Source organism: Salvelinus alpinus, chromosome 7, assembly GCF_045679555.1.
Source record: "Salvelinus alpinus chromosome 7, SLU_Salpinus.1, whole genome shotgun sequence".
Classification (NCBI taxonomy): domain Eukaryota; kingdom Metazoa; phylum Chordata; class Actinopteri; order Salmoniformes; family Salmonidae; genus Salvelinus; species Salvelinus alpinus.
In genome coordinates, this window is record NC_092092.1 from 54,691,897 (window position 1) to 54,763,985 (window position 72,089).

Here is a 72,089-nt window from a genome sequence, read left to right on the forward strand (position 1 = left end):
TAGGTAAGGTAGGATCACCACTTTATTTAAAGAATGTGAAATGTCAGAACAATAGTAGAGAGAATGATTTACTTCAGCTTTTATTTCATTCATCACATCCCCAGTGGGTCATATGTTTACATACACTCAATTAGAATTTGGTAGCTTTGCCTTTAAATTGTTTAACTTGGGTCAAACGTTTGGGTAGCCTTCCACAAGCTTCCCCCATTCCTCCTGACAGAGCTGGTGTAACTGAGTCAGGTTTGTAGGCCTCCTTGCTTGCACACTCCTTTCAGTTCTGCCCACACATTTTCTTTAGTATTGAGGTCAGGGCTTTGTGATGGCCACTCCAATACCTTGACTTTGTTGTCCTTAAGCCATTTTGCCACAACTTTGGAAGTATGCTTGGGGTCATTGTCCATTTGGAAGACCCATTTGCGACCAAGCTTTAACTTCCTGACTGATGTCTTGAGATGTTGCTTCAATATATCCACATAATTGTTCTTCCTCATGATTCCATCCATTTTGTGAAGTGCACCAGTCCCTCCTGCAGCAAAGCACCACCACAACATGATGCTGCCACCCACGTGCTTCACGGTTGGGATGGTGGTCTTCGGCTTGCAAGCCTCCCCCTTTTTCCTCCAAACAAAACGATGGTCATTATGGCCAAAAAGTTATATTTTTGTTTCATCAGACCAGAGCACATTTCTCCAAAAAGTATGATCTTTGTCCCCTTGTGCAGTTCCAAACCGTGATATGGCTTTTCAATAGTGGTTTTGGAGCAGTGGCTTCTTCCTTGCTGAGCGGCCTTTCAGGTTATGTCGATATAGGACTTGTTTTACTGTGGATATAGATACTTTTGTACCTATTTCCTCCAGCAACTCCACAAGGTCATTTGCTGTTGTTCTGGGATTGATTTGCACTTTTTGCACCAAAGTACGTTTATCTCTAGGAGACAGAACGTGTCTCCTTCGTGAGTGGTATGACGGCTGCGTGGTCCCATGGTGTTTATACTTGCATACTATTGTTTGTACAGATGAACGTGGTACCTTCAGGCATTTGGAAATTCCTCCCAAGGATGAACCAGACTTGTGGAGGTCTACAATTATTTTTCTGAGGTCTTAGCTGAGGCACTGAGTTTGAAGGTAGGCTTTGAAATACATCCATAGGTACACCTCCAATTGACTCAAATTATGTCAATTAGCCTATTAGAAGCTTCTAAAGCCATGACATAATCTTCTGGACTTTTCCAAGCTTTTTAAAGGCACAGTCAACTTAGTGTATCTAAACTTCTGACCCACTGGAAATGTGATACCGTGAATTATAAGCGAAATAATCTGTCTGTAAACAATTGTTGGAAAAATTACTTGTGTCATGCACGAAGTAGATGTCCTAACTGACTTGCCAAAACTATAGTTTGTTAACAAGACATTTGTGGAGTAGTTAAAAAACGTGTTTTAATGACTCCAACCTAAATGTATGTAAACTTCCGACTTCAACTGTATATATATATATATATATACACACACACACACACACACACACTTTGTGGGATATGCTGTATATTGTAAAATTTGACTGCACGACAGACCACTTTTTACCTCTGAAATGTGGCTAATGGATTTCAGGCAAGTAATGATAAAAAAAAATTCACAGGAAGGCTAGTCAACTATCTAGTAAACATTTCGGATTTGAGGGTGGGTTATGTATTTTTTTATTTTTTTTTCCAAAATTAAACGGATATATCTTGTAATTGAACAAAATAGTAAGATGGCTAATAACTGGGTATGTCGATAATATGGGAAGTATTTTTTTCTACTAAACCGCTTATCAAAAATGTGATAGTAGAAGTATTTCCACTCAAATGTCAACATGCTAATTGCTAACCAGTTAGCCAACATTTTTACGACACCAATAATCACATTTATTTTGGGACTGTTCTTATGTCAGAAGATTTTGGAGTGAGTTAGAAGATTTTATTTTAAAAGAAACGACTAATAATGTTAATCTAAGAGACTGATATTAGTGTAACGACCCTGGGTTTATAAGCGCGGAAATCGACTCTGCCGCACGAGCATGCTTTTACGGCACAGTCGATAGCGCGCCGGACTTCGGGCTAGAAGGTCGAGGGTTCGAGACCTGCTCCCTGCCTGTTTCATTACACTGGTGTCAGAAGTGGGATGTGGAGGACTTTTGTCGCCGCTGTGACAACTGCACAGCGAGAAAGGGCCCCCCAGGCCGCTCTCATGCTCAGCTCCAACAGTTCCCAGTGGGGGCTCCCATGGAGAGGGTGGGAGTGGTTGTAGTTGGGCCGTTCCCCACCACAGACAGTGGAAACCGCTGGGTGCTCACGGCCATGGACTATTTCACAAAATGGCCCGAGGCCTATGCTCTGCCTGACCAGGAGGCAGAGACCATCGTCGACGCCCTGACAGCGGGGATGTTCAGCAGGTTTGGAGCTGCAGAGTCCATCCACAGCGACCAAGGCAGAAACTTTGAGTCCCGTGTGTTCGCCACCATGTGTGAGAGGCTGGGTATGCACAAGACCCGCACTACTCCTCTCCATCCTCAAAGTGATGGCCTTGTGGAGCGCTTCAACAAAACGCTTGGACAGCAGCTGGCCATCGTCTCTTCCAAACACCAGCGTGACTGGGACAAGCACCTGCCTATGGTCCTCATGGCATGCCGCTCCGCTGTCCAAGACTCCACCTCCTGCACGCCTGCCCTCCTCATGCTGGGGAGAGAGATCCGCACCCCTGCGGAGATGGCGTTTGGTCGGCCCCTGGATAGCCCTCATGTTCCTCCGGGGCCGGAGTATGCCCGGAGACTCCAGGACCGCCTGGAGACAGCCCACACCTTCGCCAGAGAGCAGCTGGTGAATGAAGGTGTGAGGCAGAAAAGGAACTATGACGTGCACACCCGGGGAAGGCACTTTGTGGCTGGGGAGCTGGTCTGGGTCTACAGCCCCCTAAGGAAAAAAGGCAGATGCCCCAAGTTGGACAGTCACTGGGTGGGACCCTGCAGTGTCCTGGAGAGGGTAGGGGAGGTTGTGTACCGGGTGCAGCTTCCTCCCAGGGGGAGAAAGGTGGCACTGCACCGGGACAGGTTAGCCCCATACAGAGGGGCCTCTTCTCCCCAAACCCCAGGAACACCCACAATTCCCCTCTCTGGCAATGACATTCTCCAGGCACCCACCCTCAGGTGCCGCAGACAAGGCTCCAGACAGCCCACTCCCCCTGTCTCCCCCCCTGTGTCACCGCGTGGTTCCCCAGAGCCACGGACTGTATTACCCGTTCCCGCTTCCTTGTCCCCCATATCCCTGCCTTCATCCCCTGGTTCCCAGAGGGGCACTCTGCGACCATCACGGCCACGCAGGCAAAGGAGACCTCCGGGTCGCTTCAGAGACTTTGTTTGTTCCCTCGGGGACGAGGGACTTTGTGGTGGGGGGGCTGTGTAGCGACCCGCACAGACAGCTGTGTGTTATGTGTTAGGCTAGGAGGTGGTTGTGTTGTACTGACCAGTACCCGGTGTTCGCGGGGTCCGACATGTCAATCAACCTGCTATCTGCCAATCACGGGAATGCCTGGAATGTTCTGATGCCGGGCATCCTGGTGGTTGGCGGAGTGGCGTGGAGGGGGGTTGGGCAGGGGGGTGGAGCATTGGAAGTTAAGACCAGGTTCAGCCTTTGTTCTCTCTCTCTTACGTCTGGGCTTCACAAGAGAAGGTCACGATTGGCTTGTGGGTTATCTGTCATCTATTTGGCGTGTGCTACGGCCCAAACAGTAGCCTGTGTAAAGTTGGTTTAATAAACCGTCAATTCGCAAACTCAAGCCTCTGTCTGGACAATTGTTAATTTATGATCTAGTCAGGTCATTACATTATGTTGTATTTTGATCCAAATGATATGGACCCTGACTTAACTTTCATTGTTAATTTGTTTATCTTTCATGAAAGATTCTTTATCCATAAAATGAAGTGGGCAGAGAACAAACTCCTTTTCAAATGATTTAAGATAGAATTTAAATATTATTTTGAAATGATCAGTAAATGTAAAAGCAATACGCACCATAAAAGTATTTAACAAATTGAAAACGAATCTTGATATGTAATACCCCTGTCTGTTAGGTTTATATACTCTTGTTTGTATATATATATATTTTTTGTATTTGTTGTGTTCATAATTTAAAAAAGATATAAATAATAATAATAAAACAATTAAGAGAAGTGAAAAAAATAAAATAAATAAATAAGCAATGCACTTACTTCCTGTTTTGAAAAAAGTAATCGGGGGTGGTCTTTGTGAGGATGAAAACCCAATCACTGTCTAGTATTCGACTCCGGAAACGACGTCAGTCTTCTGTTTACGTCGTATGTGTCGTATTCAGATAAATCTCGATGTATTGAATTTTATTTTTAGACACGTTTATACAAATAGAAACATACCTCACAATTTGTTTGATTGCAATGGGGGGTCATGGTGTGATGACGAACGAGGAATCGTTGGATTACTCCGTGCACGAGGCGTGGAATGAGGCCACCAATGTCTATTTGCTCGTCATTCTGGTTAGCTTCGGACTGCTAATGTATGCTAGAAAGTAAGAGGCGCCTTTGTTTTTTGCGGCCGACTGTTAATACATATACGAGTCTTTTGAACTAAATGTGTGCTTAATAACATGTTTTTGACACACTTTGCTGTTACACTGCTTCCAACCAGCTAATGCACATGACTGACAGTTTACTGCTGGGTCTCACTCGCTTTCCTCCTCTTCTCCCCATCAGAAATAAGAGGAAGATCATGAGGATATTCGCTCTGCCCCCCACAGCTGGAGCCACGACCGAACCGAACTTCTATGACAGTCTTCAGAAAGTGAGACTCCGCCAGCAGCTGGAGATGTACTCTCTTGGTGAGTTTGTCAGTCACAGTGAGTGCCAGTTTTAGCCTTTTGGGGGCCCTAAGCTAGACGCAAAACATTTTAGTTGTCCCCCCTTGACGGTGGAGGGAATTCTACACATTTTGCCATGGGGCGAAGAGAAAGATTTGCAATTTTACTACAAATTTCATGCAATTCTACTCATTTTGCTATCGGGCAGTGATACTTTTTTTGTGGTTTTAGAGCAAATTTCATGCAATTCTTCCTATTTTGCCAAGAGGTGGAGAGACATTTTTGCCATTTTATAACACATTTCCTGCAATTGTACACATTTTGTAATGACTTAAGCCATGTTAATATGATATTTAAGTGAGAATGACTAACAAAATCAATGGGGACCTCCTGGAGGTCAGGGCCTCTGGGCATGGTATTTGACCATAATTACTACACATTTAGATACCTGGCTAGACTAACTACCAATCCAAACATTGTTAGCTGACATGGCTAATTAAGTGACTGTCAGTGCCTGACGTATCAAGAGAAAGTTGGCTGATGTACAACCAAGCGACCGCTTATGCCTGGAACGGCCCTGGTCTCAGTGCTGTTGCAGAATAATGCATCAATCAATGTTAGACTTGTGCTCACTTATGAGAGAGCTTGGGGTCAAATGCATATTTAACATCTAAAAATGTATCTAGAAGAATTGTTCTATTTCTGTCCAAGATTAGGAACTGACCTCAAATCTGTTAATCACTCAAGTCAAATATATTTCTGGTTTATCAAATAGCTGTGTCATTCACTAATAAACTCTTAGCTCACACATCACTTCTAAAATAAATCAATCCCACTGTTTAAATTGGTATAATTCTGACTTCTTTATGCCTTCTTAACAGCGAGGAAGTTTGACCAGCATCAACACCAAGGCCAGAGTGAGAGTGTTCAGCTCTCTATGGAATGAGACTACAACAACAAGGTAGCGTGGCCCATCATCATGCCTGCCCGCTCCACCCTGTCTCTCCATCCCTAAGCCTCTTTGGCTTTGGTAAGTCTGATCATTACTACACTCCTGAAGAGAGCATGGGTACCAAGGAGGAGGAAGTCGAGGGTCAAGAAAGGTTTCTGTGATTTAAGACTGTCGTCAAATCGTTTGTGTTTGCACAATTGTTGCTGTACGATTTGAAACAAGGACTATAATGGATTTGGATATGAAGAATTACTGGATGTTCCCCATACAACATCTGTTTTTTGTTGTTGTTTTTGCATTTCTTTTGCCTTTTTTATGTATTTTATGAGTAATTTTTGTATTTTATTCAATGCCTTATTGGATTATGTGTGGATTTGTCGCCCCATAGTGGTTTTAGGAGAACCTACATCCAGTGTTCACGGTACATCCTGTACAGTGACAATTCAAATAAGTCTTAAACTTGTAAAAAAAAAAAAAAGTATATTACAACAATAACCATTTCATTTAGCATATCTATATACATGTTTGGTTGTCAAGAACTGTTTCATTTCCCAGTTTCTGATCCTCCTATAGATTCCTTATTATGGCATTACTGCTGGGAAAGTGTTGAGAGGGTCAAAGTTGACTTTTACCCAATCCAATTGCTTTTTCTAAAAAGGAAATGAATTGCTATTATTACTCTGGTTCAAAATAATAAAAAAAAACAAGGGACCAATGAAGGACCAAGGAATTTAAAAGTTTTTCTTGATTTCACCCTCTCCCTCCCTCCTCACTCCACTTCTTTTGTAATAATTCATTTAATAGCACAATTCTCAGAGCAGAAAGTTAGCTCTGGTGTGTGTGTGTGTTTTGTAGAGCAAGATGGGGTAGGTGTTTGGGAGGCAGTGATTGAGGAAGGTGACATTTTGCATCAGGGGCCTAGCAGAAAAGCTGGGCCTCTAATCCATCAAATAAATAAATAAAACATGAGTCAGAGGAAAGCTGTGGCCCAGATACACAACACAAAAGAGGCCAAACAAATGTGTGTGGACGTCCTTCGGAGGTAGTGTAATGGAAAAATGATTACTCCTCGCGGCGGCGAAATGGCACACTGATTAAACGCATCAATACATCAACGACTGGAGCGCAGGGCCAGATCCTTACCTATTCTAAATAGGGCTGTGTGTGTGTGCATTGAATCTTTGCTTATTCAGTTTTGTCATGTGCATACCCCTTTGTTGTTGCTGTAACTCTGAGCAGAGACTACTTCAGGATACTCTACTATTGTCCCACTGTAATTAAAAACCTGTGGACTTATTAGTGAAATACAAGCAGCACAGATAAAGTAAATGGTTAGAAATTGGTAATATCCCCAACTTCATTGAAATTCAGATTTAATCTATATCACTTGCATGACCAAAAGAATGTGGACACCTGCTCATTACAAAATCATCGCCATTAATATGGAGTTGATCCCCCCCCCCAACAGCCTCCACTCTTCTGGGAAGGTGTTTCACTACATGTTGGAACTATGCTGCGGGGACTTGCTTTTATTCAGCCACAAGAGCATTAGTGATTAGGCCCGTATTCGGCATTCCGATTCATCCAAAAAGTGTTCTCGACAAGCCTTTTCTGTATGGACCTCGCTTTGTGTACGGGGGCATTGTCATGCTGAAACAGGAAATGGCCTTCCCTAAACTGTTGCCATAAAGTTGGAAGCACAGAATCATCTAGAATGTCATTGTATGCTGTCGCAATAAGATTACCCACCGAAACTAAGGGGCCTAGCCCGAATCAAGAAAAACAGCCCAGACAATTATTCGTCCTCCACCAAACTTTACAGTTGACACTATGCATTCGGACAGGTAGCGTTCTCCTGGCATCCGCCAAACCCAGATTCATCTGTCGGCCTGCCAGATGGTGAAGCGTGATTCATCACTCCAGAGAAGGTGTTTCCACTGCTCCAGAGTCCAATGGCGGCGAGCTTTACACCACTCCAGCAGACGCTTGGCATTGCGGATGGTGATCTTAGGCTTGTGTGCGGCTGCTCAGCCATGGAAACCCATTTCATGAATCCCGACGAACAGTTATTGTGCTGATGTTGCTTCCAGAGGCAGTTTGGAACTTGGTAGTGAGTGTTGCAACCGAGGACAGGCAATTTTTATGCGCTACGTGCTTCTGCACTCGGCAGTCCCGTTCTGTCAGCTTGTGTGGCCTACCACTTCGTGGCTGTGACGTTCTTGCTCCTAGATGTTTCCACTTCACAATAACAGCACTTACAGTTGACCGGGGCAGCTCTAGCAGGCCACGAATGTACTTGTTGGAAAGGTGGCATCCTACGTCGGTGCCAAGTTGAAAGTCACTGAGCTCTTCAGTAAGGCCATTCTACTGCCAATATTTGTCTATGGAGATTGAATAGCTGTGCATATTTTATACACCGGTCAGCAGCAGGTGTGACTGAAATATCCAAATCCACTCATTTCAAGGGGTGTCCACGTACTTTTGTATATATATAGTGTATTTATATCAACATTGGTGTCCATTTTAAATGAGAATAAGTGAGTTGACAGTCATTGGGCAAATATGGGAGTATGGTCTTGCAGTTATTAAATCCATGTCCCCGCCTCACCGTTATCAACAGAGAGATAATCCATGCCCATGAGTCATCTGCTGTATTATCATGAGCCGTAAGGTACAAACCTCAAATGCCACCTAGCCTATAGTATTAGGCTAGTACCAAAAAAAGATTATATCATGTGAACAAGTGTGTTAATGAGATAATGAGCCATTGTACATGTGCTTTTCTAATTAATCTGCTGATGTAATCAATCAGTTTCTCATTACCAGAGGTTTAATATTTAACCAGTACTATCCCATTGAGAAACATTATTCACAGCAAACATTAATCAATAGCTAATCTGGAGTTAATTTGTTTAATTACCAAATGGACTAATGAGGTCGTTAGTGGGAGAGGTCTAAATGAACCACTCAGAATCTTCACTTCATTCTGAGAATGAAAGAGTTCAAGAGAAGGAGAGTAGAGGAGTGGACTAACGATACCAGGACCAAGGTGTTCCATCCACACCGCTCTTTAAAACGTCACCGTATTAAATTCACTCCTTGTTTCTTCTCTGAAGGAAAGCGGGTAGGGTTGTATCCTTGACATTCAGCAAAGTATGATAGAGTGATAGAAAAGAGAGAGTGGTTTACCTGCATGTCAATACACTTGGAGGGTAGCATGTCACCTAGAATGACGGTGTGTGTGTGCATGCATGTCAACGTATCTATATGTGTGTGTGTGTGTGTGTGTGCGCACATACTGGGCGTTTGTGGCTAGCTAGGTGGTGGAAAAATTAGGCACAGCTCGGTAGTTTTGTTTCATAAGGTTTAATTAAAAATAGTTTATCACTGGGTTTGGGATAACACAGCGACTCAATCTCCCAGCAATGAACTGTCTCCAACCATGCAGAAAGCTATTAATAAACACCAGTCTGAAACAGAGAGAGGAGAGGGTTGAGAGAGGAGAGGGGGGGAGAAAGTGAGTGAGAGAAAGAGGAGAAAAGGAGAGGAATTAAGGGATAGAGACGGTTGGGGATGAGAAGAAGGGACCAAGAGGGAGAGGAAACCCAGCTGATAAATGAATGTAATCTCACAGTGAAAAAGTGAAGAGCCACCGTGGTTATACATCACCTGGAGCGGCTAATGAAATATGCTATCTGTTTCTGTTAGCCAAAGAGCCCTTCGAGGGATTCTAGTTCATCTCAATGAATTCTCTGTTTCTCCCCCTCTCTCTGCATCATACAGCAAGTAGGAGAATAGTTAGACTTCAATATTTTGCTCTCTTTCTCTCTCACCTTGCTTATGCTTCATCCTCCCCTCTCATCCACTTCCTTTATAAACATTTCATATATGTGGAGATGTTATGATTAAAGAGAAATAGACAGCACGGTTTGGCCTATTTTAATCTCACCCGACACAGTCTTTATGGTGATGGTTATCATGGTATTGCAGGACATCAGCATATTATACCCGAGCTCCCATTCTTATTCCACCTCCACAGCAGCCGCCTTGAAAAATACGAGAAAAGTAAACGGCTTCGTAATTTAGTTTTTATGTAAGAAAAAGTCAGGAACAAATGCAGCTGACCAAAAATTCTGGGTGTTTTGGCTGTATTAGTTTGAAACATTCTCTCTCACAATACAATACAGATGGGTGGTTCTGGTTTGTTTTGAAGGCAGGAAGTGGGCCAGAGCCTAGGGCGATCACTCCCTCTACCCTCTACATCCGAGAGCCAGTTCAGAGAAAATTACCTTCTTTATTTTCCCTCTTCAAACTGAAAAGGACTTTCAAGACAATCTCTCTCCCAGGGACATGCATTAAATACATTATGTTCCTAGTTTCCCAGGACTTTTGCAATGTACTAGTTCTGAGAAATGTTTGTCATGAATTAAGATCATCATCTTCTAGCTTTTTCTATGCAACACTAGGAGTAATATGCAAACACTTATGCCTTGTGCATGCATATGCACACGCCCATTTACACACCACAGGCACCCACACGTGTGATCTGGAGTGGACTTGGACAGAGGATATCTCTTAGAACGGGGCCCCACTCTTCAACACAGCGGGGACAATCTCTCCTTTCTCTTCTTTATTACTGTAAGGTGATTTATCGTGTAATATAACAAGCCTTAACTTGAGCCCCTTAAAATGTCTCCCATATTAACTGGACATTAACCGTTCATCTTCTCCGCTCCTCTCTTCATTAGCCAGAGAAAGCAGACAAGCCAATCACACAGCCTCGTCAGCCGCGGGCTGCGACAGGAAGGAGCTTGGTGTTTTATGGGTAGTGTGCATCATATGATGGGTGGTACATGTTATGGTTATTATGCTCTATGGATGGTCTATCAATTAGCTTTATTGAATTGAGGTGAGTTATTCTGATGGGTGTTCTTTTCTTCCATAGCTGAATAGGGTATTATCCTATGACGTGCTATAAGAGCGTGTTCAATGTTATGGTTATGCCCACAGCATGTTTCAGCAACCTGAGTGCCATTATTTGCATGTCTGATCTTTTTCCTGATGTGTAAACAGCCCGAAAACCACATGGAATCTGATCTTTTGACTTCCGATTTATACCACTTCCATATGTGGATCAGAATCCTGATACAAACCCCATCCTCCATATGCGACATCTGTCTGGATGCTCAGATTAGATTTTTATGCTCTGAAGATATTTTTTTTGGGGGGGGGGTTACACATGACCTGGCGTTACCACGACAACCACCCCAAAATTTAAAGGAACAGTGACAGGAAATTAGCATTTTAACCTTTATTTAGCTAGGCAAGTCAGTTAAGAACAAATAATTATTTACAATGACGGCCTACCTTGGTCAAACCCTCCCCTAACCCGGATGACGCTGGGCCAATTGTGCTCCGCCCTAATGAACTCCCGATCACGTCCGGTTGTGATACAGCCCGGGATCAAACCAGGGTCTGTAGTGACACCTCTAGCACTACGATGCAGTGCCTTAGACCGCAGCGCCACTTGGGAGATCGATTACATCTGTGTGCTACTCATAAGCTGTGTTTGAATACCCATACTAATATACTGTATACTACATACTTAATGAGTATATACTATATACTATTATTTAATTTTAGTATACTGTAAACGAACGGTAACCTTTCAGGTTAGTGTACTAGTGTTTCGTCTGTCTACCGGAAGTTGATGCTGTTGCTATGCAAGCTCTTGCTAGCTTGTTAGCATAATAAATTACTAGCTAGACATTTTATGACTTAGGGTGTGTTCTTACATTCAATCTGGAGTGCCAGAAGCGCTCAGCGTGCATTCTGGGCATTTGTAAATTCAGAGCATTGTCAGATTGTCCGTTTGTGAACTCAGAGCATTCTGGGAACTTTTGGCATACTACCTATATCCATACTATGACCAATAAGCATACTATATACTTAATTTACTCAATTCACAAATAGTATGGTTAGTATGAGTATTCGAACACAGCTATAGAGAGTGTATCCTTACATACTACCCATTATGGTGTCTATGAGCACACGGGCAGTGCCATTGAGGCATCTCCATTTTGAAGTAGTCACGATTGGCTGATCCCTCCTGATGACCTGGTTGGACATGACTCCAACATGTCTTTTTCAAGTTTTATGTGGTTTATGGTTTTATGGTTTAATTAAATTAATAAACTAAAAAAAGAAGCCCTCAATTGCACTGCCCATGCTAAAATGGCCTTTTGGCCACTAGAGGCCTCTATCATTCTCTATGGTGCTACTCCAGAGGATACAGCAGTATGAATGCGCAAATCTGATGTGGGTCACACGACTGAGTGTGGCCAGTCAGAAAGGATAGGGTGGCTGTGTAAAGACAGCCGTTGTGATCTACTTCATTCATCCATTCACTGCTGCTCACTCTTGTGTCAGTAACAGTTCCACCTCTCCCTCCATTATCCTCATTAGTGGACGACCAAAAACAGCCTTAGTCACTAGATAGAGGAGCCATAGTGCATTGACAAGACAAGATAAATCCACCCAGAGCCATAGATCGCGTCGTCCCATTAGCCAGTTGAGCCTGTTTCCTCGTGACCTTTTCTGCGATGACATGATACACCTCCCCATCGTCACGGTAACACATCCCCCGACTGTGTAATCCCTTAGGTCCTATTTAATCTCTGTAATCGTCCTGGTGGCGGAGGGATAGGGCTTTAACGGTCTCATTATAACCTGAGAGGTGAGGATCATCAATCCACGCTGTGTCTGAAATGGCACCTAAGCCTTATTTCATTTATAAGATGTATTTATTTTCTTGGGCTTCTGAGTGGCGCAGCGGTCTAAGGCACTGCATCTCAGTGCTAGAGGCATCACCACAGACACCCTGGTTTGAATTCAGGCTGTATCCCAACTGAAAAAAATATTAGTGTCAGGCATCTTCATGATGCCCAGCCCACGTGGGCTTATAAAACAATGCATTTGGTGTATACAAATCAAATGATCATATTTATATATGCACATACCTACATACATACAGTACCAGTCAAAAGTTTGGACACACCTACTAATTCCTGGAGTTTTCTTTATTTTTAATATTTTCTACATTGTAGAATAACAGTGAAGACGCCACAACTATGAAATAACACATATGGAATCATGTAGTAACCAAAAAAGTTAAATCTAAATAGATTTGAGATTCTTCAAAGTAGCCACCCTTTGCCTTGATGACAGCTTTGCACACTCGTGGCATTCTCTCAACAAGCTTCATGAGGTAGCCACTTGGAATGCATTTCAATAACAGGTGTGCCTTGTTAAAAGTTCATTTGTGGAATTTCTTTCCTTCTTAATGTGTTTGAGCCAATCAGTTGTGTTGTGACAAGGTAGGGGTGGTATACAGAAGATAGCCCTATTTGGTAAAAGACCAAGTCCATATTATGGCAAGAACAGCTTTAAGACCTGAAGGTCAGTCAATCTGGAACATTTCAAGAACTTTGTTTTTGTGAATGCACTTGAAGAAACTTACAATCAAGCACTATGATGAAACTGGGACTCATAAGGACCGCCACAGGAAAGGAAGACCCAGAGTTACCTCTGCTGCAGAGGATAAGTTCATTAGAGTTACCAGCCTCAGAGTTTAGCCCAAATAAATGCTTCACAGAGTTCAAGTAACAGACACATCTCAACATCAACTGTTCACAGGAGACTGTGTGAATCAGGCCTTCATGGTCGAATTGCTGCAAAGAAACCACTGCTAAAGGTCACCAATAATAAGAAGAGACTTGCTTGGGCCAAGAAACAGGAGCAATGGACATTAAACAGGTGGAAATCTGTCCTTTGGTCTGATGAGTCCAAATTTGAGATTTTTGGTTCCAACCACTGTGTCTTTATGAGACACAGAGTATGTGTATGGATGATCTCTGCATGTGTGTTTCCCACGTGAAGCATGGAGGAGGTGTGATGGTGTGGGGGTGCTTTGCTGGTGAAACTGTCAGTGATTTATTTAGAATTTAAGACACACTTAACCAGCATGGTTACCACAGCATTCTACTGTGATACGCCATCCCATCTGGTTTGCGCTTAGTGGGATTTTTTAAAAACATGACAATGACTCAAAACACACTTGCAGACTCTGTAAGGGCTATTTGACCAAGGAGAGTGATGGAGTGCTGAATCAGATGACCTGGCCTCCACAATCACCTGACCAATTGAGATGGTTTGGGATGAGTTGGACCGCAGAGTGAAGGAAAAGCAGACAACAAGTGCTCAGCATATGTGGGAACTCCTTCAAGACTGTTGGAAAAGCATTCCAGGTGAAGCTGGTTGAGAGAATGCCAAAGTGTTCAACGCTGTCATCAAGGCAAAGGGTGGCTACTTTGAAGAATTTAAAATGTATTTTGATTTGTTTAACACTTTTTTTGGTTACTACATGAGTCCATATGTGTTATTTCATAGTTTGATGTATTCACTATTATTCTACAATGTAAAAAATAGTAAAAATAAAGAAAAACCCTTGAGTAGGTGTGTCCAAACTTTTGACTCGCACTGTAAATGTATTACGCACTGTACATACACATTTGCATTCTTGCTGAAATGAAGACAATTGAAATACAAAAAAAAAAAAACTTTCAGTTGTACAACTTATCTTGCTCGTCTTGCACGCTTTGGAAACAAAATCTGCAACCAGGAACACTTCTTTTCTGAATTGCCATTCAAGTTTTTCTTCATCACTACTCCAGAATAGTTCTGGTGTCTGTCGCTGCATTCTTTCAAACATGTTACTCTTACATCATCATATGAAGTACAATAAAATGTTTTTAAAGTGCAGTTCATTCTCGATCTCCCGTAAAATTGCAGACTGTACATAGCCATTCTTCTTCATCTATGGCATTGAACCTACCTACTTCAATACTTGTTCTCAACTGGGCACACAAGGACCTTTGACTTCTTGTTAGGTGAGAGGTGACATAGGGTTCTGGATCATAGCTATTTTAGATCTGGTTGTAAGTTCTGAGTTTTGGTTTTAGCCATGTATCAGTGGACCATTTTTCTTTGTAGCTAATGGTTAACTTGTGTTTGATCAGGTTGACATTGCATCATAACTTGTTTCTTAATATATGTTGAAGATCAACTTCCTTAAATACACTATATGGCCAAAAGTATGTGGACACTCCTTCAAATGAGTGGATTTGGCTATTTCAGCCACACCCGTTGCTGACAGGTGTGTAAAATCGAGCACACAGCCATGCAATTTCCATAGGGGAACATTGGCTGTAGAATGGCCGGTGCTGAAGAGCTCAGTGGATTTCAACTTTGCACCGTCATAGGATGCCACCTTTCCAACAAGTCAGTTAGTCAAATTTCTGCCCTGCTAGCGCTGCCCTGATCAACTGTAAGTGCTGTTATTGTGAAGTGGAAACGTCTTGGAGCAACAACGGCTCAGCTGCAAAGTGATAGGCCACACAAGCTCACGGAACGGGACAGCCAAGTGCTGAAGCGGGTAGCGCGTTAAAATCGTCTGCAACACTCACTACCGAGTTCCAAACTGCCTCTGGAATCAACGTCAGCACAATAACTGTTTGTCGGAGCGTCATGAATTTAATTTCCATGGCCGAGCAGCCGCACACATGCCTACGATCACAATGCCAAGCGTCGGCTGGAGTGGTGTAAAGCTCGCCGCCATTGGACTCTGGAGCAGTGGAAACACCTTCTCTGGAGTGATGAATCACGCTTCACCATCTGGCAGGCCGACAGATGAATCTGGGTTTGGCGGATGCCAGGAGAACGCTACCTGTCCGAATGCATAGTGTCAACTGTAAAGTTTGGTGGATGAGGAATAATGGTTTGGGGCTGTTTTACATGGTTTGGGCTAGGCCCCTTAGTTACATTCCATATTAATGCCCATGATTTCGGGAATGAGATGTTCGACGAGCAGGTGTCCACATACTTGTCATTGAGTTCCTTTGTCCAAGGGTAGTTATGTTTTATCCCAGATTTTTTGGGGGTTGTGTTATCCTGCCCTCTGGCATATTGATAAGATGGTTCCATAATTAAATAATTTCCCCCCTCTGTCTTATTTCCCATCCCATGTCTCCTTGAATATCAAGGCCTGGAGCAAGCTTATTCACTCCAAGGGAACATCTTATGTCTCTGTTTGGAATAGAGTTATCCGTTTTGTCTTCTTCACAACCCCAGATTCCAGCAGCATAGTTCAATATAGGACGCACACATGAATTATAGTGAACTGTATAGTACACAACTAACCTATGGGCCCTGGTCAAAAGTATTGCCCTCTAAAGGTAAAAGTGTGCCATTTCCGACTCAACCTGAATCTTAAGGAATGTAACTGAAAAGATCTCATATCACTATGCTTCAGTTTTTCTATACCAGGGATTAAAACTTGGCCCTTTTTATATTTTCTAGTGGTAATGATTCGTATATATATAAAGACAATTCCTCTGTTCTCTTTCTTCCTACCGTGGCTCTGTTTTTTTGTCACTGTTTTTTGGAGAATCCCTCTGGCTCCGCCGTGATTCAATTACATGTGATAAAGGGGGACGATGCCCAGAGTGGAGGAGGTAATTTGAGACAAAAGGGGACCATTATGATTCTGTAACTACCTCTCCTCTCCCCAAGGATGGTTCACAGCCACCATGAGGATCACTTTATCAGGGGAAACGTGGAGCCCTGCTTTTAGTTTCTGCAGAGCCAACATGGACCCACTCCACATAGGCTTTACAAAGCCAAAATTACCCCTGTTCTCATAGGCTTATCAAAGCCAAACTGAACAAAGGCATCACAGGCTTAATCGTTTCAAAGTGGAGTCCACGGTAACAGGTTGGCTAGATGGAGCCAAGACGTCGCTGGTGGCAATTGGCTTCCCAAGCCCAAATGGAGACACCACTTTTAGGCTTTTATGGACTTTTATGGCATTAACGCTCTGCCTCACCTCCATTAAACTGCAGTGTTTTCATGGGGAAATTCAGAAGCTGTGCCCTGCCCGTTCTGTTTGATTGTCCGTCAATAGAATAATAAAGTTTTATTGAATTGAATTGCACTGAACTGAATTGGGGTTGGAGCGAGGCATTTCAATGAAATTACGCTGAACCAACGTGGAACAGACGTTGAATTGACGCCCGTGCCCAGTGGGCAGTCTGTCCATACGCAGCGGGTTAAATCATCAATCCACATAACAAAAACTGAGCGAGGAAAAAGAAAGATTAACTTCTCAATGAACAATTCCTTCCTTTCTGGTAGGGGATGTGATTCAAAAGCTAAAAACATTGCCCGGGAGAGAGGTTATCTAATTTCAATGATACAAAGCTGGACAGCGTATTAGCTGTACCTGTTGTGTAGGGGGCTACAACAGGATATCACGTTTAACCTAGGTGTGTGTGCGTCTCTCTTGATAAGACATAGAGGTTTAATATCCCCACAGCTCCATATCACTTCCTAGATCATTGGATCAGTGGAGATAACGCTGCTAACCTCCTGTCACACAACACTCCACAAGCCGCTATTGCACCCCACACTCAATTTAAAAAAGCATCCCCCCCCGCCCCCTAACCACCAAACCCAATTCCCTGGGCTGATAGCATCACTCTTGTCTTCTCTCAGATCTTAATGATGGCTGGGGAGGAGGAAGACACACCGTGTACAGGTTTGGACATCAAACCAAACTGGGAACACAGTGTTGTCTGTGTCATTGTTGTCGCTAGTCGTCTGTCATTAATACCATTCCAGCCAGTCCACAGGAAAAAATACTACAGTACTTTACTTTATAATTATGTAGTAAACTGTAGTATACTATACTACACACTGTAGTATTCCTCAATCACGTGTAGTACTTACTATAGAATGTTGTAGAATACTATAGTAAATACTATAGTATTATAAAAAAAACTGTAGTAAATACAACAGTAATGTCTGCAAAAAACACTTCCGTTTTTTTGAACTATAGTAATACTACAGTAATTCACTTGCATATACCCAAACAATTCCTCTCCCACATATACCAGTGTGTGCCACCCATGAGTGAGAAACCTATATGCCAAGGATAGACCATATATTGTGTTCCCTACAGGATATAGTTCAGAGCTTCTGCTCTTTTCTATCTGTTCAAACAAACCACAGTTCTACCTACCTACAGGTTATGGAACATTTGCTCTTTTAGTATTTGTCCAGTAGGTTTCCTGATGAAGAAAGCCTCCATTTCTATGTCAAAGATAATAAAACATAAACAATACTACAGTAATTACTATAGTATATACTATATATAAATAGTGATGGGAAGTTTGGCTCTTTTTACTGACTCGGATCTGTTCAACTCGTTCAGTTAAAGGAACTCATCTTTCGACTCATTTCGTTAATTTGATACAGTAATTTCCAGAGCTATCGAATGATGGCAAGCGATGTACTGAAAACTCGAAAGAGTCATGATTCTACAAGCCTCTTGTTCATCATAGGAGGCTTATTGGAACTGTCGTTTCTGACTGATACTTATGAAAGTGTGATTCAAACAATGTACATTTGTGATTGCTAGGCATACAAATAACATTATTTATTGATATCTTTGAAACGAGGTTCAGTTGCGGGCGCCACCGGACTAGATTGTGAACGAATCTTGGCGGAATCCAATTGCTTGACTGCTGCGAGAGAGATGAGCACAATATCGTTCTCGAACTGCAGCAGTCACACAAACGATTCGTTCTCTAGTGTTTAGCAGAGGCAAGCTGTGTACGTTTTGGTTCTACAAAGCTGTGGCCATCAACAACATTAAATAATCAATGCATTGCATTAATTATTGCACCATGCGATCAATTATCAGTTTTCTAAACATGTATTTTTCTTCTCTTCAGCATGATCTATTTTCCAGTTGGTGGTCGGAGGATGTCTCGGGAGCCGCTGATCCGGTGGAGCGCATAACCCTGCTATAGGATTCATTGCGACACGCAGGTCAAACGAACGACAACAAATAACGAGTCATTCAGGGAAAACTAATCATGACTCTCGAGTCAGTAAAATTTCTCTTTCAATAATAACGAATAGTTCACGAACTGCCCATGACTAATAGTAAACTTGAAATAGCCTACTATAGAATACTACAGTAATCTGCTAATATAAAACACTGTAGTAGGTTAAATACTACAGTAATGTCCACAAAAACACTTGTGTCTGTAAAAACCCTACAGTAAATACTATATAGTATTCACTGTAATGTTTTTGCAGACTTTATGTAGTAGGCCTATTCACCGTAGTGTTTTTGGCGGCCTGCAGGCGTTGGTGTAAAGTACTTCAAAGTACTCCTTAAGTAGTTTTTGGGGGTATCTGTACTTTACCATTTATGTTTTTGAAAACTTTTACTTCACTACATTCCTAAAGAAGATAATGTACTTTTTATTCCATACATTTTCCATGAGACACAAAAGTACTCATTACATTTTGAATGCTTAGCAGGACAGGAAAATTGTCAAATTCACGCACTTATCAAGAGAACACGTGGTCATCCCTACTGCCTCTGATCTGGCAGACTCAGTAAACACATACATACTTTGTAAATTATGTCTGAGTGTTGGAGTGTGCCCCTGTCTATCTGAAAATTTAAAAAGCAAGAAATGATGGAATCTGCTTTGCTTAATATAAGGAATTTTAAATGATTTGTACTTTTTACTTTTCATACTTAAATATATTTTAGCATACATTTACATTTGATACTTAAGTATATTTAGAACCAAATACTTATAGACTTTTACTCAAGTAGTATTTTACTGGGTGACTAACTTTTACTTGAGAAACTTTCTATTAAGGTATCTATACTCTTACTCAAGTATCATTATTGGATACTCTTTCCACCACTGCCTGCGGGTGATTTTCCTCCAAGTTTTCTGAGCATATTGTTGTACATAAAAGACTGTAAAAACAACAGCCAATCAGCTCCAAGTGATTTTAATTTAGGAAATTATTATGTTTTAGTCAAATATGCCTGTTTGGCCTTCTTACAGTACATTTTTTTGTCTACAAATGATTTGTAATTATGTTCCGGCCCCTGACCATCCACTCAAGTAAAAAATCGGCCTGCAGTTTGAATGTAGTTGTTGATCCCTGCTATAGTATATAAATAATACTAATAATTAATGTGGGAGGTTCCATTGCTTTGCAGTGATTGGTGCTCTGTCCATGCTATTCCACTAGGTCCCTGTAGGGGTCACTGTGACTCTTCAGAGGGTGCCCACACTGCTCAGTTAATTACATTACAACATAACAGCACAGAGCAGCAGGCCTTTCACAAACACTGTAGCGGCAGCACTCCTGATTCAACACACGCACTGAGACACGGGTCTCACATTTCAGACGTTGTATCAATGCAAGGAAGCGCACATCCATTGGATAACATGCTGCGACTGTACGGTAAAGCCACACATTTGTAGGTTTTGAAAATCTTTACTGTATTTTCTGTCTGATTGACAGCAAGAGAATACCTATCAGTTGTTTAAAAGCAGATGTGTTTACTATTGTGATGCGTAGCGTTGATTGTGTCCTCGGGGAGTGGGTCTCCGTCTCCTAAGCATTCTTATTCATGATTGGCCTCCAAACCATGCTGTGTTGCATTGTAAACTCAGCAAAAAAAGAAACGTCCTCTCTCTGTGTACTGCGTTTTATTTTCAGCAAACTTAACGTGTAAATATTTGCATGACCATAACAACATTCAACAACTGAGACATAAACTGAACAAGTTCCACAGACATGTGACTAACAGAAATTGAATATTGTGTCCATGAATAAAGGGGGGGGGGGTCAAAATCTGAAGTAACAGTCAGTATCTGGTGTGGCCACCAGCTGCATTAAGTACTGCAGTGCATCTCCTCCTCATGGACTGCACCAGATTTGCCAGTTCTTGCTATGAGATGTTACCCCACTCTTCCATCAAGGCATCTGCAAGTTCCCGGACATGTCTGGGGGGAATAGCCCTCACCCTCCGATCCAACAGGTCCCAGACGTGCTCAATGGGATTGAGATCCGGTCTCTTTGCTGGCCATGGCAGAACACTGACATTCCTGTCTTGCAGGAAATCACGCACAGAATGAGCAGTATGGCTGGTGGCATTGTCATGCTGGATGGTCATGTCAGGATGAGCCTGCAGGAAGGGTACCACATGAGGGAGGAGGATGTCTTCCCTGTAACGCACAGTGTTGAGATTGCCTGCAATGACAACAAGCTCAGTCCAATGATACTGTGACACTCCGCCACAGGCCATGACGGACCCTCCACCTCCAAATCGATCCCGCTCCAGAGTACAGGCCTCGGTGTAACGCTCATTCCTTCGACGATAAACGTGAATCCGACCATCACCCCTGGTGAGACAACCACGACTCGTCAGTGAAGAGCACTTTTTGCCAGTCCTGTCTGGTCCAGCGACGGTGGGTTTGTGCCCATAGGCGACGTTGTTGCCGGTGATGTCTGGTGAGGACCTGCCTTACAACAGGCCTACAAGCCCTCAGTGCAGCCTCTCTCAGCCTATTGCGGATAGTCTGAGCATTGATGGAGGGATTGTGGATTCCTGGTGTAACTCGGGCAGTTGTTGTTGCCATCCTGTACCTGTCCCACAGATGTGATGTTCGGATGTACCGATCCTGTGCAGGTGTTGTTACACATGGTCTGCCACTGCAAGGACAATCAGCTGTCCGTCCTGTCTCCCTGTAGCGCTGTCTTAGGCATATCACAGTATGGACATTGCAATTTTTGCCCTGGCTACATCTGCAATCCTCATGCCTCCTTGCAGCATGCCGAAGGCATGTTCACGCAGATAAGCAGGGACCCTGGGCATCTTTCATTTGGTGTTTTTCAGAGTCAGTAGAAAGGCCTCTTTAGTGTCCTAAGTTTTCCTTAACTGTGACCTTAATTGTCTACCGTCTGCAAGCTGTTAGTTTCTTAACAACCGTTCCACAGGTGCATGTTCATTAATTGTTTATGGTTCATTGAACAATCATGGGAAACAGTGTTTAAAACACTTTACAAGGAAGATCTCTGAAGTTATTTGGATTTTTACGAATTATCTTTGAAAGACAGGGTCCTGAAAAAGGGACGTTTCTTTTTTTGCCAAGTTTATTTCTCCATTTATTTCCATCAGAGCGCTGCTTAACCGGTAGATTTGCAGCTCAATGAGTCAAACTTCTCTGACGTGTGTGTGTGTGTGTGTGTGTGTGTGTGTGTGTGTCGGATTCCTCATTAACCGAAGGGCAGAAATGATTAAGGCTTCAGGTTGCCATGCCAACCGGAGGTCAAGGGTTAGAAGGGTGGTGAGTGCAGTGGGCTCGGAGGAGTGCAGGGGCAATGGAGAGATGTCACTGAATTCAATTTGCGTGGCAGAAAAACCCTGGAGCAATTAACTGTTACGCATGCATGCGCACACACAAGCAAACACACACACATACTCACGACAGAGATAGAGATAGAAAATGCATGGTGCCTGGAACACTTACCCACCAAGACGACAGAATGTAAAGCGAAAGCCTTTGAAAGAGTGAGTGAAGAGTTTAATGGAGCTGATGAGAGATGGAGAAAAAGAGAGAGACTGTGTCTCAATGTGTAAAATGTTTGTATGTGGTCTTTTCTTAGTGTTAGTGTGTTCCTGTGTTCATAACGTGTGTGTTTCTATGTGTGTGTGTATGTTTGCGTTTGGTGTCGGAGGTCGGTCAAGTTGGCTCTAAGGTTGTTGGGGGAAACAAGCGCTGTTGTGGTTGATCTTTGAGCTCCGCTGCCCACTAGAACATTCTGGAAGCGTGACCCCGTGAAGGCCTGACCCCCCCAGCCGCCGCCATGCAAAACTGTCACTGCCCGCCGTGTGTGTGTGTGTGTGTGTGCGTGCACTGGAGCGCAACACCACAGCCTGGTTGTGTGTGAGTGGGTGTTTGACCCATGCAGGGGTGACGTGTGAGAGCCACCGTATGCAAATCCATCACTCCTCTTATTTACATCAATGTCTCTTCCTGTAGTGTTGGTTGGCTCCTCTGTCAGTCTGTCTGTACCAGTATGCATTTGTGTGTAATGAGCAGTCCTGTCAGCGTGGGGGCTAAAACCCAGATTTGAGCTGAAAAAAGTGTGATATGTCTAATAAGCCTATTTCATATATCTGTGTTCCACACCGCAGGTGGCCCAGTCAGAACAAGACTGTGGATGTCAGGAACATATGGCTCTGTCATTCTACCACTCATACCGGCCACTCTAATGACATACTTTACATAAACACACACACACACACACACACACACACACACACACACACACACACACACACACACACACACACACACACACACACACACACACACACACACACACACACACACACACACACACACACAGAGAGAGAGAGAGGCATGTGTGCCACCAATTACAGTGACACAAGGCTTTATACATGCATGTGTAGGGGTGTATGCATGCGTCTATGTGCATCTAGTGTGTGTGTGAGAGAGAGAGTGTCATATTGCCCGTTGGATTCCCATTTGGAGGCTGCTGAAGGCACCTGGAGGTAGACCCTTTCAGAGGCACAGCAACATCAAAGACCTCTCTCTTGCTCTTGCTCTCTTTCACCCCCTCTCGCTTTCACCCCCCCCCCTCTCTCTCTTTTACCCTCCTCTCTCTCCAGATCTGTCTGCTTAACTGTGACACTGTATTTTCCTTGCTTCAGACTCCACAGCCCATTCACAGATGAACTGTCAGCAGAATTCTGGGTGGAAAAAAGTGACTTTTCCATTCTCTGGTTTCAGCGCAATTTCCCATCGTCAAGGTCACCTGAGCCAACCGTATCCATGAAGGAATGGGAGGAAGGTAGAGGTAGAGAGAGATTAAGAGGGAGAGAGTGGAGGAGAGGGAAAGAGAGGCGCAGCTACGGGACCGGGAGGGAGAAAGAAAATCAAACGGGGACAGAGAGGACAGCCAAGTTCCCTTGTGACCGGCTGCTAATGTCATCACATAAACACAGGGGGCCCAGTTAACGGCCCAGTGCAGTCAAAAATGTAATTTTCCTGTGTTTTATATATTTTTCCACGCTATGAGGTTAGAATAATACTGTGAAAATTGGAATAATGCCCTTTTAGTGTAAGCTGTTTGAAAAGACTGCCTGCGTTTCAACCTGTTTTGCCCTTCCATGGTGACATCACCATGTGGTAAATTAGTTAATAGACCAATAAGAGAGTTCCAAACCTCTGCCAATAACAGCTAACTTTCAGTTTTCTCTTCCCAACTCTGACCACTCCCAGAGAGTGCTAGCAAAATGACTGGTGAGAAATTGCCCTTTGCTAGGAAGATATATATTTATTTATATTTTAATTGAAAACAATCACAGTAAAGTACTTAATTGTTACCCAGAAATGATTTGATATTGAGATAGAAATGGATGCATAGGACTTTTAACCCCAGAGGATTATGGGGAAAAAAGCTCATGCATGTACAGAATGTAGTCCGGCCATTACTTTTTCAAAGTGCTTCAGTGCTGGTGCAGAAATCGCAGAACAACAACGTCTTGGGATTGGAGACAAACACAGATACATCAACACACACATATCCAGAGATGGAAACTCGAGTCTGAGACTCGGACTCGAGTCGCACTTAAGTCGCAAAGAAAATGACTTGCATCTTGACTTAGACTTGTGATCAATTGACTTGACTTGGACTCTAGATGAGAGACTCGTGAACAATGCACGTCACTACTGGGCTAAGTTTTTGTTGTGCATTCTGTCAGAACATGGAACAGGCGGCATTGTAACACAGAGAAAATAGCTGAAAAACGTTTTAGAGACAAATATGCAGACGAGGACGTATCTATTTCAATAGGAGGATCGTGGTTACTCATATTTGCACTTTGTCCTTATTTGATTAAGTGGACATTGTGTATTCTATTTCTATATCAATTGTAACATTAAAACGCAAGCAAAAGTTAAGCTATCGTTTATCTTAAATTAAACTTGTTAAGACGAACACAAGTTAGCTATCGTTTATCATAGTATGTGAAATCATGTCATATTTAAATAATATGCTGTAAATTATATAATTATGACTGTGTTTGGCAACTAATTTTAAATTCATGAAATTGTTCCAAAGAAATGTAGGAAATTTCAGTTTATTTTTTGTTTGTTTTTTAAGAGGACATGGTTTCATATTGACTGTTGACCTAGTGAACTTTTTAGTAAACTTAAACAGCAACTATTAAGTTTTTACCTATTTTAAAAATAGGTTATTGGGCTGGTCTAGGTGGCATTATTAAAAAAGGGGGGGGAAAACTATTTGTTAAATGTTTCTGAATGAAGACTGGCAAGTGACGTGATTGAGTACATCATAGGATTCAGGACCAAGGATCAGTGCTAGCTCTAGTTAGGGGTGCCGTGTCTGCACTCTTGTTCATCGTCTGAAAGGTCGCTTCGACCAGGGGTGCAAAAACTAACATTATGAGGTGAGGCGTGTATATTGTGAAATTGCCTGTGAGGGAGTACAGTGCTATAGTGGTTTGTGAAAGTATTCACCCCCCTTGGCTTTTGTCCTATTTTGTTGCCTTACAACCTGGAATTAATGTATCATTTGATTTACACAACATGCCAACCACTTTGAAGATGCAAAATATTTTTTATTGTGAAACAAACAAGAAATAAGACAAAAAACTGAAAACTTGAGCCTGCATAACTATTCACCCCCCAAAGTCAATACTTTGTAGAGCCAGCTTTTGCAGCAAATACAGCTGCAAGTCTCTTGGGGTGTGTCTAAAAGCTTGGCAAATCTAGCCACTGGGATTTTTGCCCATTCAAGGCGAAACTGCTCCAACTCCTTCAAGTTGGGTGGATTCTGCTGGTGTACAGCAATCTTTAAGTCATACCACAGGTTCTAAATTGGATTGAGGTCTGGGCTTTGACTAGGCCATTCCAATACATTTAAATGTTTCCCCTTAAACCACTCAAGTGTTGCTTTAGCAGTATGCTTAAGGTCATTGTCGTGCTGGAAGGTGAACCTCCGTCCCAGTCTCAAATCTCTGGAAGACAAACAGGTTTCCCTCAAGAATTTACCTGTATTTAGCTCCACCCATCATTCCTTCAATTCTGACCAGTTTCCCAGTCCCTGCCGATGAAAAACATCCCCACAGTGAAGCATGGTGGTGGCAGTATCAGCATCGTGTTCTCGGGGTGATGAGAGGTGTTTGATTTGCGCCAGAGATAGAGTTTTCCTTGATGGCCAAAAAGCTACATTTAAGTTTCATCTGACCAGAGTACCTTCATATGTTTGGGGAGTCTCCCACATGCCTTTTGGCAAACACCAAACGTGTTTGCTTATTTTTTTCTTTAAGCAATGGCTTTTTCCTGGCCACTCTTTCATAAAGCCCAGCTCTGTGGAGTGTATGGCTTAAAGTGGTCCATGGACAGATACTCCAAAGATCTCTTTGGTCTCTTTGTTGCCTCTCTGATTAATGCCATCCTTGCCTGGTCTGTGAGTTTTGGTGGGCGTCCCTCTCTTGGCAGGTTTGTTGTGGTGCCATATTCTTCCCATTTTTTAATAATGGTTTTAATGGTACTCTGTGGGATGTTCAAAGTTTAGAATATTTTTTTATAACCCAACCCTGATCTGTACTTCTCCACAACTTTGTCCCTGACCTGTTTGGAGAGAGTTCCTTGGTCTTCATAGTGCCGCTTGCTTGGTGGTACCCCTTGCTTAGTGGTGTTGCAGACTCTGGGGCCATTCAGAACAGGTGTATATATACTGATATCATGTGACAGATCATTTGACACTTATATGGCACACAGGTGGACTTAATTTAACTAATTATGTGACTTCTGAAGGTAATTGATTGCACAAGATCTTATTTAGGGGCTTACATTCATACTTGTCATTTATCTTCCCTCACCTACAGATTTTCTGTTTGTGTGACAGAATGATGTGAAATATAGACAATGTCTTCCACAAAACACCATGCACTTTAAAATGTTATGTTTGCTTTTTTTTCATATCTGGTACAATTACTTTTATTAATGTAAACGCTCTACATTTTAAAAGGAAATGTATTTTGATTTAAATAGCGCCTGATGTGCTTTCTTGAATACAAGTACGGACTAATGAACAAGGGAGTCTCTTCAAATAATTTACAAGGTCTGTAGACCTTAACCCACAGCAGGCAGAAAGCCATTGCCAAAAGGGACTTGAGACTTGATTTAGACTTTGCCCTAAAAGACTTGAGACTTGACTTGGACTCTACCTCGAAGATTAGTGAACATCTCTGCCCATATCGCCCTGCACATACGGACCCACTTACTATGGGCCTGCACCTACGCATACAAACAAGTGTAGTTCTCAGTCAGACCAAAGGAGGGCAGTGTAGCACCTCAATAAGGCTGCTCCACTGAAACTGTGGTGGTGATGAAATCCAATGATAACCCAAAAAGAAAAGGCCTCATTTGAGAATAAAAGGAGATAAGAGAAGTTCAAAATATTCTATGTATTTTTAAAAGGAACTGGGGTGCAGGGATGAGAGGGAATTACAGATGAATGTGTGTGCCTGTGTGTGGATAAGTGATACCTAATATTCTATTCTTTCAGCATCTTGTTAATGATGTCTTGTTAATGATATGAACAGCATAATATTGGGCCTGGAGAGATTTGAGAGAGCTAGGATTCCTATAAATTAATGGATGGACGTATTCATGGATATATATGGATGGGTGTTCAAGGAATGATGTAGGAGGAAAAGAATGGGCGACTGTACGGATGGATTTAGGAATTCAAGAATAGATGACTGGATGGATAGACTGCGGAGGAGTGGGATGGATGGGTAGATGGATAGATTGCGGAATAGAAGGATGGATGGTACATTGCTTCTGTATCTCCTTCCCCTCAGGCAGCGTGTTGTTGTGATGTTCTCAACACAGCAACCTGCTGCAGTGATCATTTGGCCAACCATTCAGCGTGTAAACATGACACTGTGAAGGGGACAATATTACCCATTTTAATGCTTGCTAACTGCAGTTCCTCAAAGCAAGGCTTGGTTCACTGGCTGTATCAGTTGGCCTTGCTCTGTAGCTGTGGGGGCCACAACAAGTGTGTTTCTCAACCAGGGGGTGGACAAGAGAGCCACTTTTCTGAGATTCACAACAACTAAAACCAATGATCTCCTTTCACACTGTAGAGAACCTCTCTGTTCACCTCAAGCTTTAAAACTGGGCTTGAACTGGAGGTTGTTTTGTCATGTAAACAGAATACAGTGAACAATGGAATTCGGCTTCACACCAACAGACAGTCAACCCATGGCCTGAATATACTAAATGAGCGCTGTAAGCACATAAGTAAAACACAATCCAGTTTCTCTGGAGAAAGCTTTGGCCTTCAATGGGCAGTGCAGCCGTGTGTGTGTGTGTGTGTGTGTGAGTAAGTGTGTGTGTGTGTGTGTGTGTGCGCGCGCATGCGTGTGTGTATGTTAACCACGTTAAGGGTGCTATAAGAGCACCATTTTGGCCCTGTAATCTTGGAGAGTATAATTGGTGCTTACCATTAAACTGCCAACTCCCCTGGGAGGAGGGGGTGAGGGGGGGATAATAATGATAATATTAAAATGCAGGGAAGGAGGGAGAGAGAAAGAGGGGGCACCACAATCCACAATATGAGAGAGAGAGAGAGAGAGAGAGAGAGAGAGAGAGAGAGAGAGAGAGAGAGAGAGAGAGAGAGAGAGAGAGAGAGAGAGAGAGAGAGAGAGAGAGAGAGAGAGAGAGAGAGAGAGAGAGAGAGAGAGAGAGAGAGAGAGAGAGAGAGAGAGAGAGAGAGAGAGAGAGAGAGAGAGAGAGAGAGAGAGAGAGAGAGAGAGAGAGAGAGAGAGAGAGAGAGAGAGAGAGAGAGAGAGAGAGAGAGAGAGAGAGAGAATGAGCGAGAGGAGCAGTGGGAAATCTTGCACTATAAACAGCTCCGACAGACAGAGGCAGCCTCTTTATGAGGTCGTTACATTATTACACTACGTTTTATTGCAACACAAACAACTGCTTTCAAAAAGCAACAAGGGAGGTGACAATCTCACCCACCTCTTTTGGCTTAAAAAACGGATCTAATTAAAAGTGTTTTATAGTATGTACACCCCTCCCTGCTCACCATCTCAAAAAACACTCGACACATAAATACGTTCTCTCTCTCATAGATTGTGGAGGAAACCACATTAAAACAATCTAGGTGAGATTGGGCACAGTAGTTGAGAGGCTGATAGCTGGGAACAAAGCCTGAGAGTCAGGTCCCAAATGGAACCGCATTCCCTTGATAGCACACTAGATTTGACGAGTGCACGTTGGGCTCTGGTCAAAAGTAGTGCGCTACAAAGGGAATACGGTTCCATTTGGGAGACGGCCTCAGTCTTTGGTGTGTGGCAAAGGAGTCGACCTTAAACGAGAGAGGAGCCTTCCTATCACATCAGAGAAAGGCTTCTGGAGGGAATCTTCACGGAGAGATAGAGGTCCTTCAGTAATGACAAGGGCAAATCTTCAAACGGTCTGGAAACTTCTATATTAGCGGCGCTTTTGAACGCAACTTCTATAGCAACGGACAGAAACAGACATTTGAATATAAAAATGCTGGGAGGGACACAAAGACAAAGGAGCAGATGGAGATAGGATGACAGAGATAGGGTGTTGAAAAGAGAGATTAAAGAGGGGGGACTGAGTAGACTGATGGATTGCTAGATTGAAGGAAATTATGAGAATAAGAAAACCGAAACACCATCATTATAGTCTCTCTAAATAATATCCGTCTATCTCTTCTAGTTTTGATTATCCCGAGTTTGAATAGCCACTCAAAACATAAGTGGTTTGCCGATAACATTGCACAGGTAAAGAGTAAATACATTTGAATTGTTTTGAATAGTTCATTTCAGCATTTCAGACCACAAGGCCTTGATGCAGTCTCAGTTCAAACAATAACTGAGAATATGTTTCATTATCCACAGTTTGTTAAACAAATCAGATACAGATATCATTCCACAGTTTGTATCTCCTCTCCACTCGCTTTCATTTAATTCCAATTATCAGACCTACAGTGGGGAGAACAAGTATTTGATACACTGCCGATTTTGCAGGTTTTCCTACTTACAAAGCATGTAGAGGTCTGTCATTTTTATCACAGGTACACTTCAACTGTGAGAGACGGAATCTAAAACAAAAATCCAGAAAATCACATTGTATGATTTTTAAGTAATTAATTTGCATTTTAATATATTTTTTCTTCGCATAAATATATATATATATTTTCTTAACCCCAACATCCACATACTCTCCTGCAACCCGCCTCACCCAATGTGGTATGGATCTGCTATTTTCTTTACCTCAGAACCGGAACCTCAACAGAAGCTAGCCAGCTAACTAACTACTAGCTAGTAGTCAGCTAGCCACTGCTGGCGGTCATCAGCTAACCTTTAGCCAGGACATCTCCTGCCAGTCTGAACCTCTTCACCTGGATCACCGCAGCTAGCTAGCTGCTATCCAATTTGGCTTCTCCTGGCTAACGTCCCTGTCCCGAAGCAAGCACCAATTAGCCTGGAGCTAGCCTATACTAGGCCCATCTCCCGGCTAGTTGAAGAGGACCATCAGCCACTCCTTGGGCTACAATACTTATTTTGCCAATTGGCCTGGACCCCTTTTATTGCCGATACGTAGCCCTGCCGATCCATCATGACTGGACTACCGACGTAATCCGCCCGAGGGTTTTTTTCAACTGGCTCCTCCGTCGCGACGTCCCTCTAAGGTCCTTCTGCTAGCCTGCTAGCCCCTCCCCGCTAGCTGTCTGAATCGCCGTGTCTCCAGCCCATCCAGCTACTCATTGGACCCAATAATCACTCGGCTACACATGCCTCTCCCTAATGTCAATATGCCTTGTCCATTGCTGTTTTGGTTAGTGATTATTGTCTTATTTCACTGTAGAGCCTCCAGCCCTGCTCAATATATGCCTCAGCAAACCCTCTTGTCCCACCCTCCACACATGCGGTGACCTCACCTGGTTTAATTGATGTCTCTAGAGACAATACCTCTCTCATCATCACTCAATGTCTAGGTTTACCTCAACTGTATTCACATCCTACCATACCTTTGTCTGCACATTATGCATTGAATCTATTCTACCGCGCCTAGAAACCTGCTCCTTTTACTCTCTGTCCCGAACTTACTAGACAACCAGTTCTTATAGCTCTTAGACGTACCCTTATCCTTCTGCTCCTCTGGTGATGTAGAGGTTAATCCAGGCCCTGCAGTGCCTAGCTCCACTCCCATTCCCCAGGCCCTCTCATTTGTTGACTTCTGTAACCGTAAAAGCCTTGGTTTCATGCATGTTAACATTAGAAGCCTCCTCCCTAAGTTTGTTTTATTCACTGATTTAGCACACTCTGCCAACCCGGATGTCCTAGCTGTGTCTGAATCCTGTCTTAGGAAGGCCACCAAAAACCCTGAAATTTCCATCCCTAACTATAACATTTCCCGACAAGATAGAACTGCCAAAGGGGGCGGAGTTGCAATCTACTGCAGAGAGAACTCTGCAGGCTATGTCTTAATATCCAGGTCTGTGCCCAAACAGTTTGAGCTTCTACTTTTAAAAATCCACCTTTCCAGAAACAAGTCTCTCACCGTTGCTGCTTGCTATAGACCACTTTCTGCCCCCAGCTGTGCCCTGAACACCACATGTGAATTGATTGCCCCCCATCTATCTTCAGAGCTCGAAATGTTAGGTGACCTAAACTGGGACATGCTTAACACCCCGGCCATCCTACAATCTAAGCTTGATGCCCTCAATCTCACACAAATGATCAATGAACCTACCAGGTACAACCCCAAATCCGTAAACACAGGCACCCTAATAGATATCATCCTAACCAACCTGCCTTTCAAATACACCTCTGCTGTCTTCAACCAGGATCTCAGCGATCACTGCCTCATTGCTTGCGTCCGTAATGGGTCTGCAGTCAAACAACCACCCCTCATCACTGTCAAACGCTCCCTAAAACACTTCAGCGAGCAGGCCTTTCTAATCGACCTGGCCCGGGTATCCTGGAAGGATATTGACCTCATTCTGTCAGTAGAAGATGCCTGGTTATTCTTTAAAATTGCTTTCCTCACAATCTTAAATAAGCATGCCCCATTCAAAAAATTTAGAACCAGGAACAGATATAGCCCATGGTTCACTCCAGACCTGACTGCCCTTGACCAGCACAAACACATCCTGTGGTATACGGCATTAGCATCAAATAGCCCCCGCGATATGCAACTTTTCAGGGAAGTTAGGAACCAATATACACAGGCAGTTAGGAAAGCAAAGGCAAGCTTTTTCAAGCTGAAATTTGCATCCTGCAGCACAAACTCCAAAAAGTTCTGGGACACTGTAAAGTCCATGGAGAATAAGAGCACCTCCTCCCAGCTGCCCACTGCACTGAGGCTAGGAAACACTGTCACCACCAATAAATCTACAATAATTGAGAATTTCAAAAAGCATTTGTCTACGGCTGGCCATGCTTTTCACATGGCCACCCCTACCCTGGTCAACAGCTCTGCACCCCCCACAGCAACTTGCCCAAGCCTCCCCCATTTCTCCTTCACCCAAATCCAGATAGCTGATGTTCTGAAAGAGCTGCAACATCTGTACCCCTACAAATCAGCATGGCTAGACAATCTGGACCCTCTCTTTCTAAAATTATCAGCCGAAATTGTTGCAGCCCCTATTACTAGCCTGTTCAACCTCTCTTTCGTATCGTCTGAGATCCCCAAAGATTGGAAAGCTGCCGCGGTCATCCCCCTCTTCAAAGGGGAGACACTCTAGACCCAAACTGCTACAGCCCTATATCTATTCTGCCCTGCCTTTCTAAGGTCTTCGAAAGCCAAGTTAACAAACAGATCACTGACCATTTCGAATCCCACCGTACCTTCTCCGCTATGCAATTTGGTTTCAGAGCTGGTCATGGGTGCACCTCAGCCACGCTCAAGGTCCTAAACGATATCATAACCGCCATCGATAAGAGACAATACTGTGCAGCTGTATTCCTCAACTTGGCCAAGGCTTTCAACTCTGTCAATCACCACATTCTTATCGGCAGACTCAACAGCCTTGGTTTCTCAAATGACTGCCTCGCCTGGTTCACCAACTACTTCTCAGACAGAGTTCAGTGTGTCAAATCGGAGGGCCTGTTGTCCGGACCTCTGGCAGTCTCTTTGGGGGTGCCACAGGGTTAAATTCTCGGTCCTACTCTTTTCTCTGTATACATCAATGATGTCGCTCTTGCTGCTGGTGATTCGCTGATCCACCTCTACGCAGACGACACCATTCTGTATACTTCTGGCCCTTTGGACACTTTGTTAACTAACCTCCAGACGACCTTCAATGCCATACAACTCTCATACAACTCGTGGCCTCCAACTGCTCTTAAATGCAAGTAAAACTAAATGCATGCTCTTCAACCAATCGCTGCCCGCACCTGCCCGCCCGTCCAGCATCACTACTCTGGACGGTTCTGACTTAGAATATGTGGACAACTACAAATACCTAGGTGTCTGGTTAGACAGTAAACTCTCCTTCCAGACTCACATTAAGCATCTCCAATCCAAAATTACATCTAGAATCGGCTTCCTATTTCCCAACAAAACATCCTTCACTGATGCTGCCAAACATACCCTCGTAAAACTGACTATTCTGCCGATCCTTGACTTCGGCGATGTCATTTACAAAATAGCCTCCAATAACTCTACTCAGCAATTTGGGTGCAGTCTATCACAGTGCCATCTGTTTTGTCACCAAAACCCCATATACTACCCACCACTGCGACCTGTATGCTCTCGTTGGCTGGCCCTCGCTTCATATTCATCGCCAAACCCACTGGCTCCAGGTCATCTATAAGTCTTTGCTAGGTAAAGCCCCGCCTTATCTCAGCTCACTGGTCACCTTAGCAGCACCCACCCATAGCACGCGCTCCAGCAGGTATATATTTCACTGCTCGCCCCAAAGCCAATTCCTCCTTTGGCTGCCTTTCCTACCAGTTCTCTGCTGCCAATGACTGGAACTAATTGCAAAAATCACTGAAGCTGGAGACCCATATCTACCCCACTAACTTTAAGCACCAGCTGTCAGAGCAGCTCACAGATCACTGCACCTGTACATAGCCCATCTGTAAATAGCCCATCCAACTACCTCATCCCCATACTGTTATTTATTATATATTTTTTCTCCTTTGCACCCCAGTATCTCTACTTGCACATTCATCTTTTGCACATCTATCACTCCAGTGTTTAATTGCTAAATTGTAATTATTTCGCCACTATGGCCTATTTATTGCCTACCTCCCTTATGTTACCTCCTTTGCACACACTGTAAATAGACTTTTTCTCTATTGTGTTATTGACTGTATTTTTGTTTATTCCATGTGTACCTCTGTGTTGCTGTTTGTCGCACTGCTTTGCTTTATCTTGGCCAGGTCGCAGTTGTAAATGAGAACTTGTTCTCAACTAGCCTACCTGGTTAAATAAAGGTGAAATAAAACAAAATAAAAACAAAAAGAGCACATGTTCAACATAATAAATAAACATGTTTTCCCATCTCAAGAGGTAAAAAATAAAAATAAAGACTTTGTTAAGTGACAAATAAAGTAACAGGGTTGACCATAACAGGGTTGACCGTTACAGGGTTGACCGTAACAGGGTTGACCGTAACATGGTTGACTGTAACAGGGTTGACTGTAACAGGGTTGACTGTAACAGGGTTGACCGTAACAGGGTTGACCGTAACAGGGTTGACCGTAACAGGGTTGACCGTAACAGGGTTGACCGTAACAGGGTTGACTGTAACAGGGTTGACTGTAACAGAGTTGACTGTAACAGGGTTGACCGTAACAGGGTTGACCGTTACAGGGTTGGCCGTTACAGGGTTGACCGTAACAGGGTTGACGATTTCATCCTAAATCAGCCATAAATCCCCTTGTAGGCAGGGGAACTGGAAGCTTATTGTGTGCAACAGAGAAGGGCAATTGGATGCAATCTTCACAAAAAAAACATATATTGTAAAATAAATTCTAGCCTGTATATCTATGGGCAACAACGTTGACGTTTTATGCTCGAACCCACCTTTTTTCCCAGCACAAAACAGCAGAAAATGGCCAAAAAGAGTAGAACCAGCTCACCGCCTTTACACAATGATTTGACTGTTAGACGTTAAATGTTTCTTTAGAAAAAAATATTTAAAAAATAACTGGTTTCACCATATTAAAACCACAGTTCAGTTCACATAACAGGGTTGACCTTAAAGGAAAGATGAACCCATTTAAAATGTTATATTGTGTATCCCTTAGCGATGTTCTATCGATTCCTGGGGTCATTTCATGTTCCATGTGTATCTAAGCTATTGCCATTCAAGCAGGTAGAACTACAGCTGGTATGAATGAGAGAGAGATGTTTACTTGCTTTGTCAATGTAAATATACACTCAGTGGCCAGTTTATTAGGTACCATCTAGTACCCCTCGTTTGCCTCCAGAACAGACTGACTTCTTCGGTGCACGGAAACATTGATCAATTGATATCAAGGGACCTAATGTGTGCCAGGAAAACATTCCCCACACCATTATACCACAGCCACCAGGCTGTACCGTTGACACCAGGCAGGATGGAGCCATGCTGCGTACGCCAATCCTGACTCTTTCATCAGCATGACGTAACAGGGAACCTGGGTTCGTCGGACCAGGAAATGTTTTTCCACTCCTCAATTGTCCAGTGTTGGTGATCACGTGCCCATTGGAGCCGCTTCTTCTTGTTTTTAGCTGATAGGAGTGGAACCCGGTGTGGTCGTCTGCTGCAATAACCCGTCTGTGACCAGGACCGGCGAGTTGTGCATTCTGAGATGCCGCTCTGCACACCGCTGTTGGACTGCGCCGTTATTTGCATGTCAGTTTGCACGATTCTTGCCACTCTCCTTTGACCTCATCAACGAGTGGTTTTCGCCCACAGGAAAGGCATTGACTGGATGTTTTTTGTTTGTCGCACCATTCTCGGTAAACCCTAGACATTGTCATGCGTGAAAATCCCAGGAGGCAGGACGTTTCTGAGATACTGGAACTGACGGTCATACCACGCTCCACGTCACTTAGGTCACTCACTTTGCCCATTCTATAGTTCAATAGACCAGGCATGTTTCCCATGCCAAAAAAGCCCTTTGAATTGAATTGAGAAAGTGAGTGTATCTCCTCCAAATTGGCCTTGCTGATTTCGTCGGACATCAGCTGAAGCAATTTAAAGAATGTTCGCTAGTAAAACCAATTAGCTTAACCCATCCTGCTCTGCTCTGTGTAATAGTGCTGGCGGGGAATGGAAGTTCATTTAGTTAAGTGTTGATTTCTCTCTGATGGGACTGAGGGGAGCTGAGGCTGGGGATGGGGACGGGGGTATAGGGCTGAGGTCGGGGTATGGACCGGGAGGAAATAGAAGTCACTTAGTCGTTATTAAGCTAACACAGGCAGATTATGTGACATTCCTAATCAGGCTTATTACCACCATGCAAAGCATGATGGAATTCTGAATTGGCTGTGTTTGCTAATAATGGCATTCTCAGTCAGATAGTGTTGAACATAATGGAGTGTAAGACAGGAAGAGAGTATGTTCTCCCAAGATGGTGTAGTCTAGTAGTTTTACAGCTTTGTGTCCACGGCCCAACCATGGTCCCCATAGCCAAAGACCCAGCAAACATCGATGAACAACACAGCAACTCTTCATGCACATGACTGGTGTGTACAGAAAGTCACTCCCATCTGAACTGAGCACTTTTTTTTCACTTATCAACATAAGAAGTTGAAATCAGACAGATAAACAAACAAGACAAATTAAAATATCAACAGAAACCGCCCAACCAGACGACACAGAGATAAAACAGTCAGTCAGACGCACCAACGGGGGTGCTCAGGATGCTCTCGATGGCGCCGGAGGGGAGGGCTGCTGTCTTATCAGCTCTTAATCAATCATGCTATTTTGTTCGTTTTTTTGCATTGTTCGTAACTTGTTTAGTACATAATGTTGCTGCTACCGTCTCTTATGACCGAAAAGAGCTTCTGGACATCAGAACTGCGATTGCTCACCTTAAATTGGACGAAGAGTTCTTCAATGAGTCGGATGAGAGGGATATACTACAGAACACCCGACCAGACCCAGATGCCCGTGATTCGCTGGAGAAGGAAACTGAAATTGTGGAAAAAGATAAGGGTGCCTTGCGAGGATCAGGTGGAGAGTGGCTAATCTGCCCATGCCTTCCGTCCTGCTAGCTAATGTTCAATCGCTGGAAAGTAAATGGGACGAGCTGAAAGCACATATATCCTACCAACGTGACATTAAAAACTGTAAAATCTTATGTTTCACTGAGTCGTGGTTGAACGACGACATAAAGAACATACAGCTGACAGGTTATACACTCCATCGGCAAGACAGAACAGCAGCCTCTGGTAAGACACGGGGCGGGGGCCTATGCATATATGTGAACAACAGCTGGTTCATGATGTCTAAGGAAGTCTCAAGGTTTTGCTCACCTGAGGTAGAGTATCTCATGATAAGCTGTAGACCACACTATCTACCTAGAGAGTTTTCCTCTGTATTTTTCGTAGCTGTCTACAACCACCACAGACAGATGCTGGCACCAAAACCGCCCTCAATGAGCTGTATACCGCCATAAGCAAACAGGAAAATGCTCATCCAGAGGCGGTGCTCCTAGTGGTCGGGGACTTTAATGGAGGGAAACTTAAATCACTAATTTCTATTAGCATGTTAAATGTGCAACCAGAAAAAAAAAGATCTAGACCACCTTTACTCCACACACAGAGACACGTACAAAGCTCTCCCTCACCCTTCATTTGGTAAATCTGACCATAATTCTATCCTCCTGATTCCTGCTAACAAGCAAGAATTAAAGCAGGAAGCACCAGTGACGCGGTCTATAAAAAAGTGGTCAGATGAAGTAGATGCTTAACCACAGGACTGCTTTGCTAGCAAAGACTGGAATACACTACCGTTCAACAGTTTCTGGTCACTTAGAAATGTCCTTGTTTTTGAAAGAAAATAAAACGTTTGGTCCATTAAAATAACATCCCCCCCCAAAAATATAAATGTAAATGACTATTGTAGCTGAAAACGGATGATTTTTTATGGAATATCTACATAGGCGTACAGAGGCACATTATCAGCAACCAGCACTCCTGTGCTCCAATGGCACGTTGTGTTAGCTAATCCAAGTTTATCATTTTAAAAAGGCTAATTGATCATTAGAAAACCCTTTGCAATTATGTTAGCACAGCTGAAAACTGTTGTCCTGACCTTCTTTAGACTAGTTGAGTATCTGGAGCATCAGCATTTATGGGTTTGATTACGGGGTCAAAATGGCCAGAAACAAATAACTTTCTTCTGAAACTTGTCAGTCTATTCTTGTTCTGAGAAATATAGGCTATTCCATGTGAGAAATTGCCAAGAAACTGAAGATCTCGTACAACGCTGTGTACTTCTGCCTTCACAGAACAGTGGAAACTGTCTCTAACCAGAATAGAAAGAGGAGTGGGAGGCCCCTGTGCACAGCTGAGCAAGAGGACAAGTACATTAGAGTGTCTAGTTTGAGAAACAGACGCCTCACAAGTCCTCAACTGGCAGCATCATTAAATAGTACCCTCAAACATCAGTCTCAACGTCAACAGTGAAGAGGTGACTCCGGGATGCTGGCCATATCTCAGACTGGCCAATAAAAAGAAAAGATTAAGATGGGCAAAAGAATACAGACACTGGACAGAGGAACTCTGCCTAGAAGGCCAGCATCCCGGAGTCGCCTCTTCGTTGTTGACGTTGAGACTGGCGTTTTGCGGGTACTATTTAATGAAGCTGCCAGTTGAGGACTTGTGAGGGGTCTTGCGGTAGCACGGCAAGATGCCTCACAAGTCTCACAAGTCCTCACAAGTCCTCATGGCAAGCAGTACCGGAGCGCCAAATCTAGTTCCAAGAGGCTCCTAAATAGCTTCTACCCCCCCCCTCTGGAAACGCTGCTGCTACTATCTGTTATTATCTATGCATAGTCACTTTAATAACTCTAGATACATGTACATATTACCTCAATTACCTCGACACCAGTGCCCCTGCACATTGTCATTGACTCTGTACCGGTACCCCCTATATATAGCCACGCTATTGTTATTTACTGCTGCTCTTTAATTATTTGTTATTCTTATCTCTTATTTTTATTTTTTGGTATTTTCTTAAAACTGCATTGTTGGTTAAGGGCTTGAAAGTATTTCCCTGTAAGGTGTTGTATTCAGCGCATGTGACAAAATATATCATTTGATTTGCTGTACAGGGAAATGGGGGGTGGGAGTGGGCGAGCTATATGTGTGTGTGTGTGTGTTTGTTTACGCGTGCACAAGACTCACAGTGAGCCAGTCACACTGCTTTATGGATCATAAACATCTTCAGGACATCCAACGCTCAGACGATATTTACAGATGTGGATGACAGAAGGATGATCTTTTCCATTCCCTTCATGACTTTTCAAAGCCTCAAAACAGTTCCTTCTCTGAGGAAGAACACAGGGAAACGATACAGAACCGTCTCAGTGATTACATATAGGCTGAGTCTTTCTCTGGTTCTCTGCCAAACGTATTATCTTGCCTGAGGAGAGTGACCCAAAATGACCCTCCACACACGCACGCACAAAATAGAAAACACTTTTAAAGCACCCAGCACATGTACTGATATCAGACAACAAGCTAACTTTACAGCAGGCTCATCCCAGATATGGATCAGAGTGTTTTATGACCGGACCCCCTGGACCTCTCGTTTGGAGGTAAAGTATAATGGATGGCTGAGTTGAGGAGGGCACGTTTTCATAGAGTACTGGGAGGGTGCCAACAGGCAAGGTGTACAAAGTGTTTCACCCCCTAGAAGCGATGATCAGCGGCACTCCTTCCCTCCCTACCCAACCAGCCATCTCCAGCCCATTAGCTAACACACACTGGCTAATTTGATGGTGGTGTGTCTGGGGGCGTGGGATACTGATAGGATCGCCTGAGACCTGGCTAATGTAGGGCTGTAATGAGGCGAGCAAGAACGGGGTAAACGAACACACACACACACACACAGACACATAAGTACAAGCGCAAACACAAACATGCACGGACAAACACAAACCCACATACACACAGTAACACAGGATCACGCACACACACGAGTACACACAGATAGTTAATTGATAATCCTCTAGCTAAATCCAGGTGACATGGTGTTCAGATTATGGGATTAATCCCATGATCTACACGAATCTACCTTTAACTACACAGGAGTGTGTTTGTATATTTACCAGTATGCATGTGCGGGTCTGCATAAGGGGGCCATTGATTTCTCATTCTCTCTGAGAATAAAACATCAAACTACAGGAGCTTCCATAGCTGACCGATGACAGAGAAACAAAACGGACTTGTTTACAGAGGTGAACTATCAGAAGACACAAATGAACCTGTACGTTAGAGAGAGAGCTCTCATCCAAATAAAACAAGTTATTTTCCAGGATAGCGGCGGAGCAGTTAGCACACAGTGCGGCACGCACCAATTTAATTGCAGCACAGTAAACAGCACAGCACAGTACACAGCTAAATGCTCTGCCTACTGTATGTGCTTGACCTCACGGGATGTCAATCAGCAGTTAACACATTACACATTGATTTTGATTTGAATTTGATTTTGATTTACACATTCCGAACATCAAGTTCGATAGTAGGGTTCTTCTTGAGGTCGAAGGCTAGCTAACTGCTATGATTCAAGCGCAACGTGAGTGACAACCTCTTAAGGTTGTTCGACCTAACGCAGTACAAATTGCTCTTTTAAACGTTCCATACATACGGCTGTGTACGTGTCACGTAGGGAAGCCCTGGCGTGTCGTTTAGAACACAGAGTCAGGTGGTTCCTTTTTCTTCCTTTTATGCAGCCTCACCTTTAACCCTTGACCCACCTTTGACCCTTTGTCTGTCCTTTTGTTCCCCCCGGGAAATGAAGAAGCAGAAATATGCAAACGGTTTGCTCGCTGTCATCCCCGGGTCTGTTGGAAAAATTATTACATTTAAGCGTTAAACTGTGCACTCTGCCAAAGCTCACGGATAGCAATTAATATCATTATCTGGTCTCATGCATGAAATGGCTGATAGTAGAATGAGAGAGAGAGAGGGTGAAGGAAGAAAAGAGAGGGAGAAATACAGGGGGATGAAGGAGAGTGAACGAGACATAGAGAGAGAGAGAGATGCAGCTGTAATCAGTTCTTTCTCTTTTCTCTCCAGTAGAACAAGGGATCTTATTTGAATGGGTTTCTGATAGATACCATACATCTGAATGTGCAACCTTGAAGCTATACACTGAGTATACCAAACATTATGAACACCTTCCTAATATAGTGCCAAACAAAGATTGCAATTGGATCGCAATTGAATATCACGAAATTGAGGTAATAATAAATAATCTTGTTTTTGATGTTTTTGTTTTAAGCCTATCCCAAACCTTAAGATTTTGGGAGTTAATGCCTAAACTTAACCATAACCTTAAGAATTCAGAGTTAATGCCTAAACTTAACCCTAATCTTAAATATTCAGAGTTAATGCCTAAACTTAAACACTTCAAGAAATATGGATGAATGTCTAATTCTGACGTGAGACTGTGAGAGCTAGTTGAAAGGTTGTTTGAAATGTTCTCCTTGAAGTCAGTTTTTGTGTGGGGTAATTTTAGTGTGCCCTTGTTGCGACGCTCCTCTCACAAGCATGAGGTGCCCTCGTTTAAAAATACTTTTATTTCTCTCCTCTTTTTATTCGGTTAATTTCTGTCCCTCTCCCTAAAGTAGCGCCTAATTAATGCAAATGTCATTATCTATTTTCTATCAGACACACATGCACAGACACACAGTCACACACACACACACACACACACACACACGCACACGCACACCCTGTCCTTCCCAACACACTATCTGTCTGTCTTCCTTTAAATCCCACTCTTCTTTCCATTTCTCCCTCTGTCTCTACCTCTTTCTTCTCCTGACTCATGGGCTGTGTGGCTGAATGTGAAGGAGTAGGATGACACAACTCCCTGAAAGAGCCTGCTTGGTGTTCAGCTCCGCCGAGCACTGCCTCTTTAAAAAAGAGACAGGCTGCACAGTCCCACTTTGAACATGTCCCCATTGCAAAAACTCTGAGTTTATGACTCTGCCATTCCGTCAGTGTGCATGTGCGAGTGTGAGGACGTGCATGGGTGTACGTCTTAATTGGGATCCTTGAGTTGTATCTGACGTTTTCTCTCTCAGTCTTTGGAGTGTTTGAGTTGAACAGCTTAATGAAAACAGAGTGAGGAATGCTGCTCCCTCACTAGTGATCTTACTCCCACCTGGGCTCTTTGTGTGTGTGTGTGTTCACAAATAATAGTAACAAAAAAGAACACAAAATTATTGCTATGAATAGATGAAGAAAATTGTCTTGATAGCTAGACACTGTAGATAGTAAAATATGAACTGATGAATGAATTAGTGGAAAGTCTGACTCTTTCAACAGTGTTGTTTTAGTTAATTAGTGAAAGGAAACGGGTGCATGTTTGTGAGTGTCTACGCGATGTTTGTGATAGACTGCCTTGAGGACGGACACAAGTGAGCGAACACACACACACACACACACACATTTACATTTTACATTTAAGTAATTTAGCAGATGCACTTATCCAGAGCAATTGGGGTGAAGTGCCTTGCTCAAGGGCAACATGACAGACTTTTTTCACGTAGTCGGCTTGGGGATTTTGAAATGCACACACACACACTCCCACACACACACACACACACACACACACACACTCCCACACATACACAGAACAATCTCTGAAAAAAAGGTAATACCACCCCGGTGCCATCCGTAATTCATCGGTACCTAATTACAGGACACTTTAAGAGGGGAAATGACTTCATTCTGCCATCGGGCTCCAGGCTAACGATTACATTTCAGTAAATTAAGATGATCTGATTACAGCGACCATATTGACCCTTTCCCTTTTGCAGACAGACATGGAGAAAGAAAGAGAGAAACTGGAGATGGTCTGACTCATAGGTGTGGATTGAGTCCTTTACCCTGGCATCTTCTCTCTACCTCTTTCCCTCTCCCCCCTTCTCTGTCTCCCTCCCTCTGTCGGAGTGGCAGTAGCCACCTAATTATTTGTTGGCTACAGGACAGGTAATTATTTTATTAAGGCATGCCGACAAACCCAGCCAGCGTCAGAGCCGGAGCCCGAGCTAGGCTAGCCTCTGAGAAACGCTCTCTCTGACGTAATCTCTGGCACCTTAATATATGGTAACATAAAAATACATTTATCTGCATATTTTTACATGAAAGTAGCCATCTGTCTTGGGTTTTAATAATTTTCTCCTAAAATCGTGACAGAAAGTCATAACTTACCTGTTACGCGGAATAGCATTTGCACTCTTATCTTTTCTCCAGTGATCTATTTAAAAAGTGATTCAATTGAGAGTGGGCAGAGGAGAGTTGGGGAGGAGGAGAGCTTGATTGTTGAGCCTGTGAAAAGATTAGCTTTATGTCCAGAGTCAGGACCTTCATAAGTCCACTGGAGAGTTTGGTCTGGTGTTTTGCTGAAATATCAGCAGGTTGACATTTATTGTCATGAGTCTTGCCCTGGAGATAGAACTGAGCAGTTTCTGCTAGATGGGCTAGCTGCAAAGTCATAGTTGGCTATATCGTGAACATTCATGAAAACAAAGAATAGATTTTGGACTTAATTTAAGGTTAGACATTAGGTTTTGCAGTGTGGTTAGGGTTACGTTTAAAATCCGATTTGAATTCTTTGTGGCTCTGCCAGCTAGTGATCACTCTGCAGTGCTGCCTCCAGTACATGAGTCATCCCAATAAATGCCATTATGTTGTTGGAATGTCAAATGTAAATGTGTCTAGAGCCACAGAGTTGTTAACAATAAACTCAACAATTACGCTGCAATCTTTGTGAGGAGGTGCAAAACAGAGTGTTAGACTGACATTATCACAAAGTATGGAGAAGTCAAATATAGCCCATTTTTTTGGAGGGATTGCTTATGTAGAGATCTGAAATAATCAAGGTCTAGGATGAGGGTCTTGGATGTAAGTTTGTACATGTACTTTTGTGAATGATAGACTGAACGAGAAAAGAGAGTCATCTTTCTGTACCTCTCAGTTCTTCCAAGGTGCACGAAACAAAGGCCAAGCTAAGAACTCAACTACCAAGAATGTAACAATTTGTTCTACTTTCTGGAAGACTCGAGAAGAATTGGACTTGAACGAAAATGCCTCTCTTTCTTGTTAAACGTACGCACTGCACTGCATGTTGGGTCGAAAGGAGTTTTGTGATACAGTTGTAATTGCAAAATCTCTCCCTGGTGGTTTGAAGGCTGTAGTGGGGTGTACAATATTTTCTGACATTCCCACAGACCCGCTTCAAAGAGCATAAATCACAAAAAGACTCCAGTTAAAATCACAAATTTCCATAAAACGCATAACGCTGGAGAGTGTGACAAATCTCTGAGTGGGAGCTTTCATTCTCCAAAGAACACTCAACCTTCCAGGTGTACCACTCATTATTTTGTTGCAGAGAGGGAGAGATGGAGGTTTAAAAAACATTATTCAAATAGTGTTTTGACCTCAGGTCCTTTACCCTGAAGTTGCTACACCCACAGAGAGTGATGGCCTCTGTTGTATTGGGCCGTGACCGGTGCTTGAGAGAGATCTGCTTTTGTTTGACATGATGAATGCTGGGAGCTCCAAGGCCAAATGTGTCAACGAGGTGACGAGCTGCTGTGATAGACCACCGATGACATCACTGATAGAGTCGCCATGGAAACACTCATTGACCAGGTCACTGAAAATATTTCTAAACTAGTGGATGATACACACATGAGCACATACACACAAGCACACGGTGAGAGAAGGCTTCATGGTAATTGAAGTGTGGGCGTTTTGATAAAAGTTTTAGATGATACTCCAGTCGTTACAAGTGTTCTATGCTCTCTCCCCGCTGTCATCAAACAGAAATGAAAGAGAAAAAAGAAAGAGAGATATTTCTGGCTTCCCGATACGATACAGTCTAATCAGCCTTCAGCACCGTCGTGTTATGGTCCACTTCATTCTGGTGAGGAGTGCTTGTGATCTGGTTTGTGTGTACGTGCGTGCAGGGGCGTCATGCACCCATAAACATCTGAGGGGGCACAAAGTACGTGAGGATGGCTGGGGGCATTGCCCCTGTCCGGAAGTTGCTTTTACCTGCAACCTAGAGCCATAATCATTAAGCTTAATTCTATGTCAATAATATGTCTGTTTTTCTCTAAGGGACAGATCAAAATGTACTGTTTTATTTTGGGGAGGGTTGTGTGTTGTTTTTATTGGGAAGGGAAAAGCTAGTTAGTTGCACAACTAAATGCATTCAACTGAAATGTGTCTTCCACATTTAACCCAACCCCTCTGAATGAGAGAGGTGCAGGCTGCCTTAATCAACATCTACCATGCCCGAGGAGCAGTTGTTCTTGGGGGTTAACTGCCTTGCTCAAGGGCAGAACAGCAGATTTTCCCACCTTGCTGGCTCAGGGATTCGAACCTAACGTTCTTAACAGCTAGACTTACCTGCCAACCCGGCACAGGGGAAGGTAGTGAATTTTTCAACTGGTTAACTTGTGCTCTTTTGCAGGTTTCACTATATAATGTCTTCCATTCTAGCCAAATGTCCTCATCCGCTTGCATGCACCCCTATATCAAGGTGTTATGTTACTTCCTTTATGGACTACGCTTTTCCATGCGCTAACTTTTACTGTTCCACAGGTCAATATAGTCTAACGGTCTATCCTGCCCTCTATCCACCATTTATGGTGACATTAGTGGTAGGTGGATCGTTTGTCCAGCTCTGCAACAGGCTAACTAGCAATTATACCACATATAAAAGCATTCAAAGCTGCGTCGATGTTAAATATGAATCCACAAGAACACATAGGAAGAGCTGATAGACAGCGGAGAGGCCAGGTGCATCATTACACATGAAAGAACAGTGAAGACATGAGACACACATCTAAGAAAGTTCCCGTGTTGATCTTGTTTAGGGACGATACAATTATCCTACCTAGACTAGCCTACAACACCACAATGCCATGAATAATTGTATTGTTGTTCTCAAGTGAGGACAGAATTCTACTCTAGGCTGCAATTAAAATGTCATTTGAATAACGGTGCAAAAGCCCTGTGATTTGAATGTTTCATTTCATTTGGATCAGTTGTGGGTCTCCTCTCGACGGTTTATAAGGTCTAGAAAGGCACGGTAGCAGTAGCTTCAATATAGCTTCATTATTTGTCATTGAAATATTAAAATGTGTTGCCTTTTATATGCGGCATAAAAACAACCAGTCACAGTGTTTTAATCTGATTAGGCTACTTCAAAAGTCTCCTGTAGGCATGTGCACGTTTGTCTGAAATATAATTCCAGCTTCCTCAAAATGGCTTGACATTAACCAGGTTTTCCATCAAACCTTTTGATGCAGGTAAAGTACATGTTGGATAAAACAATGGCAGCATCATGGGAAAGCATGCAGTTTAGTAGGCGACAGATGAAATACGTTACGATGAACTTTACAGAGTGGTGAAACTGCACGTTGGTAAGCTTGATGCTCCTTTCAATATACACTGAGGTCTGATTCTGGTGACGTGATGATCGATGCTTGGCTGCCGTTTGACAGATTAAGATAATCTTGCACTTTTGTGCATAATAATCTCATCATGTAGGCCATACTGCACTGTAACTGCAAGCTGTTGGCTAGAGTACATGTGCCAAAACCAGAGTGGGCACATTCGCTATACCTTCTCAACATTTTTTTGTGACAAAACCATCAGTAGGCCTTGAGTTGAAAATGCCATGGAAAGTTGTATTTTTTTTAAATTCGGTTTTGTATTCGGTACATGGGAATTTAACCGCAAAGGTAATTTTATGTGCACTATGTAACAAGTCAATTTGATGGAAACACAACTCTGACGGGAAAAAGGTTTTCTGACGATTTTAGAATAAATCTCTCGCCAATTGGATGAAAAGCTAGCTATAGACGCCCTAAAGACTCAGGCAAGTGCGCTAGTCCAGTGTCACTTTGATCATGCCTTCACATCATGGTTCACCAGCAGACCCAAGCATCTAAAGAATAAGCTAAAAACAAGGCAAAACAAGCTTGTACTTAAACTCCCCCCTCATACTCATCTGGAGGTTGAGCATCTGTGGAAAAAAAGAGTACTATTAATTCAACTTGGTCTGGTCCATAGAATTATCACACTCAAACCTCAGGTACCTATCCAGATATTTGTCATTTGTTAGAGATGTCCACCAGCATAGTACCAGAGCCTGAGACTCCAATCTCTGTATATTCTATCTGAAAATAACACCTTTTTCTATAGTCTACCGGTGCTGTTGAGTGGAACAAACTACCACAGCAACTCAAAGCTGTACCAACCATATCCACTTTTAAAAAGTGTCAAAAGCTGGCTAACGTGTGAACAGTACAACCTTTTTTTTGTCTGTATCTCTGCAATGTGTCTTTATCTCTGAAAGTGTATATGTATTTATGTAAAGAAAAAATAGGGACCACAATGGAAATTAGTCCCTGACTTTTAAAAATCTTTGTACTGTCTGTATTTTTTTTTTAGCTGACATTCAATCAATCCAAATTGTGCCGGGGCCATTTGATGAAAGAGAAAAGAGAGATCTTGGTGGTTCCAAACTACTTCCATTTAAGAATGATGGAGGCCACTGTGTTCTGGCAGACCTTCAATGCTGCAGAAATGTTTTGGTACCCTTCCCCAGATATGTGCGTCTCATAGTAAAGGGTCTGAATACTTATGTAAATGTTATTTTTATTTTTTTATTTTATACTTTTGCAAAAATGTCAAAAAAACTGTTTACGCTTTGTCATTATTGTGTGTAGATTGATGAAGAAACATTTGATTCAATCCCTTTAGAATAAGGCTGTAACGTAACAAAATGTGGAAAATGTCAAGGGGTCTTAATTCTTTCCAAATACACTGTAAATACTACCCACGTACTGTCCATAATGTCTATACATCTTATCACACATACATATGTACATACAGTACCAGTTAAAAGTTTGGCCACACCTACTCATTTATTTTTTACTATTTTGTACATTGTCGAAGACATCAACACTATGAAATAACACATGGAATCATGTAGTATCCAAAACAGTGATAAACAAATCAAAATATATTTTATATTTGTGATTATTCAAAGTAGCCACCCTTTGCCTTGATGACAGCTTTGCACATTTTGTATTTTATTTATTTTTGTAAACTGGACAAATCTGAGGCGGCATGTGCCCTGTACCCCTTATGGGCATGAAGCCTTTGTGTGCGTGTGTTCTGAATGGCGGAAATTAGCATATTAAAAACTCTTACTTTCATCACTTTAAATCATGCTGACTCAGTGTATTTGTCGTTTTAACCATCAACAGTGCCATAGGTGTACTCTAGACCTAGACTACCACATATGTATACTTCATGCAACTAATGAGCCCCTATCCACACAGTGCCAGCACAACTGTGGTGCCAAAAACACAAAACAGACAGAAAAAATCCCTCCTTAAAGCAAATCAAAGCCCTTTTGCTTAAATGTGGAGAGATGAGAAGGAAAGATGAAAGGAGGAGATGAAGAACGACAGAGGGAGAGACTCCTCCCTTTGTGCCTGTTCATCCATCAGAGGAGAAGAAATTGCAGTGTTTAAATCTGTTATTTACATGTCCTGTTGTTACTCTTACACTACCTCCCCCCTGGACGCTCACTAATGAAGAGGGCTTAGGGAAGATAGACTTAACCAGGCAGTTGGGGGGCTAGGGGGCCGAAGCAGGAAACGCAGGGGCTGGGGGACAGTGAGGGGCATTTAGGGGGAGGGGGGGGGCAAAGGGGCTGAAGCAGGAACCCCGGGGTGGGATAGAATATTGTGATTTTCCTTCCTTCATGGTTCTATGTTCTTTCTTTCTCTAACTATCTTTCTCTCAAGGAGCATTGGACAAACAAGGGGAGGAGAGAAGACACAATCTGATGAAAACATAAAAGGAAGAGGGGGAGAAGAGGAATGCAGAAAGCAAGGGACGAGGACCGAGGAAAGGAGAGAGGGACCACTGCCATTTATTTATGTGTCTGTGTTGGCATGCATGCATATGTGTGTCCTCCGTTAACCGTCGGAGCTGCTAAATTAAATGTCCCTCCCAACTGCGTCAGCCCTCAACTCTCTAGGAGTTGAATTTAGTCAAAGCCATCTCAGTCTGTAGCAAATCGTCAGCACACAGCAACAAATCAAGTTAAAGGCAAGACCCTCCACACACACAGCACAGAACACACTAGTAGCATGAATCTAACACCTACCTAGTCCAGTCTAACTGATCTGATTAGGACTCTTCAGCCTTATGTGGACACTAGACCATTGAAGCTGATCATGTACAGTATAATTCTCAGTGATTTTGTCTGGATGTTGAATCGGTTGTGAGTGAAATGTCTTCACATCTCGTTGGACAGAGTCCAAGCTGAAGTGCACTGCTTACATGCCCTTGGACAACATGCCTTTGTCATAGTCCAATTAATGTGATCCAATGTTACTTCTCAACATAGTCTGATTACTGTAGTCGGTGTGTTCATGAGTCGCTTTAAACACGCGCTAACAGCACAATCTACACACGGTGCCGTTTCCCGGAAGATGCATCGCTAACAGGATGTGACCTCACGCCGTCTGACTTCATATCCTTCACTCGGGAAACCACTATGTCTGCGTGATGGAGACCGGGATGGTTGGATGAAACGTATGCATCGTAATGGGCAGCGCATAATGAAACACATTTGCCTCAAACAGCAAAACCTAAGTGCAGGAATGAATGCCTTTATGCTCCCATTATGTTATTGAGGTGACGGAGCACATTGATTATGGCACTGCATGTTAAATGAGATCTGAAAAGGCCTCGAGCGGGAAAAGTCTCATTGCTTCTCTTCTTTCTGTTTGGTCAAATCTTAGGAAGCAATGGTCGATGGTTGTGTGGTGGTTGTGTGTCCTGCGGCGTTTTGTGTGATGATGTGGGGCGGCACACTTTGTTACTGTAGTCACTGATCTTAGTGACACTGATCACAGCTTGGCAGCCGGGGAGGGAAACGAGACCCTTAAAGAGGGAACGCGTTCACAGACCGTGAACATTCATCTCCACGGTCACCACACTCGGCGACCATGAACGCTCACCCATCTGCACGGTCAGTAGCCACCCCAGTGTGTGAGAGCATCAACAATATGTGTTCCACGGATCAACGGTCCACCTTATGTTTCCAGAGCCACAGCCTGAATTAATGGAATACTGCCCGCCTTAACATGTTAGGGGAACTGTCTCTCTGTCTGTCTCTGTCTCTCTTTATCTGAATGTTCTCGTGTCCCTAGTAGCGAGGCTCTGAACTGTTCTTTTAGTGTTAACAGCTTGTAGCTATGGGTTGCAGTAGGCATGTCTGTGGGAGATGTGGTGCCCACTTCAGTTTTGTCCCTATCACAATATGGCCTTATCAGCCGCTCCATCATAGGAAATGAATTTGAACCTGTGGAAGAGGGAAGGGGCAGGTGTGAGGGGTGCAGATGATCCCTGGGAGATAAGGATGATGGGTAATGGACCTGTAGCAGGACTGAGGCACCATGGGTACAGGGTCCACCTCACTTATCAGTCAGGGAGCTAAATGTACATAGCCCATCTATAATTTAGCCCAAACAACTACCTCTTTACCTACTGTATTCATTTATTTATTTTGCTCCTTTGCACCCCATTATTTCTATCTCTACTTTGCACTTTCTTCCACTGCAAACCAACCATTCCAGTGTTTTTTTTACTTGCTATATTGTATTTACTTCGCCACCATGGCCTTTTTTATATTTTTATTTATTTATATATATATTTTGTTTGCCTTCACCTCCCTTATCTCACCTCACTTGCTCACATTGTATATAGACTTATTTTTCACTGTATTATTGACTGTATGTTTGTTTTACTCCATGTGTAACCATGTGTTGTTGTATGTGTCGAACTGCTTTGCTTTATCTTGGCCAGGTCGCAATTGTAAATGAGACCGTGTTCTCAATTTGCCTACCTGGTTAAATAAAGGTGAAATAAAAATAAATAAAATAAAATACAAGGCACTCTTTCTCTCTCTGTCTCTCTCCCTGTCTCTCTATCACTCTCTCCTAATCTGTCACTATCATTCTCTGTGCCCCTCCCTGTTCGCCTGTCTTTTTAGGTTTTCTCTCTGTTTTCAGTGGGTTGTCATGTACATTATTACTGCCCTACTCAGTCTTCTGTAGGTTTAGTATCAAACGAGGATCGTTCCTAAAGCACTGGCATTTCAGGAATACTATGCAAATTGCCACAACATTCTCAGAATTGTGTCCATTCAGTAGAATCCATTTCTAAAGAAGGAGACGGAAAGAGGGAGCGAGGGAAAGGAAGAAAGTGGAATATATATAGAGATATAGAGAGAGGGAGAGAGTGGGACATAGATAATGGGATATAGAGAGTGGGATATATAGAGAGAGACATATAGAGTGAGCGAGAGAGATACAGAGTGCGATATATAGAGAGAGGGATATAGAGTGAGCGAGAGAGATACAGAGTGCGATATATAGAGAGAGTGGGATATAGAGAGAGAGATATAGAGATATATACAGTTGAAGTCGGAAGTTTACATACACCTTATCCAAATACGTTTAAACTATCCAAATACATTTAACGTTTTTCACAATAATAGAGAGAATGATTTATTTCAGCTTTTATTTCTTTCATCACATTCCCAGTGGGTCAGAAGTTTCCATACACTCAATTAGTACAGTTGAAGTCAGAAGTTTACATACACTTAGGTTGGAGTCATTAAAACTCATTTTTCAACCACTCCACAAATTTCTTGTAAACAAACTATAGTCTGTTTTTTCAACAATAGTTTACAGACAGATTATTTCACTTATAATTCACTGTATCACAATTCCAGTGGGTCAGAAGTTTACATACACTAAGTTGACAGTGTCTTTAAATAGCTTGGAAAATTCCAGAAAATGATGTCATGGCTTTAGAAGCTTCTGATGGGCTAATTGACATATTTTGAGTCAATTGGAGGTGTATCTGTGGATGTATTTCAAGGCCTACCTTCAAACTCAGTGCCTCTTTGCTTGACATTATGGGAAAATCAAAAGAAATCAGCCAAGACCTCCAAAAAATTATTGTAGACCTCCACAAGTCTGGTTCATCCATGGGAGCAATTTCCAAATGCCTGAAGGTACCACGTTCATCTGTACAAACAATAGTACGAAAGTATAAACACCATGGGACCACGAAGCCGTCATACCGCTCAGGAAGGAAACGTTCTGTCTCCTAGAGATGAACGTACATTGATGCGAAAAGTGCAAATCAATCCCAGAACAACAGCAAAGGACCTTGTGAAGATGCTGGAGGAAATAGGTACAAAAGTATCTATATCCACAGTAAAACAAGTCCTATATCGACATAACCTGAAAGGGCGCTCAGCAAGGAAGAAGCCACTGCTCCAATACCGACATAAAAAAGCCAGACTACGGTTTGCAACAGCACATGGGGGCAAAGATCATACTTTTTGGAGAAATGTCCTCTGGTCTGATGAAACAAAAATAGAACTGTTTGGCCATAATGACCATCGTTATGTTTGGAGGAAAAAGGGGGAGGCTTACAAGCTGAAGAACACCATCCCAACCGGGAAGCACCGGGCAGCATCATGTTGTGGGGGTGCTTTGCTGCAGGAGGAACTGGTGCACTTCACAAAATTGATGGCAACATGAGGAAGGAAAATTATGTGGATATATTGAATCAGCATCTCATCACATCAGTCAGGAAGTTAAAGCTTGGTCACAAATGGGTCTTCGAAATGGACAATGACCCCAAGCATACTTCCAAAGTTGTGGCAAAATGGCTTAAGGACAACAAAGTCAAGGTATTAGACAGAGATATATTTGTACATTGTTACAACACTGTATATATACACAATTTGACATTTGTAATGTCTTTATTCTTTTGGAACTGCTGTGAGTGTAATGTTTACTGTTAATTTTTACTGTTTATTTCACTTTTGTATATTATCTACCTCACTTGCTTTGGCAATATTAAGATATGTTTCCCATGCCAATAAAGCCCCTTAAATTGAATTGATATAGAGAGTTGGATATAGAGAGAGCGAGGGAGAGAGATATAGAGGGAGAGGGAGAGAGAGTGGGATATAGGGAGATATATATATATATATATATATATAGAGAGAGAGATATTTAAAGAGATATATAGATAATGGGATATATATAGAGAGTGGGAGAGAGAGATATATAGAGCGGGAGAGAAAGAAAGATAGATAGGGCATTGGGCACTGAAGGCAAGCAGCAAATCAGTTGGACCAGTGTCACTCCAAACTCATCTCCCAGCCCACTAGCCTGTCTGCCTGCCTGCCTGCCCGCCTATTTGCCTGCCTGTCTCTCCGCCTGACTGCCTGCTACACAACTCAGTGGCACAGTAATACAGATGATCAATTTGGCTCTGTAATTATCTCTCTCTCCACCTTTCTCCCTCTTTCCCTCTTTTACTCTCTTGCTTCAGAATCTCAATTATTTCCAACATTTCTACGTTCTAAAACCTTCTTCAGTGAAACAGGATTATATATTAGAACAAATACTCCTTTTGCCCATATACTCAGGCTTCAAAACTGTAATGAAACGCTCTGTATGTGCTGCTGTTTATAGAGCGTAGTTAAATTCACACCTTCCAGTTGCTGATTAAATGAGATAGGAATCAGGCTTTGCCTCATTATTTTACCCTGGTGTTACATTGAAACAATCAATTTTTCTCTCAATACAGTACAACAAATAATAAACTAAGAATGTGCATGTTTCTCCATCCTTTCTTGTGATGTGAGCCCCTCTTCATCATTTCTTGTGATGTGAGCCCCTCTTCATCCTTTCTTCTGATGTTAGCCCCTCTTCATCCTTTCTTCTAATGTGAGCCCCTCTTCATCCTTTCTTCTGATGTTAGCCCCACTTCCCAGTGCTCTCCTGTGAATTCATCCCAGTCTGCTCTACACCACACAACACCAACCCACACCGCTCTACACCACACCAACCCACACCGCTCTACACCACACAACACCAACCCACACCGCTCTACACCACACCAACCCACACCGCTCTACACCACACCAACCCACACCGCTCTACACCACACCAACCCACACCGCTCTACACCACACCAACCCACACCGCTCTACACCACACAACACCAACCCACACCGCTTTACACCACACCAACCCACACCGCTCTACACCACACCAACCCACACCGCTCTACACAACACCAACCCACACCGCTCTACACCACACAACACCAACCCACACCGCTCTACACCACACCAACCCACACCGCTCTACACCACACCAACCCACACCGCTCTACACCACACCAACCCACACCACTCTACACAACACCAACCCACACCGCTCTACACCACACAACACCAACCCACACCGCTCTACACCACACAACACCAACCCACACCGCTCTACACCACACAACACCAACCCACACTGCTCTACACCACACAACACCCACTCACACCGCTCTACACCACACAACACCAACTCACACTGCTCTACACCACACCAACCCACACCGCTCTACACCACACCAACATACACTACACCAACCCACACCGCTCTACACCACACCACTCTACACTCTACACCACACCAACCCACACCGCTCTACACCACACCAACCCACACCACTCTACACCACACCAACATACACTAACCAACCCACACCGCTCTACACCACACCACTCTACACCACACCAACCCACACCGCTCTACACCACACCACTCTAGACCACACCAACCCACACCGCTCTACACCACACCAACCAACACCACTCTACACCACACCAACCCACACCGCTCTACACCACACCAACCCACACCGCTCTACACAACACCAACCTACACCACACCAACATACACCACACCAACCTACACCACACCAACATACACCACACCAATCTACACAACACCAACCCACACCGCTCTACACGACACCAACCTACACCACACCAACATACACCACACCACTCTACACCACACCACACCAAACCATACCATACCACACCAACCTACACCACACCACACCACTCCAACCTACACCACTCCACACCAACCTACACCACACCACACCTACCTACATCACACCACTCCAACCTACACCACAACACTCTACACCACACCAACCTACAACACAACACACCACACCACTCCACACCACACCAACCTACACCACACCAACCTACACCATACCACACCACACCAACCCATACCACTCCACACCACACCAACCTACACCACTCTACACCACACCAACCTACACCACTCTACACCACTCACTCTACACCGCACCACCCCACACCACTCTATACCCCACCACCCACTCTACACCGCACAAACCCATACCACTCTACACAACACCAACCCACACCACTCTACACCACACCAAACCACACCACTCTACACCAAACCACTCTACACCGCACCAACCCACACCACTCTTACCACACCAACCCACACCAACCCACACCACACCAACCCACACCATTCTACACTATACCAACCCAACCCACACCACACTAACCCACACCACTCTATACCACACCACACCAACCCACACCACTCTATACCACACCACACCAACCCACACCATTCTACACTATACCAACCTACACCACACCAACCCACACCACACTAACCCACACCACTCTACACCACACTAACCCACACCACTCTACACCACACCAACCCACACCACTCTACACCACACCACACCAACCCACACCACACCAATCCACACCACTTTCACTCCACACCAACCCGCACCACACTAACCCACACCACACCAACCCACACCAACCCAACCCAACCCACACCACTCTACACCACACCAACCCACACCACTCTACACCACACCAACCCACACCAACCCACACCAACCTACACCACACCACTCTACACCACACTAACCCACACCACTCTACACCACACCAACCCACACCACTCTACACCACACCAACCCACACCACTCTACACCACACCAACTCACACCACACCAATCCACACCACTTTCACTCCACACCAACCCACACCACACTAACCCACACCACACCAACCCACACCACTCTACACCACACCAACCCACACCACCCCACACCGCTCTACACCACACCAACCCACACCGCTCTACACCACACCAACCCACACCGCTCTACACAACACCAACATACACCACACCAACATACACCACACCACTCTACACCCCACCAACCCACACCGCTCTACACAACACCAACCTACACCACACCAACATACACCACACCACTCTACACCACACCACACCAAACCATACCACACCAACCTACACCACACCACTCCAACCTACACCACTCCACACCAACCTACACCACACCACACCTACCTACATCACACCACACCAACCTACAACACACCACACCAACCTACAACACACCACACCACTCCAACCTACACCACACCACACCACCAACCTACACCACACCACACCAACCTACACCACACTACACCATACCACACCAACCCATACCACTCTACACCACACCAACCTACACCACACCAACCTACACCACTCTACACCACCCACTCTACACCGCACCACCCCACACCACTCTATACCCCACCACCCACTCTACACCGCACCAACCCATACCACTCTACACAACACCAACCCACACCACTCTACACCACACCAAACCACACCACTCTACACCAAACCACTCTACACCGCACCAACCCACACCACTCTTTACCACACCACACCAACCCACACCACACCAACCCACACCATTCTACACTATACCAACCCACACCACACTAACCCACACCACTCTATACCACACCAACCCACACCATTCTACACTATACCAACCTACACCACACCAACCCACACCACACTAACCCACACCACTCTACACCACATCAACCCACACCACTCTACACCACACCACACCAATCCACACCACTTTCACACCACACCAACCCATACCACTCTACACCACACCAACCTACACCACACCAACCTACACCACTCTACACCACCCACTCTACACCGCACCACCCCACACCACTCTATACCCCACCACCCACTCTACACCGCACCAACCCACACCACTCTACACCACACCACACCAATCCACACCACTTTCACACCACACCAACCCATACCACTCTACACCACACCAACCTACACAACACCAACCCACACCACTCTACACCACACCAAACCACACCACTCTACAACAAACCACTCTACACTGCACCAACCCACACCACTCTTTACCACACCACACCAACCCACACCATTCTACACTATACCAACCCACACCACACTAACCCACACCACTCTATACCACACCACACCAACCCACACCAACCCACACCACTCTATACCACACAACACCAACCCACACCATTCTACACTATACCAACCTACACCACACCAACCCACACCACACTAACCCACACCACTCTACACCACACTAACCCACACCACTCTACACCACACTAACCCACACCACTCTACACCACACCAACCCACACCACTCTACACCACACCACCCCACACCACTCTACACCACACCAACCCACACCACTCTACACCACACCAACCCACACCACACTAACCCACACAACTCCACACCACAACAACCCACACCACTCTATACCACACCACACCATTCTACACTACACCAACCCACACCACACCATACCAACCCACACCACACCAGACCAGACCAACCCACACCAGACCAACCCACATCACTCTGCACCACACCAACACATACCACTATACACCACACCACACTGATCTACACCAAGCCATCTAGAGATCAACACAGGTCAAGGAGAGTTGTCACCAGCAAACAACAACAAAAGCCATAACCACTCTCCTAGGAGGATGAGAGGAAAGGAACGAGAGGAGAGGAGCCCTAAGCAGCCTCTTAGTGGACCTGCTGTGTTATCCAATCCCACACGAGGTGAGAGGAGAACACACGCACAGGTCAGAGAAAACTCAAAGATTCATGAAAAGAGAGCAGGTCCACACACACACACACTATCATACCGCATACTATAGCATACCTACATGTGTGTGTTAGTGGATGGGGTGCATGTATTTAGGCATACACAAATACCTGTTGTATTGTCCTGGAATCTCATATTCGTCTGTCTCTCTGTCTCTCTGTCTCTCTGTCTCTCTGTCTCTCTGTCTGTCTGTCTGTCTGTCTGTCTGTCTGTCTGTCTGTCTGTCTGTCTGTCTGTCTGTCTGTCTGTCTGTCTGTCTGTCTGTCTGTCTGTCTGTCTGTCTGTCTGTCTGTCTGTCTGTCTGTCTGTGTCTCTGTCTGTCTGTCTGTCTGTCTGTCTGTCTCTGTCTGTCTGTCTGTCTGTCTGTCTGTCTGTCTGTCTGTCTGTCTGTCTGTCTGTCTGTCTGTCTGTCTGTCTGTCTGTCTGTCTGTCTGTCTCTGTCTGTCTCTGTCTGTCTGTGTCTGTCTGTCTGTCTGTCTGTCTGTCTGTCTGTCTGTCTGTCTGTCTGTCTGTCTGTCTGTCTGTCTGTCTGTCTGTCTGTCTGTCTGTCTGTCTGTCGAGGTGACTAACAGAACCAGAGGGACTCTGGTTGCCATGGAGCTGAGATCAGAGAGGGGACTTTGCTTTAGAGTTGAGACAATAGAGAGAGAGAGAGAGAGAGGGGGCGGGGGGGAGGAGAGAAAGCGAGAGGAAGTGTAAGATACAGATAGAGACCACAGGAGGTTGGTGTCACCTTAATTGGGGAGGACACACTCATGGTAAAGGCTGGTGTGGAATCAGTGGAAGGGTATCACAGACATCAAACACGTGGTTTCCATGTGTTTGATGCCATTCCATTAGCGCCGTTCCGGCCATTACTCTGAGCTATCCTCCCCTCAGCAGCCTCCACTGATAGAGATTGAGAGAGCGAAAGAGAAAGTGGAGAGAGGGCGATAAAGGTGACATTTTAAAGATAGTACAGACTTTTGTTAATGCCGACCCTGAATCCGGACCTGGATCAAAGGCGATAGGAGTAGCTGGGTGAGAGTTCAACACTGTCCACTACTGCTGGTAATACCCCCCAAACAGGGGATGTCCTAAGGACATTCACAACGTTCCTATTAGGTCCCTTAAAAGGATTTCGGTATCCATTCAGTGACCCACAAGGGAACGTTTCATGGTGGTCAAGGTGACTTGGCATGATGGCCCCAAGGGAATGTTCTCTGAGGGACCTTTGTCTTGTTCCCTGTACGTTCCCAGGATGTCACTGAGGACCATATCAGGACCTATTTGGGATGTTCTTGAGACGTTGTGTCATGGTCCCCTGGAGGTTTTTGTCAGATGGTCCCAAACCATTTTAAGTAAAGTAATGAGGGCGATTTTAGGGTAAGTGGTACCCTGTTCAGCTAATATGGTGTAAAATATTTAATCAATGAAAATTTGATATGATCACCTAGTACTGACTTTTCAACATGACCCCACCTGGGATTTGAACTCACAACCTCTGGATTTGTGGTATTCTTTCTGCTGCCCCACAAAGTCTGTAGAAATTCAGAAGTCCCCAACAGATTCATTACCTATAATACATTTTGTGCACTGCTATTTTATTTATCAGTTATCATTGATTTCATTTACTATTTCATCTATTTTAGTTTGGGTTTTCAGTATAGTTGTCTAATGTTGATAGGGCATATTATTCTGTTTGAATGGCACTCTTTTAATGTTACTCTATGATAAATATGTACAGTACCAGTCAAAAGTTTGATTGTAGAATAATAGTGACAACATCAAAAGTATGAAATAACACTATGAATCATGTAGTAACCCAAAAAGTGTTAAACAAATCAAAATATATATTATATTTGAGATTCTTCAAAGTAGCCAGTCCATATTATGTCAAGAACAGCTCGAATAAGCAAGGAGAAATGACAGTCCATCATTACTTTAAGACATGAAGGTTAGTCAATACGGAACATTTCATGAACTTTGAAAGTCTCTTAAAGTGCAGTCTCAAAAACCATCAAGCACTATGATGAAACTGGCTCTCATGAGGACCGCCACAGGAAAGGAAGACCCAGAGTTACCTCTGCTGCAGAGGATAAGTTCAGTAGAATTAACTGCACCTCAGAGTTAATGCTTCACAGAGTTCAAGTAACAGACACATTTTCAACATCAACTGTTCAGAGGAGACTGCATGAATCAGGCCTTCATGGCCAAATTGCTGCAAAGAAACCACATCAATAATGCTTGGGCCAAGAAAGACGAGCGATGAACATTAGACCGGTGGAAATCTGTCCTTTGGTCTGACAAGTCCAAATCAGAGATTTTTGGTTCCAACCGTCGTGTCTTTGTGAGACGTAGAGTAAGTGAACGGATGATGTCCGCATGTGTGGTTCCCACCGTGAAGCATGGTGGAGGAGGTGTAATGGTGTGGGGGTGCTTTGCTGGTCACACTGTGATTTATTTGGAATTCAAGGCACACTTAACCAGCATGTGTACCACAGCATTCTGCAGTGATACGCCATCCCATCTGGTTTTCCCTTAGTGGGACTATCATTTGTTTTTCAACAGGACAATAGACCCAACACACCTCCAGGCTGTGTAAGGGCTATTTGACCAAGAAGGAGAGTGATGGAGTGCTGCATCAGATGACCAGGCCTCCACAATCATTCGACCTCAACCCAATTGAGATGATTTGGGATGAGTTAGACCGCAGAGTGAAGGAAAAGCAGCCAACAAGTGCTCGGCATATGTGGGAACTCTTCAAGACTGTTGAAAAAGCATTCCAGGTGAAGCTGGTTGAGAGAATGCCAAGACTGTGCAAAGCTGTCATCAAGGCAAAGGGTGGTACTTTGAAGAATCTAAAATATAACATGTATTTTGATTTGTTTAACACTGTTTTGGTTACTACATGATTCCATATGTGTTATTTAATAGTTTTGATGTCTTCAATATTATTCTACAATGTAGAACATAGTAAAAATAAAGAAACACCCTTGAATGAGTAGGTGTGTCCAAACTGTTGCCTGGTACTGTATATAAAAAAATATGTTTTATTGTCATAATAGTTTTTCGGGAGTGTATTTTTAATTAACAGAGCCGAGATTTACTTGGAAATGCAAAGTGAAGGAATAGAGGTGACATCAGTCATTGACACAGACATGGTGGCATAGCAGGAAAATGGGAATCCCAAGTGAATAATAATTACTGGATGATTAAATATACACAATATAATCATGTACAGAATGTCACAGTGTGTCAAATATGTATGTTGAAAACACTGTTTAAAGTACTGTTTGTGTGGGTGTCCCTGACATTGCCAAAAGACAAAGCGCTGTGAATGGATCAACGGTGCACCAATCAGAGCTTTAATGGACTTGACAACAGTAACAAGGGGGACGTGTAATGAAATTAGGTTGCCCTGGGACTTTTCTTGCTCAGGAACAAGCTGAGTAGTAGACGATAAAACCTCCAAGGGACCATGATGCAACGTCCCAAGAGCGTCTTAAAAAATTCTCCGGTACAACCCGGGGTCTAGGCAAAACCGCCCAGGGACCATAACACAACGTCCGAAGTAGGTCTTAAAAACTGCCCTGGGACAAACCGGTAACTAGACAAAAACTAGAAGGAACCATGACAGAACGACCTTACAACTCCAGGCGACCATTTTTTGACGGTCCGGGGACGTCCTAACGACAAAATGTTGTTTTCATGGTATACAGTTCAGCACGTTCCGGTGCCAAATACTCAGCAAAACGTTGTTGTTCAGTGTAATATGAACAGGAAGAGATGGGTGACAGTTCACACTGTACAGTTTGTACCAGCGCCATGCGTACAACCTCTCTCTTTCCTCCATTCATATCTGACGTAAGCAATGTATGCTGCTTCAGTGATTGATGTCTGGGAGTATAATAGAATGTGACCTGCTTTATTTTTCATTCAGTCATATAACAGTTCTGGGAATCAGAAGCTATTAGTCAGCACAGTACTTGGTGTCAGTAACAAGGATTGGTGGCTGACTTAACTCTATAGCTTAGGGCAATGTCTTTGTCTGGGGGTCATAGAGCTGGCACCCTCTCTCAGGTAACTACTAGCTTGTTCATTGGGTTGGGAATAGTGGTAAAGTATAACGGGGACAGGTGGAGTTGGATGATGTATGTATGTGTGTGTGTGTGTGTGTTTGTTTGTTAGTGTGTCAGTGTGCGTGTGTATCTGGGTGTCACCCTGTGGTCCAGCCACGCCTGTGATCTCTGAGGTCTCCTTTTGGAGAAGGTCCATGTGTGTGGGTCTGGCTGTGGGCCAAGCTGGCCCCGGATGAGAGGGCCACAGGGAACAGATGTGTGTGTGTGTGTGTGTAGTGACACTAGCAGATGAAAGGAGAGTAGACCTGTGTTCAGCTAGGCTGAAGAACAGAGGAACAGCGTGTGTGTTAGTGCTAGCTATTTAAGTGTCGTGGGTGTTTGTGGTAGAGCGCAGAGATTGTTCTCTGTTAAGAGTGCTGAGTGTTCTCTGTGATTCCGACCAGGGACTTCAGAGAGAGAGAGAGAGAGAGAAAGAGAGACCCACCCACACACCTGGTGTCTGTCACCATAGATATCGAATTTATACTGAGGTGTCTTCAGGTTAAGGTGTAGCGCACAGGAGATTTAAGAGGTCAGAGATCAGCGGAGCTGTGGAAAGCCTTAGACAGTTAGACACCCCATAAAGCCCCTAAGAGCCAGTCACAGCACGGGCTAACATGACACCGCCAGGACCCAACACACCAGACAGTGACTTGCTAAATCTCTGACGCACACACACGCACACACACATCCCCCCTCCAGGGGGATGGTACCTAATCCACTGGAATAGAGCAGGATCAGGGCTGGTCACAGTCTCCCCAAAGATTTAGGAGCATCCAGGAGTAGCCCCAGAGTTATCCCCCAAGAGAGAGAGGGGACAGAGGGAAGACTTTAACAGGTAAACAGGGTGGTACGTGGACATTACCAATAAAAAAAGATAATGGTCAAACTAACAGAAGAGGGTTGGCCCACTAAAACCAATGACAACTGCATGCTGTTTTCAAGGAATTGTCAAATAAATGTTAGCTATTTGGTTGTAATATCGTCACCTCTGTAGACCACACATTTCCGATTATTCCATGCAAAACAATTGCTCACATTCAGCTCTATCATCAGAATTATACAGCAACATGCTTTTCATGATCAGTAAACATCAGTCATGTAGTTTCAGATACATGTGGGTAGCCTCACCATATCTCTCAATATTGTTATTGGCCACCATTAATTTGATTTTTGAGTGATATAAAATGAAAGTGAACTATACCTGACAAGTATGAGTGCTTGAGGTTAATTCCCCATCCTTTGTGAGCTCTGCCTGGCAAGCAGCAGAAGGGTGCATTTGCCGATGTACTGTCAGCTGATAATAGTTTCTACCGGTAGAAACTTTGTACAGCTAAACATGCAGTGGTAAGTAGACCTAATGTACTTGTTTCAACATTGTTTTTAAGAGTGTTTAATCACGATTGCTGCTGACAGACATTGATTGATGGACCACGGCTTGCTAGCTAATAACAGACACGTCAATATGGCTTGCTAGCTAACAACAGATCACGTCGATATGGCTAGCTAACTAACAACAGATCACGTCAATATGGCTTGCTAGCTAACAGATCACGTCGAAATGGCTTGCTAGCTAACAACAGATCACGTCAATATGGCTTGCTAGCTAACAACAGATCATGTCAATATGGCTTGCTAGCTAACAACAGATCACGTCAATATGGCTTGCTAGCTAACAACAGATCACGTCAATATGGCTTGCTAGCTAACAGATCACGTCGAAATGGCTTGCTAGCTAACAACAGATCACGTCAATATGGCTTGCTAGCTAACAACAGATCACATCAATATGGCATGCTAGCTAACAACAGATCACATCAATATGGCTAGCCAACTAATAACATATCATGTCAATATGGCAGGCTAGCTAACAACAGATCACGTCAATATGGCTAGTTAACAAGCTAACTTTCAGGGGATAAACTAGATGGCTATATCCATATATTGTTTGATTTGCTTGTCCTCTTTAGTGGTGATGACAGTAGTCCAGCTGACAACTTTATTAGGACGAGGACTTGCCGATTTCAAGCTCTTTCCAAAAGCCTCATCTCTGATGATTAATGACACATGTTGTTTGCTTAGCTAGCTAGCTACATTCCAAGTGAATAGGCTACTCTCACATATCTGAAATGACATGATCAATTTATGTTTACTGATCATGAAAAGCAAGTAGTTACTTGATGTACATTTCTGATGATAGAGCTAAATGTGGAGTAATCGTTATGTGTAGTTCTAACTATGCTATTTAAGAGGTGATTATATTAAAACCAAATCCTTTGAAAAACTGCACATAGTTGTCAATGGTTTAGCGGAGCTGGGGGTCTCCTTGTCCCCTAGCAGCCAAATAGAACGATGCGCATCTTATTGTGACGTTTATTTGATAACGACCTATAAGTCTACCTGTAAAAGCTACAGTGGACAGAGACATTGAGTTGAGAGGTTTAGCATTATGCTAATGCAGTTCACTTGGTAGTGCAAATACTTTAGCATAGGTACATTAGCACATCCTCTGTAATGTTCGGTTTGTGACAACTCGTTTCTTTTTTCTATCCCTGGTCTTCTTCTTCTGCATTTGAAGAGGCATCTGAACCATATGGAGGGAGGGAGGGGGGGGGGGGGGGGGGGGTTGAGAGCACTCCGCAATGCCAAACAAACAAGGGGAGGGAACTGCTCTGAAGTGAAAGTCACATACATTTCTCTTTTAAGCACTTTAGACAGTTCTTTTCACTTCCTCTCTGCTTCCCATGTCTTTTCTGATACCTAAAATAACTTTTTCTCCTCAGGTTTGCCGCAGACAGGACAAATAGGCGGTGAATGACGCTGTGATAATGTGGCTGTTAGAACAGCCATACAGTATCGAAAATAGAGAACAGGTTGGGTCAGAGTTGATCTCATAATGGGAGAGTGCTGAGAGAGAACACGTGTAATCAGACACACGAGAACAACACTTTAGTTTCAGGAACACAAACACCAAGGATCATGGTCATTGTTGCAGTCTTTTACTACTTTATACTTTTTTTTTTTACCTCTGTGGACCTCCTGGCAGACAACATGATTATTAGACTTGCTACTTCCAGGATCGTGTTCAGAAAAATCTGTTTGATACACACTTACACGCACGTGGATTTCCACACAGAACGTCCAATCGAAACAGATTTGAATCTGACTCATGTTCTCTACCTCCCTGTTTAGGAAAGGACAATCAATAAGACACTACTTGAACACACAACAGCAGAAGTTAATTTGTGACCAACACGTGGAATCTTTCTGAACAGTTATAAAGGCAGCCTGGCCATGGGGAGGGTGGCAATAGTACAATATCTACTACATGATTATAGGTCAATCATCCAAATAGATCTCCCTGAGGATTGCACCCAGGTAGTCCCCTTCCCGATCCCTGACCTCAATGGACCCACAGCCAATCAATGCTGGACAGGACACAGCAAGGTAATCTGGAAGAAATCATTATCTACCTCACCTTGTGGCACCATGTGGCTTTGGTACAGCGGGTTGTTCTATTGGAATATAAAGGTCATTTACACTTTAGAGAGAACTGCGGTTTCTGTAGTTGTAGCCTCCAGAAAGTATTCATACCCCTTGACTTATTCCACATTTAATTATGTTTCAGCCAGGGGTGAAAGTAAGGCGGTACGGTCCGGTAAAACGTCAGCCTATCACAATTCATACAACATGCCCCCCAAAAAACCATAGGCTTTTACACCACTATTTTACATTACTGCATATCAGCCGCTTGACAAAATGAGTGAATTGACTGGAAACCGAGTGGTATACGCTCCAAATGTAATTGTCGTTTGAGGAGAACACTTACATTTTGTGGTGGCGGAGACGATTGAGGACCGCGGAGGATGAGTGGCCGAGACCGAGGCGCCCGTGGACAACAGTGGATGTGTGCATATTCACGGTCTTTATTATTGGGCCAGTGCCACTTTTGTTTGTTTTTGGACAATAGTTTCCTCCTCCAGGTTAGACGGACGTCAAATTGTACTTGAGTCGCCGCCTCCCAGATTATTTGGATCAGACAACATCGTTTTTATTGATCTGTTTGTCAGTCTCAGCAGAGCAGGCTACCCTATAATTTTTGTAGAATAATAAATAAAAGAATTGCGCACTTGGGGGTCCCGTACTTGTAAGAAATCACATTTACTTTCACCCCTGGTTACAGCCTGAATTCAAAAGCATGTTTTTAGAAATGTTTGCGAAAGTATTGAAAATTTAACACAGAAATATCTCATTTACATAAGTATTCACACCTCTGAGCTAATACATGTTACAATCACCTTTGGCAGCGATTACAGCTGTGAGTCTTTCTGAGTCAGTCTCCAAAACTGTGTGAAGTGTGAAGTGTGAAGTGACTCAAATCCTATTTATCTGCATATCCGATTCTAATCTTTTCTTTTTCCTGCTGTCTGAACAGCCAAAAAGCAGATGGAATCAGATATTTCACACACAAATCAATTTGGGTCACTTGTAACTTGCTGATTGGACAGTCAGTAGTCCAACACGGATTTGAAAAACAAAACTGATTTGAGCATTACGGCCTGCAGTGTGAGCAAGGCTTAAGAGCTTTGCACACCTGGATTGTACAATATTATTATTTAAAAAATTATTCAAACTCTATTAAGATGGTTGTTGATCATTGCTAGACAGCCATTTTCAAGTCTTGCCATAGATTTTCATGCCGATTTAAGTCAGAACTATAACTAGGCCACTCAGGAACATTCACCGTCATCTTGGTAAGCAACTCTAGTGTATATTTGGCCTTGTGTTTTAGGTTATTGTTCTGCTGAAAGGTGAATTTGTCTCCCAGTGTCTGCACTTACCTCTATTCAGTTTATTTTTATATAAACCCCCCCCCCCTAGTCCTTGCCAATGACAAGCATACACATAACATGATGCAGCCACCACCATGCTTGAAAACAGTTGTACTCAATGATGTGTTGTGTTGGATTTGCCCCAAACAGAACATAACATAAAGGACATAAAGTTAATTTATTTGCCAATTGTTTATTTATTTATTTTTGGGGGCCCATCCACCACCCTCCCTCTTCGGAGGACAAAAATAAACGTTGTTTTTACAGCTTTTTAATTTGTTGTTACATGTACATTCTACACACATTTTATACACCTTCACAGCCATTAAACTCTGTAACTGTTTTAAAGTCACCATTGGCCTCATGGAGAAATCACTGGGCGGTTTCCTTCCTCTCCGGCAACTGAGTTAGTTATCACACACCATCCAAAGTGTAATTAATAACTTCACCATGCTCAAAGGGATATTCAATGTCTGCTTTTTGTATTCACACTCATCTACCAATATGTGCCCTTCTTTGCGAGGCATTGGACAACCGCCGTGATCTTTATGGTTGAATCTGTGTTTGAAATTCTCTGCTTGACTGAGGGACCTTACAGATAATTGTATGTGTGGGGTACAGAGATGAGGAAGTTAAACACTATTATTGCACACAAAGTGAGTCCATGCAACTTATTATTTGAGTTGTTAAGCAAATATTTACTCCTGAACTTATTTAGGCTTGCCATAACAAAGGGGTTGAATACTTATTGACTCAAGACATTTCAGCTGTTCATTTTTAATCAATTTCCCCCAAAAATCCACTTTGACATTATGGGATATTGTGCCAGTGACACAAAATCTCAATTCAATCCATTTTAAATTCAAGCAGTAACACAATATTTTTGGAATAAAGTAAATCTCTCTCTCTCTCTCTCCCTCTCAAAAACACAAATCAATACAACGTAAGACAAGAATCAGAACATCATAAGCCACGGACAGGCGCATGCCAAACAACTTTCTCTGAGTTGCAAATTCTGTCTAAATAATTCATATCTTTCCATTATTAATAGGTATTTGTCTTTACGATAGCTGGCAAGTTTCGTCCTTGAGGAGGTATATCGTGCCTTGTGTGGCTCAAAAAATGCTTCATAGGCGGCTTGTTTAGTGTCAAGGAATCTAGGCATAAAGTGATTGATCGATCTGCTGAAATGTCCACTGTAGTAACAGATAACTTTTGAACAGTGATATGCTATACAAATAGAATGCAACTGACAGAGACAAAAACTTTCTTTGCTAGACCTTTTGTAATACTTTTCAGTAGGGATGTGCATCTTTCCCTTTCAATACAATTCGATACGCATCTAGATACATTTGCTCCGGAACTATACAAGAATGATACGTTTTTGTTTGAAACGATTGGGTGCGATTCAGTTCGATTAGAGAACGAATCTATGTTATTCTGTTCAATTAGATACGATGCTCTAACATTTGTTGCATAAACATTCATATTCCATTCTAAAATAAAAAATCCCTTGATCTGTCTGAGGTGACGTGTGTGTGTGTAGGTGGGTATAAATGATGTTTGTCTATGGTGTATGTACAGTACTATGTACTATGTAGGCACCTGATCTCAGCCATAAGGGGACTTGGAATCTTCCACCCCACTACCACTATCAGATTAGGGAGGGCAATGTAGCCAGGGAGTGAGCTAATCTTTTCCTCTCACTTTGGCCATGCAGTGCGCCTCGCAAAAGTGATTGCTGTCCTCGTTATGAAATGATCAACTTTACCATATACACTGATTGTTTAAAGCGAAACTACCAAAACTACCAAAACTATTGCTGATGGGAAACCGTTCAGCAGGTTTTGCGCGAAGCTGGGCACAAGTGCACAGTTTTACTAGGCTACTGATATTACCCAGGGTTGTTTGGCATGCAAAAGGACTTGTAGATCAATGACTGTCAACACAGTTACATGCAGTTCGACCCTGAAGGAGAGGGCGCATCAGTTGTCACAAAAGATGAGAGGTATTTTCAGAAGGTAGATAGAATGTAATATGAGCAGAACATTTGAGTGAACCAGGCGATTCATAACCTTTGAACTATTTTCTGACCGAGGCATGCTACAATTGGATCAGACTGATGCACTTGCATCTTAAACAATTGAATCGGGAACCGATGCCTATCGGTGATTGTTACATTCCTACTTTTTTGCCAAAAGTTCTGAAAGTAGCGCCCACGAGCCAAAAGAAAAATGGCCCCCGAAAATTGCGTTCTACGATATATGTGCACAACATCATTGCTTTCTCTCTTTCTCTCTCGCTCTGCTGTGTGTGATTCTTTGTAGCTGTAGTTCAAATGGCGAGGGGCTGAATCTCATTGGCTGGAACTCAAATTGCTTGGGGGCTGACCCACGTGGGGGGAAATGTAGGCAAAATGCGCAGCACAGCTTCCAGAAAACAATCACTTTCAAACTAGGGATTTCGTGGCTAATTTAGGTAAGACAGTAATTCTGCTCATAGATTCTGTATGTATGTACTACACATTTACACATCCAGCCCAAAGCAAAAAATACTTACTAGTCGCCAAAGTACCAAAGCATGTTTTTTTTAAGGTAGAACCAAAGTCCATCCCAGGGGTGCTTCTGTCTGAGAACAAACATTGTCAGTCAACCACCTCTCCAGGGGCCTCATTTATCAACTGTGCGTATATCTCTTTAAAAATTTTGGCGTACTTGGAGATTCTAGGATTTGCATGCACAACAAATTGTTGGTGTTCAAACTGTCGCACGCAATATACACATGTTTTCATTGATAAATCAGAGTCATACTATATTTGTGGGTTTGTGAACGCCTGGAAAAAGGCCTCCATTGACTTTTTATGTTAATATAAATGTTCTTAAAAAAATCAAAAAACCTTGGACACAAGGTTTTAATATTTTGCAGTGACCTACTTATTCTACATGTTGTTGATACACCCTGAATTCAAAATGGATCAAATATATATTTTTCTCAACCATCTACTCACAATACCCCGTAATGACAAAGTGAAAATGTGTTTTTAGAAATACTTGCAAATTTATTGAAAATGAAATACAGAAATATCTCATTTCCATATCCCTGAGTCAAGACTTTGTAGAAGCACTTTGATTACAACTTTGAGTCATCTTGGGTATGTCTGTATCAGCTTTGCACATCTGGATTTAGGGATTTTCTCCCATTCCTCCATGCAGATTTTTGCAAGTTCTGTTAAGTTAGATGGGGAGCAGTGGTGAACAGCAATCTTCAAGTCTTTTCACAGATTTTCAATGGGATTCAAGTCTGGGCTTTGGCTGGGCCACTCAAGGACTTTCACGTTCTTGTTTTGAAGCCATTCCAGTGTTGCTTTGGCTGTATGCTTGAGGTCATTGTCCTGTTGGAATGTAAATCTTAAAATCAAATCAAATCGTTATTTGCCACATACACGTGCTTAGCAGATGTTATTGCGGGTGTAGCGAAATGCTTGCAAAAGGTTAACAAAAGGACTTGAGTTCCTGTATGTTATCACAATCACACCATGAGTCAATAATCATGAAACATACATCCCCGGGCCCTTGTTCCCGGAAAAATATTTATTCATGTATGAGCGATGAACTGAGATCCCAACTGGCTGGACGGTCACTGACAGTACATCCCGAGAGAGCCATGTTTCCGTGAAACAGAGTATGTTACAATCCCTGGTGTCTTTCTGGAAAGAAATCCTTGCCCTGAGCTTGTCAACTTTATTATCCAGAGACTGAACATTTAGCAAGTAATATACTCGGAAGCGGTGGGTGGTGTGCGCGCCTCCTAAATCGTACTAGAAGACCACTCCAAGTACCTCTCTTCCGCCGGCGTTATTTTGGTTCGGCCTCTGGAATCAGTTCAATTGCCCTGGGGGGTACGAACAAAGGACATCCGATTAGGGAAAGTCATACTCCTGGTCGAAATGCTGGTAGTGCTGGTGAGTTACTGCCGCTCTGATATCCAATATTTCTTCCTGGCTGTACGTAATAACACAAAAACATTTCTTGGCTAATAATGTAAGAAATAACATAGAAAAAAACGAAAATACCGCAAAGTTTCCTAAGAGCTAGAAGCACGGCAGCCCTATCTGTCGATGCCATTTTCCTAACTTATACCACCATCTAAGGTTGTTTGCACTCTGAAGCAGGTTCTCATCAAGGATTTGCCTGTATTTGACTTCATTCATTTTCCCCCTCTACCCTTACCAGTCTTCCAGTCCCTGCCACTGAAAAGCATCCCCATAGCATGATACTGCCACCACTTTGCTTCACAGTGGGGACGGGTGATGAGCTGTACCTGATTTTCTCCAGACATAGCGCTTCGCATTCAGGCCAAAGAGTACGATTTTTGTCTCATCAGACCACAGAATATTTTGCCCTATGCTTTCAGAGTCTTACAAGTGACATTTTGCAAACTCCAGGTGTGCTGTGATGTGGCTTTTTTTCAGGAGTGGCTTCCATCTGGCGACTCTCCCATAAAGCCCAGATTGGTGAAGTGCTGTAGAGACGGTTGTCCTTCTGGAAGGTTCTCCCATCTCAGCTAAGGAAATCTGTAGTACTGTCAGTGTGGTCATTGGGTTCTTGGTCACCTCCCTGACCAAGGTCCTTCTTGCCCGGTTGCTCAGTTTGGCATGACTGACAGCTCTAGGCAGAGTCTGGGTAGTTCCATATTTTTTTACATTTCCCAATGATGGAGACCAGTGTGCTCTTGAAAACTTTCAACACTCTATAAATGGTAGCGAAATGCTTGTAAAAAAAACCTCCCTACACAGGCTATTATGTCTCGCTCCTATCTTTCAGCAATACTGTAGCCTACCCATACTTACATAGGCTACCGGTCTCTTTACTTTTGAGCATGGTTGACTATTGGATGAGCGATGGACAAATGGTAGCCGAACATTTGTTATATAGTGGGAATAAACCAGTCATGGAAAATGATTGATTTAGGCCCACTACATGGCCAAAAGGATGTGGATACCCCTTCAAATTTGTGCCAACTGTAAAGTTTGGTGGAGGAGGAATAATGGTCTGGGTCTGTTTTTCATGGTTTGGCCTAGGCCCCTTAATTCCAATG

The 72,089-nt window shown here is 43.4% G+C and overlaps 1 protein-coding gene and 1 non-coding gene across 4 annotated transcripts; both read left to right on the forward strand.

The window, feature by feature from the left end:
• The first annotated feature begins 4,248 nt into the window (after positions 1 to 4,248).
• On the forward strand, positions 4,249 to 48,293 carry LOC139581226 (small integral membrane protein 19-like). Of its 3 annotated transcripts, none has more exons than XR_011676169.1 (4): positions 4,318 to 4,574; positions 4,759 to 4,883; positions 5,744 to 5,892; positions 47,520 to 48,293. XR_011676169.1 is itself a non-coding variant. In XM_071410752.1 (3 exons), exons 1-3 carry the CDS (start codon positions 4,444 to 4,446, stop codon positions 5,806 to 5,808), a joined length of 321 nt encoding a protein of 106 aa, XP_071266853.1. In that variant the 5' UTR covers positions 4,249 to 4,443; the 3' UTR covers positions 5,809 to 6,551. The 3 variants fall into 3 exon arrangements, 1 of the variants encoding a protein (XP_071266853.1); XR_011676168.1 differs by lacking the exon at positions 47,520 to 48,293 and adding an exon at positions 18,666 to 19,731; XM_071410752.1 differs by lacking the exon at positions 47,520 to 48,293 and having other exon boundaries at positions 4,249 to 4,574; positions 5,744 to 6,551.
• LOC139581971 (U7 small nuclear RNA) lies at positions 17,963 to 18,017 on the forward strand. Its single transcript, XR_011676299.1, has one exon. It is a non-coding gene; the product is annotated as a U7 small nuclear RNA (small nuclear RNA).
• Positions 48,294 to 72,089: the final 23,796 nt, after the last annotated feature.

Coding starts and splice junctions, on each gene's coding strand:
- LOC139581226 (XM_071410752.1), top strand. CDS start 4,444: ATGGGGGGTCATGGTGTGATGACGAACGAGGAATCGTTGGATTACTCC. Junction 4,575..4,758: donor CTGCTAATGTATGCTAGAAA/GTAAGAGGCGCC, acceptor TCTCCCCATCAG/AAATAAGAGGAAGATCATGA. Junction 4,884..5,743: donor GCTGGAGATGTACTCTCTTG/GTGAGTTTGTCA, acceptor CCTTCTTAACAG/CGAGGAAGTTTGACCAGCAT.